Genomic DNA, 60,839 nt, shown 5'->3' with positions numbered 1-60,839 from the left:
CTTTTTGTTTACATAACACTTTTTTCTGAGACTTCTTTCCTCTTTTTTAAAAAACATGTATTAAAATAATTAAATAGATGTTGAGTTATTTCAAGTATTTTTCTGCATAGCTTAAGATGATGAATTTTCCATTTCATTCTAGAGGTTATGAACCTCTAGAACTTCTAGAAGTTTCTTTTTTTTTTTTTAAGATTTTATTTTATTTATTTGAGAGAGAGAGAGAGCACAATCCAGGGAGGGAGAAGGATTAGCAGACTCTGCAACTGAGCAAGGAGTGAGACTGAAGCAGGGTTCAATCCCAGGACCCTGAGATCATGACCTGAGCCGAAATCAAGAGTCTGTTGCTTAACCGACTGAGCCACTCAGGTGTCCCAACAATGCTAGTTTTCAAACCGTCCTTGCAATAATTTATCATGACATGTTATTCTTTCAATGCCCTGTTGTGGTAAAAATTTGATAAAATTTTATCTTAGGTTTGTGCAACTTTTCCCGTAGCTAACGTTGACCCTATAGAGTTTTTATTCAGTACTGGCCCTTCTGGGTTTAGTTTCAAGGTTATGCTTGTAGCCTCAGAAAACAGACTGAGGGGCACCTGGGTGGCTCAGTCAGTTAAGTGTCTGGCTTCAGCTTGGGTCATGATCCCGGGGTCCTGGGATCGAGCCCGGACTTGGGGTCCCTGCTGGGTGAGGGGCCTGCTTCTCCTCCCTCTGCTGCTCCCCTTGCTTGTGCTCTCTCTCTGTCAAATAAATAAGTGAAAAAAAATCTTAAAGAAAAGAAACTGAATATCATACCCTAGAAAAGTTTGTATAGAGTCCACTTATAAAATGATATTTTAGGTTTTTATGGGTCATACTTAAACAGATATTATATTCTATTAAGTTTATTAGTATATATAAGTATTCTCCTTTTTTTCTTGGACCACTTTGGGATATTTGTACTTTGAGAAAATTGTCCACTTTAGTTTTCAAAATTAGTAACACCAAGTTATTTATAAAATTCAATTATAATTTAAAAAATTCTCTGCTAGATGTTTAGCTATATCTCCTATTTGATCATAATGTGGTCTATTTGTGTTTTTCATGCCTAAGTCTTCTCATTTTTTTTTAAAGATTTTATTTCTATATTTTTTGGGAGAGAGACTGAGTGTGGGGTTGGGAAGGGTGGAAGGGGAGGGAGAGAGAATCTCAATCAGACTTGGTGCTGAGTGGGAAGCTGGATGCTGAGTGGGAGGCGGGAGGCAGGGCTCAATTTCAGAATCTTGAGATCATGACCTGAGCTGAAACCAAGAGTCTGACACTTAACTGACTGTGCCACCCAGGCACCCCTGTCTTTTCACTTCTAATGGTCTTTTATAAGAATCAGGTTTTGCAGGGCCCCTGGGGGGCCTGTCAGTTGGGTGTCTTCTGCCTTTGGCTCAGATCAGTGATTCCAGAGTCCTGGGATCGAGCCCTGCCTTGGGTTCCCTACTCAGCGGGAAGCCTGCTTCTCCCTCTACCTGAATGTGCTCTCTCTGTCAAATAAATAAATCAAATCTTTTTTAAAAAGGGATTAAGTTTTGGTTTCAGTAATCATTTCTGTTGGGTGTTATATTTCGTTTGCAATTATTTTAGTTTATATCTTTGTTTTCCTTTCCTTAATTTACCTTTGAGGTTAATTCATCCAGTTTATTGAGTTGAGTGCTTCACTCAATGATTTACAAACTTGCTTAATTTTTCTCTTAGTTCAGTTAGATGTTGTTCCTTTTCTGTCTTATGATTTGCCCTAAAATTCTTTTTTTAAAAATTTTAACTTTACTAAGGTATCACTGACATTAAAGAATTGTAAAATTTTGAAAGTGAACATTGTGGTGATTTGTTGGATGTACACATTGTAAAATGATTCCCCCATCTAGGTAATTAATACAACAATCATCTCATGTATTAACTTTTTATTTTTTATATTTCAGTGAGAACATTTGAGTTCTACTCTCATAAAACTTCAATTAGCACAGTTTTATCAAGGATAGTCACCATTTTTTACCATAGATCCTCTCAGAACTTATTCATCTTATAGCTGAAATTTTGTAGCCTTTTACCAACCATTCCCTATGACCCTCAGTCCCCAGGCCCTCCCAACCACTTTTTCCACTGTTTCTGTAAGTCTCGACTTAAAAAAAAAAAAATTAAGATTAATATATAAGTGATACCATGTAGTATTTGTCTTTCTCTATCTGGCTTATCTCACTTATCATGATGCTCTCAAGGTCTCTGTGGTCCCAAATAATAGGATTTCCATAGATTTTCATCTTTCTCATGAGTAAATGATATTCCCGATTGTGTGTGTGTGTGTGTGTGTGTGTGTATCACTTTTTTTTTTTTTTTTTGGAAGTGGGGAAGGGGGATGATAGTAAATCCAGTTTTATGTATTTGTTTTTTAAGATTTTATTTATTTACTTGAGAGAAAGAGAGAGAACATGAGTAGGAGGTAGAGGGGCACAGGCAGAGGGAGAAGCAGACTCCCCTCCTGAGCAGGGAGCTGGACACAAGGGCTCCATCTCAGGACCCTAGGATCATGATCCCAGCCAAAGGCAGACACTTAACCAGCTGAGCCATCCAGGCACCCTTTCTTTTTTTCTTTCTTTCTTTTTAAAAAGAGAAGTTGAGAAATATTTTTTAAATTGAAGTTTAATTAACAGTCAGTGTTATACTGGTTTCAGGTCTTCTTGTGCTTTTCATGCTTATTCTGCAGACATGAAGTCCAAGCACTATGGTACTCAGAACCCAAGCTTTACAGTCATGACCTTCCACCCAACCATGCAAGAATTTAAAGATTTCAACAAATATATTGCTTACATGGAGTCCCAAGGTGCACACCGAGCAGGCCTCGCCAAGGTGATTCCACCCAAGGAATGGAAAGCCAGACAGAACTACGATGATATCAGTGACATCTTAATAGCAACTCCCCTCCAGCAGGTGGTCTCCGGGCAGGCAGGTGTGTTTACTCAATACCATAAGAAGAAGAGAGCCACGACAGTGGGGGAGTATCGCCAACTGGCAAACAGCATAAAATACTGGACTCCACCACACCTGGATTTTGAGGATTTGGAGCGAAAATACTGGAAAACCCGTCTCTATGATTCTCCGATCTATGGTGCTGACATCAGCGGCTCCTTGTTTGATGAAAACACGAAGGAGTGGAACCTTGGGCACCTGGGAACCATTCAAGACCTGCTGGAGCAGGAGTGCGGCGTGGTCATCGAGGGCGTCAACACCCCCTACCTGTACTTCGGCATGTGGAAGACCGCCTTCGCCTGGCACACGGAGGACATGGACCTGTACAGCATCAACTACCTGCACTTCGGGCAGCCCAAGACTTGGTACGCCGTGCCCCCCGAGCACGGCCAGCGCCTGGAACGCCTGGCCAGGGAGCTCTTCCCGGGCAGCGCCCGCACCTGCGAGGCCTTCCTGAGGCACAAGGTGGCTCTCATCTCGCCCACGGTCCTCAGGGACAGCGGGATCCCCTTCAGTCGGGTCACCCAGGAGGCTGGCGAGTTCATGGTGACGTTTCCCTACGGCTACCACTCTGGCTTCAACCACGGCTTCAACTGCGCAGAGGCCATCAACTTCGCCACCGCGCGCTGGATCGACTACGGCAAAGTGGCCTCTCAGTGCAGCTGCGGGGAGGCCAGGGTCACCTTCTCCATGGACGCCTTCGTGCGCATCCTGCAGCCTGAGCGCTATGAGCTGTGGAAGCGCGGGCAGGACCGGGCTGCTGTGGACCACACGGAGCCCACGGCCGCGGACAGCCGGGAGCTGAGCGCCTGGCGGGGGGTGCGAGCCCCGGGGAGGGCCGCGCTGGGCCTGAGGCACCTCCCACCGCGCCGCGCCCCGCGTGCCCCTCGCCCCGTGGCGGCAGGTCAGGGCACCCGCCGCCGCGCCCCTCTGCGCCCGGCCTCTCCGCGCCCCTCGCCCACCCAGAGCTCCTCTGCCGGCCGGGCTGGTGCTGTTGCCGGCCGCACCTCCCGGGGCCCCGGCCCCACCCGGCCACCGACCCTCACTCCCTCTGCCCCAGATCTGCAGCCCTCGACCGGTAGGTGTGGTCCTGGTCGTCGTCCCCGGGAACAGGGGGCTCAGGGATCTGGCACCCAGGCCCGGGCCAAGAGGCGCCTCTCGGTGGGAACCGGGCACACGGCTCAGCACTCGGAGGCTCAGCCCCCGCCTGTGGGTGGAGGCTGGATGCACAGCCCTGCACCGCTGAGTCCGGGATTCCCGGTTTATGCTGAGGCTTCTGGGTGCTGCTGTGCCCCTGATCTTCAGCCTTTAGGGCCCCCGTTGGATCCTGATAATCCGATGCACCCTGGCCCGTGCCTGCTATCCCTGGACAGAATTACAGTCAACTTCTCCGACAGTGTTCCACTGGCTCCTCCTGAAGTTGCTGGGATGCTGAGATTCCCCAGGCATGCTTGGGGCGACAGCAGGGCCCCTGTGAACCTCTCTGAGATTGTCATGATGGACCACACTTATGCCTCTATGGATCTGACCCCAGCTCCAGTCGCCAGCAGCCCTTGCATCCCTGATTGTGATCCTCTGGAATTAAAGCCCCAGGCAGTTTCCATCTTTGAACCCTATGATGTGTTCAGCCCTGATAGAAGAGCTTTAGCCTTTGAGCTCATGGCTATTGAAGATATTGCCCATGATCCTTATTAAAGTTGTTGCCTATAGTGTGTAACTGCAAGGCAAAAAGAAAGGTTAAAATCTTTCAAATATGTTTTTTAAATCAGGAATTTTATATGAGATACCTTGTTAAAAACAAGACACAGTTTAAAACAGTTCCAAAATAGTGTCTTAAGCTAAGCCCCATGTCACGAAGCAGAGACTAAATAGTTTCAACTTTCTCAGAAATAGAGGCTTAAACCAGATGATCGGGAATCGCCTGACCAGTACTTGTTAGGTTATCCACCTGCTAGACTTCTCCCATCCTCTAAAGGACAGGGTTCCTGTCCCAACCCAATTTTTTGCCTAGTATAACTTTCTTGTTCCTGTCCCCTTCTGCCTATGAAAATCTTTCATTTTGGAGCTCTTTTCTATCTGCTTGATTGGATGCTGCCTGATTTGAATTGATTTTTGCTCAAATAAACCCTTAAAAATTTTACTATGTCTCAGTTTTTCTTTTGAAAGTCTGAAACAGAGATAAAGTATAGTTAAAAGAATAAGCAGAACTATGCAAAACAAAATACAAACAGAAAGCAGCAATCATGGGTTTTAATATCAGACAATCTAGAATCAAGGCTAAAAGACACATGGAAAAGCTTTTTATAATGTCAATGGCTAAATTTCACCATGAAAATATAGCAGTCAGGGTGCCTGGGTGGCTCAGTCAGTTAAGCATCTGCTTTTGGCTGGGGTCATGATCCAGGGTCCTGGGATTCAGGCCTGAATTGAGCTCCTGGCTCAGCAGGGAGTCTACTTGACCCTCTCCCTAGCCTTGTGATACTCTGATTTATAATATGAAATACACATTTGGTCTTCATCCCTGTTTTTGGCATCAGGCTCTAAAGCCCTTGGGATCGCCTAAGAAATACAAATGATAAAGGTGTCTTATGTTAATGCTGTGGTTTTTGGAATGCCCTAGTCACCTAAATGTGACTAACCAGAGAAACCAACCATGTGATTAGAGGGTTGGAACTTCCAATCCCAACTCCTTGACCTCCAGGCAGGCATGAGAGGCCGGAGGTTGGATAAATAGCCAATGGCCAATGATTGAAACAATCAGGCCTAGGTAATGAAGTCTCCTTAAAAGCCCCAAAGGACTGGGTTTGAAGAGCTTCCGAGTTGGTGAATACATTGGGGTTCTGGGAGAGTGGTGCCCCTGGAGAGAAAGCTCTGCACCCCTTCCTTATACCTTGCCCTCTGCATCTTTCCCACGCAGCTGTTCCTGAGTCATATTGTTTTATAAAAAAACTGGTGACCTAGTAAGTGAAAGGTTGCTGAGTTCTGTGAGCCTTTCTAGCAAAGTAATCAAATCAAAAGGAGTGGAGGGAACCTCATTTATAGCTAGTTGGTCAGAAGCACAGGAATGTTCGAAGGGGCGGAGGAGGGGAGACAGTGGCAGGATGGGGGGAGGAGATGCAGCAGTCTTGACCCTTTAACTTGTGGGACCTGATGATATCATCAGGTAGAGAGTTTCAGAACTGAGTTGGTTTTCAGACAGCTTGCTGATGGGAAACGGGAACACACACCGGAACTGGGTTTTCGGAAACACTTTTACCTTACTTGGTGCAAGACAGAAAAAAAATGGGCAAACTTAAGAGTGTCAAAAACTTAAACAGCATTAAAATAGGCGGAACTTATGTATCTGGTGATAGAGAACACTCACTTTCATCAAGTACCAGTGGATCAATCACAAAAATTGACAATATATTAGGGTGTAAAAAAAAAAAAAGCCATCAATAAAGCATCAAAAAACAAAGAAAAAAACCCTTAGTCATTATCATGCAATAATACTAGAAATTGGGGGTACCTGGGTGGCTCAGTTAACCGGTTGTCTGACTCTTGGTTTCCTCCCAGGTGATGATCTCTGGGTCCTGGGATTGGGCAGCTTCCAGTTCTGCTCTGGGTATGGGGAGTCTGCTTGACTGTTCTTTCCCATTCCCTCTGCACCCCTTTCGTGTGCTCTCTCTCTCTCTGAAATAGAAAACAAAACCAAAAAAACTAGAAATTAATTTTTTAAATCAGAAAATATAGAGGTCATTTTCCTGAAAAGCTAAAAATTCTCAGTTGAATGACTTGATCTGAGCCACATTTCCAGGAAACAAGGAAACTGAGTAAATAATTTTTAAAAATATTTTATTTATGGATTTGAGAGAGAGAGAGAGAGAGAGAGAGAGACAAAGACAGAGATAGTGACAGAGAGCATAAGCTGGAAGGAGAGGGAGAAGCAGGCTCCCCACTGAGCAGGCTCCCTACTGTCGTGGGGCTCCATCTCAGGACCCTGGGATCAGGACCTGAACTAAAAAGGGAGACACTTAACCCACTAAGACACCCAGGTGCCCCCAGAATAAATAATTTTTAGTTACATGACCTTTGGAGCCAGACTGCCTGATTTTGAAACCTAGCTTAACTCTTACCACTTTGTGTGACCTTTGTGTGACCTTGACAAATTACTAAATGGTGATGACTCAGTTTCCCCAACTGTAAAATGGGGAGAGCAACGGCACCTACCTCCTATGCTTGGTATATTGGTTCTATGAATTAATACTTGTAAAGCGCTAAGATTATGCCTGGAACCCAAGAATATTGGAGTGTTTTCCGATTTAAAAATGAATGAAATATACATAGGAATATATGAGACTCAGTTAAAATAGTATTAAGGAAAATTTATATAATTAGGTATTTTTATCAATAAAATTGAAAGAATAAAATTAACTGGATTAAGCTTCTATCTCATAACATTAGGGAAAAAACAAAGTAGTAGGAAGGAATTTATAACATTAATTGATGAGTTAGAAAAAATATAACTAATAAATCAACAAAAAGATCAGAGAGTATAGATAATTTTCTAGGAAAAATTAACTGAAACTGACTTAAAAAAAGAAAGAACATCTAAAACATAAATTTGTCTGTAGGAAATACAGAAACATAAAAAAATCTGCTTCTTCAAAAATCACTAGTACCAGATAATTTTTCACAGCATAATGGTAAGACCTTTATAAAGTAGATATTCAAAAAGAAGAAAAAATTCAAAGTTTTAAAGCAAGCACAACATTGATAGAAAAACTTCATAAGTTGTATAATGAGAGCAAGTAATAGACAAATGTTATTTCTGAGCATACTAGCAAAAGTTTTAAATTAAAATTAGCTAAGAAAGGGAACTACATTATAAACATAACATAATGACTAATTAGGATTTATTGCAGGAAGGCAATGATGATTTAAAACATGAAAACGTGATAATATAACTTACCTTATTAATAGTTCCAAGAAAAAAAGCTATATGACCTTTTATGTGGATGCTGTTACTCATTTGACAAAACTCAACACTTCGTCTTGTTTCAAACACCCTCCCACACAAGAATCAATGAATAAACACTTCCTTGAAATGAAAGGAATCAACCATGTGATTAGAGGGTTGGAGCTTCCAATCCCAACTCCTTGACCTCCAGGCAGGCATGAGAGGCCGGAGGTTGGATAAATAGCCAATGGCTAATGAATGGCCATCTAGTTAACTATTTTAACTCCAAAGCCAGCATTTCACTGAACATAGAAAAATTTGAGACATTTATACCAGCAATTAAAATAGAATTGGACGTATCAGCCAATACAAAATATTAGAACTTTAAGTGTTGGAAGGGAAGTGATGAAATTAGTCTTTTTTTTTTTTTTTTTTTTTTTTTTAAAGTAGGTATGAGTAAGTATCTGGAAAACCCAAGGAGGAAGCTAATTATATATTTTTTTTCTCTCTCTCTCTTACTCTACCATAGCATGGCTCTGTGCTGCCCAGATTTGACTTCTGGGGAAAAAAAAATCTATCAAAACTTCATTTTTCATCTAAAATGAGTAGAAAAAAGGAGAGAACTGAGAGAACCAGACATTTGGTGATTCTCATTTATGTAAAAAAAAAATTGGGTATATTTCATGCAAACTGAAAGGGTAGTCAATTAAGGATTCTTAAGTCAAGATTTCAGAAAAGGTGAGGATGATCATAGGATGACTAAGTTGGGGTGAGGATAAAGATCATTTAAGAAAGGAGTGGAGGTGAATGAACTGAGAGGTCAGCTTGCTGAATGATATTAAGAAAACTTTTGCAACCTTTTATGTCTTTTTTAAAATTATTATTCTGTGTCTTTCTTGTTTATGTCAGTGGTCACCCATACCCAGTCACTACAGTTGACCCTGAACAACATGAGTTTGAACTTCGAGAGTCTATGTGTATGTGGATTTGTTCCAATAAATATAGTAGAATACTGGAAATGTATTTTCTCTTTCTTTTGATTCTTTCTTTCTTTCTTTCTTTCTTTCTTTCTTTCTTTCTTTCTCTCTCTCTCTCTCTCTCTCTCTCTCTCTCTCTTTCTTTCTTTTTTTTCTTATTAGAGAGAGAGTGCTAGCAGGGGACAGGTAGGGGCAGGGGCAGACAGAGAACCTTAGGCAGGCTCCTCACCCACCCCAGCCTGACGCAGGGCTCCATCTCTTGACCCTGCAATCATGACCTGAGCCCAAATCCAATTTGTCAATTAGTGTTAATTCTGCATTTGTCTTATCTTTCCCATGGAAAGAAACATCTTTTGATTCATTTTTCTCTTCTCCGTTGGACCTCTCTTGATACCTAAGCATTGTCGCCACTCAATTCATACTAATTTGAGTCCATGATTTACTGAAGTCAGCTAGCTAGGGTTTTTCATCTCTCCTGATTAAAAATTTCTCTGAATCCTTACCTTTTTGTGGCTTTTAATTTTAACTCTCTCTTGAATTACAGTGAGGAGCCTTGGGATTGGATTAAGATACAAATGATTGAATTAAAATATTGTGGCAGTGTCCCTGGCTGGCTCAGTCAGTAGAAGTAGAGTTTACGACTCTTTATCCTGATCAGGGTCCTGAGTTTAAGCACTTCTGTGGGCATAGAGCTTATTTAAAAAATAAAAATAAAATAAAATGTTATTGGCTTATCACTCCATTCCTTTTCATTTTTGAAGATGACTCCAGTGAGAAAGCACTTTATGGGGCTGGGAGTGTCTTATTTGAAATCAGGATTTCAGATCAGTGGAAGATAGGCTATGTATTATTATGTTCTTTTTTTCTTATTAAATGTGTGAAATTGATAGAAAGGGAGAACTTCCTTTGTTAAAAGTTTAAAGCTTTTGTTTTCCAGTTGTAGGAACATATTTTAATTTTTGCTTTGGAAATCATGATAGATGGAGTTTCCATTTCTCCTGGATTAAAAATGCATACACACACACACACATGTGTGTGTGTGTGTGTATGCACATTTAGTTATAGATATATGTACACACATTTAGTTGTTGTCTCATGGGTGGTAACTAGTTTTGCTATGTTGTCATGTTAAAACTTTTTTTTTTTTTTGAAGTTTTAAAGACAGAAGCATCTGGATAGCTCAGTGAGTTAAGCATCCGACTCTTGGTTTCAGCCCAGATCCTGATCTCAGAGTTATGAGATTGAGCCCAGAGTCAGGCTTTGTGCTGGGTATGGAGCCTGCTTAAGATTCTCTCTCCCTCTGCTCTCCGCTCCCCCCGCCCTGGCTCTCTCTCTCTCAAATAAAATAAATAAAATCTTAAAAAAAATTTGGGGGTGCCGGGGGGGGGGGGGTGCCTGCTTAATCTCCATTTAGCAGATGCCTTTGACTCAGATCACATGATCCCACAGCCCTGTGATCCAGCCCCATGTTAGGCTCCCTGCTCAGTGGGGAGTCTCCCTCTGCCACTTTCCCAGCTTATGTTCTCTTTCTCTCTCAAACAAACTAATTAATTTTAAAAAAGTTTTAAAGACAGATTTTATCAGGCAGTCTTTATTTTACGGGAACTTGAAGGAGTAGACCAGAGTTTGACATGAATGATTTTGGACGATATTGAGGGATTGGATAAGAATAGTTTGAGTGAATTTAGTTTTTGATGGAACACATAGAGCTATCAATTCATGCTGCTTCATTTTGAGGTTGCGTTCAAAGGGGAAAGCATATTTCCAGATCTTGGAAAATGCTTGTGTCAAATCAGGATTGCATATTATTGGACAATTTCCTGTTTAATCCTTCACCCTTGTTCTTTAAAAAGAACAAACAAACATGTAAAAGAGATTAAGGCAAGAACTATTTACATTTGAAATGGTGTCTAAAAATTTTAAATCTTACTTTTTATTTTGGTGATTAAGAACGTTTTTAAAATTTTTATCAAGTCTTCACACTCTTAAGACATGTGAGTTTTTGTACCTTTCTATCTTCAGGTTTGAAAGAAATATTTTTACCCCAAATAGTTTTTTTTAGTAAAATGATAAGAAACTGAGATTTACTAGCACTGAACAAGAATTTTGGGAATCTGATTGGTCTGCTGACAACAGAAGTATATTGGAGCTGATTGAATACAATTATTCCCTCAATTATATCTATCTTCAATAATATGTTTTGATTGAAATGCCAGTCAAAAAATTATCCTGTTTCCAGGATGCCTTGGTGGCTCAGTCAGTTAAGTGGCTGTCTTGGCTCAGGTCATGATCCCAGGGTCCTGTTGGGCTCTGTGCTCAGTGGGGAGACTGCTTCTGCCTCTTCTCTGCCTGCTGCTCTCCTTACTTGTGCTCTCCCTCCCTCTCTGTCACATAAACAAATAAAATCTTTAAAAAAAAAAATCCATTTCCTCTGTGCAAGAAACTTCTGAAAATAAGATTTAGTTCCTGAATGAATGAGAGTTGTTCTTATAATTTCAGTTGCTTAAAAAGTTCAAGTTGGAATTGGTGGTGGTTCGTGACATATATGAGAGGTTTTATCATTGTAGTAATTAATACTTAGGTTTATATAATTGTGGTTTCCTGCAACCTTACTGCGTGGAGAACAGGCCTTGGGATTTGGAACTGTGATGCTTATTCATTTGAAACCATGGCATCTCAGGAACACGGCATCTAGAATCTAAGTCTTACAATAATGACATTTCATCCAGTAGTGCGAAACAGTTAAATATTTCAGAATTACGTTGCTGACTTGGAGTCGAATCACAGGCGCAGTAGTGGCCTGGCTAATAAATGGGGACCGGCTCGTCCAGGGCCGCTGCAATAGCCGCTCCTGTGCAGCAGGGGGCGAGGGGGAGCGCAGTCCGTCACCAAGTAACACCAAGGAGAAGGGCGGGCTGTGGGAAAACTCACCAGCTTGGGGCGGGGGGGGGGGGGGGGGGGGGGGGGGGGCTATTGCATCACATCCAGACACAGGTGCATTGAGAGGATCTGCAGCGAAAATATTTGAAGAAACGCTTATACGTCCGGCCAAATCACTCCGTTAAAAGTCAATGGCTCCTTATATGATCCAACTCTGAAACCTGGGAACCCCTCAGGACCGCTGGAGCAGTGCGGCGCGGGGAGGCCAGGGTCACCTTCTCCATGGACGCCTTCGTGCGCATCCTGCAGCCTGAGCGCTATGAGCTGTGGAAGCGCGGGCAGGACCGGGCTGCTGTGGACCACACGGAGCCCACGGCCGCGGACAGCCGGGAGCTGAGCGCCTGGCGGGGCTTCTGCCCGGAGTCCCCAGCCAGCGGGCAGACGGGGTCCGCGTCAGCGTCTTCGGAACAGGAGGCTCTGCTCTCGGGGAGTCTGCTTCCAGGAGCCGACCGCCCACGCCGGGGCGAGATGCGCCTCTCGGTGGGCGCAAGGGGCCCAGCTCCGGCCCTGGGCTCGGCCCCCCCGCAGTGCTGGCGACCGGAGCCCTGACACCTGTCGTTGCGCTAAAGCTCCCACAGCCCCGAGTCCTTGAACGGCGCCTGGACCTCGTTTCCTCCCATCCCTCCCAGACTTTCCTGGTTGCCTCCTAGTGTCACGACGTGACGCAGGTAACAATCATTTGAGTTCTAGGCCAAAGCTGAATTTGCAAAGCACTACTATGTTTTGGACAGAGTTCTCCAAAAACGCCACTGAACTCTGCTGAATTCTGGATCCCTGGCCATTAGCAGCCTAAGTTCCCGATTTCCTTTGCACCTCTGAGCTTGTGGTTAGAAAGACTAGGTTTGGCATCAACCAGGTTGGAATCCTAGCTCTGTCACTCACGGCAACGTATGGGCCCTTGAGCAATTCACCCTCTCAGAGCTGCCGTGTCCTGCCTGTAATATGGGATCCTATGCCCACCTCACAGATTGCTGTGAGGATCTTCTTAGCTAATGCTTTAAGCCATCTTTTAACAGTGCCTGCCCAGTACTATCATAGGCCCAACTAACGGTAATTAACATTTTATCTTGACTGCTCCCGTAGGGACCACCTGGGAATATGGGCTCTGCATAATCTTTGGAAAAGTCTAGGTCAGAATGAGAAAGATTTTAGATGAGCTCTTAGAATAAAAATAGAAGAGAAAGTCCAAAGGACACCTATCATCACTATCTGGGAAGGGGGCTGAAAGTCATACTCATGATATTAAGACAAGAGCTTTGTCAGGCACCGGAAGTGTGTCAGTGTGTGTGTTGCCTCCTTCCGCTCTCCTGCAACTGTAAGGAGTGAAGCCTTTGTTTTTCTGGAGCAGCGAGGAAATGGGGAGGTAGACAATTTTCTCTGTCTCCACCCAGGCTTGGAGACAGAAGAAGGAGATGGTGTGTCCATGAAGAGGCAGGAAGATGGTGCTCGGTCCCTGGGAATGCACAGTGGGCAAGAAAGGAGACTTGGCGAAGCCTGCCTGGGCCTAGAGGGGTCAGATCTGCAAACTAACTACAGCAGAGACTCTGTGCCTTTCCTCATCAAATGCTGGTGAGGCTATTCTGAGAGGGACTTGTTTCTCTGAACAGACAACCAGAACTGTGGGGAGGCTCTGGTGTCTGGCAATGCCCAGCGTAGGGGCTGTGTGGGTTCTGCCTGCCTCCTGTTTGGGCTTTCGGTGTGAGACGGGCCTTGGGATGGTGGGTGACACAGCATCTTTGGGGTTGTGAGACTTGCCGTTGGCCAAGGAAGACAGTCAGTCCTGTGGGTGGAGAAAACTCTGTGGTAATTGGAGTTACGGGGGACATCTTGCAGCACATAAGATGCGACTTTAAAAGATTTAAGCCATTGCAGTGAAGACACCAGGAAGGGAGTTCGAGCACTGTAGTTAGGGCCTAGTCCTGGAGAGCATAAAGCTTTCTGCTTCAGCTTCTACCACTACCTGCCTCCCCACCTCTCTGCATTTCTGCACCTTCTGGCTACTTCAGCCCTCCCGTTAGGCCTGCTTCAGGCTGCTGGCTGTGACAGTTGAGCCAGGTGGCCTGGCCCTGGGCCACCCCCATGGTGTCGCTGGGCTGCGAGGCAGTCTCCTTTGATCTAACTCCAGAGCTGCAAAGGCTTGCCGACCTCGCCATCACACAGACAGTGACTCCCCAGGGTGACTCCCGGGAAGGTTGGGTCTCTGCTTGTCCAGTACAGATGGCCTCTGTCCTCGGTACGGGAAATTCCAGGAAGGCTGTCACTCTGGATAGTTATCATGACTCTCTATTGATTCCTCTTCCCTACTTTCTCCCCTGTAGCTTCTGACTTTTCTTTTCTTTTGTAAGGTTTTATTTATTTATTCATGGGAGACACAGAGACAAAGAGGCAGAGGTAGAGGCAGAGGGAGAAACAGGCCCCCTACGGGGAGCCTGATATGGAACTCAATCCTTGGACCCCGGGATCATGACATGAGCTGAAGGCAGATGCTTAACCACTGAGCCACTCAGGTGCCCCCTGACTTTTCTTTTAATGGTAAAGGAAATAAATGATCTTGCTGTTGAGGTGGCTTCATACTTTCTCTCTGTCTACAAACTCAGTTCATCCGTATACCTGCTCTGGATGCATATGTGCAAAGTTGACTCTGAAGCATAATATATTTAGTAAAGCAAACCTTTCCCTAGTCACTGTTTTTCCCTTGCTAGCAGTGACTTAATGGGGAGAACCGGACCTAGAGTCAGGGAATGTCATTTGGATCTCTGCGGTGCCACCTCCTAGTCTGTGACCTGCAGCAAGAGCTCACTGATTTCCTGTGAGCCAAAATTATAGTGCAAGAGTTCTGTACAATGCTGTGGGATGTCCTTGTGAGGGACACTTAGGAGGCACTCACTTCATTTGGATGTGCATCAAGCACCCTCACTGCCTCTAGGGCAAGCACAAGGTCAGGGACACACTCTCAGATTCTCTCTTTCCAAGCTGCTTGGTTCTACTGTGGTCCTCACAGGCTTACCGGTGACTTTTTTTTCCTTTTTTCTTTTTTTTAATGGACTTTATTATTAATTTTTTTGGAGTAGTTCACAGCAAAATGAAACAGAAAGTACAGAGACCCCCACATACCTCTTCCCAGCCCCCTCCACCAGCACCACACCAATGGGGTACAGTTGGTAGAATTGATGAATCTAGAGGCACCTGGGTGGCTCAGTTGATGAAGCATCTGCCCTAGGCCCAGGTCATGATCCTAGGTCATGAGTCCCTGGTCAGCAGAGAGCCTGCTTCTCCCTCTCCCTCTGCCCTTCCTCCCATTCATGCCCTCTCTCTCAAATAAGTAAATAAAATCTTAAAAAAAAAAAAGATTGATGAATCTGCACTGACATATCAAACCATAGTTCCATTAGGGTTCACTCTTGGAGATGTTCATTCTGTGGGCTTGACAAACGTCTGATGTCACGTAGAGTTTTACTGCCTAAAAATCCTCTGTGCTCTGCCTTTTCTGCGCTTCCTCCTCCCAAACCCCTGGCAACCATGGATCTTTGTATTACCCTCATAGTTTTGCCTTTTCCAGAATGCCACATAGTTGACATCATACAATATGTAGCCTTTTTAGATTGACTTCTTTCACTTAGTCATATACATTTAGGCTTCCTCTGTGTCTGGTGGCTTCCTAGCTCATTTCTTTTTATTGCCAAATGATATCCATTGTATGAATATACTATTGTTTGTGTATCTACTCTCCTACTGAAGGTCATCTTCTAAGTCTTGGCAATTATGAATAAAACTACTGTAAAGATTTGTGTGCCAGTTTTTGTGTAGATGGACGTTTTCAGTTCACCGGGGTGAATATCAAGGAGTGCAGTTGCTGTATCACATGGTAAGAGTATATTTAGCTTTTAAAGAAAATGCCCAACTGTCCTCCACCTGTTATTTTTACTGGTAGAAAACGTACTATTTTTTTTTTCTCATGATCTACCACATACTTTACAAAAGGTCACATATGCTTGTTTGCAATTTCCACCCCTTCTCATGTTTGGCCTTGTAATGTTACCACGGCAAGGTCAAGATTTCATAAAAACTCAAGAACCAGAAGACCCAACCTTTATTCATGCTCCTACCCTGACTTGTTGAGCAATCTTTCAATAAGTTGGCTCTTTCCTCTGGCTCTCCACTTCGCTATTTAGGCAAAGGGAGTGCTTAACACATCACACCTGCACTGGAGGTTGCACACAAGTTCAGACCAGTGCAAACATGACTTGTGCTAAAGAAGTATTAGCTGTTACTGTTATTACTCAAAAGCCAAAACTTGTGAGACCAACATAAGAAACCGTACTTGACCACCACTTGTAGAGATTGGTGTTTGGGTCATGGGACTCCTGCAAGATTTATTAAAATGTTTCAGTTATGGATTTGTCTATCTGGACACTCTGCATTATTCAGGATTAACCATGGCACCATTTCAGTTTCCGTGTGTGAAAGGAGGCCTTTCTAGATGTTCAGAAATATCTTCAGCATGGTATTTATTTCACTGGATGGTGGCTATATATGGATTTGAAGTTGTTTCCCCCCCTCGATCCCAGTGCTTGTATTACCTTTCATCCCTTGAAGTAGGAAACCACCAACAGTTGCTAGGAACTGGCCACAGAGATAAGCCAAAAGGAAACTGATCTGAGTTGAACAGAATCGTGGTGAGGAACTGCCCCTCATCCAGCTGCCTGGCTGTCCTGCCCTGCACGCCAGCCTCTCACCCTGAAATTCCTCAACCTGTCCTTGTCTCTCACGGCTTCTCACTGTGGTGTGAGAGTGACACCCTTCTTACTACCTCAACAAGTGTTGGATATTAGAGAGATAAGCAATTTCAGGGAGGACGGGCAGGAGCAGAACTGATGGGGTGGAAGGGTATGTTGTTGCAGGGGCCACCCTACAAAAACCTAATGCTTGTATTGACAGGTTTCTACATTTTCTTTCATCGACTCTGGTATGCTGGCATCCAGTATCTCTGTGCTCTAACTGTTCGGGGTCTCTCTCCACTGCCACCCCTTCCCCCCCCCCCACCCCCATGCCAGACAAGCTCTACATCCAGGCCCGTAGACCTCAGAGAGCATGTTGTCTCTGACCCATCTCTCAGAGCCTCTTCTCAAAAGATTCACATCCTGTGTGAATGGCCCTTTCCGGGCCCATTCATTTGTTCCATCATTCATTCAGGATGGTTACTGGGCACTTACTGTGTACCAGACACAGTTCTTGGAATCAGGGACACAACAGTAAAAAGGCAAACTTTCAACCCCCCTGGAGCTTAGATTCTCATTATGTAGAGTGACATGTAGAAACATATCACGTAGTCCTAAGGACTATGAGGAAAAGGAAAGCAGAAAGAGGGGTTAGGGGGTGACAGGGCTGCTATCTTTGATAGGACGGCCTTTTTAGGGATGTGGGAAGAGATCTTGAGAAGGTCTCTTGGGGATATGGTCTTCCAGTGTGCCCTGAGGACCTGGGAGTCAGGACATCATTATAGGCAGAGGGACGACCTGTGTAAATGCCCTGAGGCGGGAGCATCCTTAATGTGCTTACAAATTAGCAAAGGAGGTGAAGAGCAGAAGTGTGGACTGGGAGCCTAGCCAGGGGTCTATACTGGGGGATAGGCACAGAATATCCTTACGCAGTTAATGCATTCCACTCTAGAAGACTACCGAGTGACTGTGATGGTTGGTATTTCAGGTAAGCAGAGGTTAGAAGAATTTGGGGACCAGAGAAACTTTGAAATCACTCATAACTCACAGCCAACCCTGGAAATGGCTCTGTCTGTCCTACCAAATGCAAATCCTGAGAGCAGGAGTTTCATATGCTTTGATTTCCTGCTGTATCAGGTAACGTGGAATGTGTCAGACTCTCAGTCGGAACTTTAGACTTGCGCTGTAATTGGGTGGCACTCCAGCAGGAACGGCAGGTCCCTAGCATTCACTAAGTTAACAGCCGAATGGTGTGCAGTCCATATTCTGGAGTTTTGCTGAGGCCCATATTTGAATAATGCAAGGGGCTCTGAAGCTAGTGTGAAGGAAGGAGACACCTCGCTCTTGGGGCGCCTGCAGCAGGAGTTTTCTAGCAAAACGGCTACCAGGTGGATGGTCAGGCATGAGAGTTGAACAGCGGTTGATTTAGAGTGAGGCTATGCACAGGAAAATCCCAGATCAAGATAAGTTTAATATTCAAGAAAGTGCCAGCATTAGGAATTGGTGAAGATGCCAGGATCCATTCCCTGTGAATGTCAAAGGTCTACTGAGTAAGTTTCTCCTTCCTGAGAAACTCCTTAGGAACAAGTTGTCCTAACCTTACTTCTCTTGTGGTGATATCATTTTGGCTGTACTTACCCATGACCCCCTAGGACCCTAAGAACTTTATTTTACCTCTGGTTTATCTTGCGGATTACAGCAGATTAATACAGTTGGTTATTACCTCTCTTGGTTTTCTCTGTATGGTGACAACTCAATGAGTATTGTTGGTTGAATGGACACACCACCAATAGAATTGAAAAAAGGATTAACATCATAAGAAACAGCTAAAATGAATGAACAGTCTCTATGATGGCATTATCGCTTTCGCATTAATTATGTTTTAAAATGAGACATCCAGTTCTAAGCTAGAGGATTGAAATAACTTGCAGAGTCAGAGATAAACTCTGTCTCATATTCCAAAGACAATTCATTCGTTCATTGATCTGGTTGGAGACACAGACAAGCAGTAGGCAGTTTCTCCATACCACAGCTTCTTCTCAGCAACCATAACGATATCCAGGCTCTCCCCAAGCCACTGGTTTTATTTATTTATATTTTTAAAAGATTTTATCTATTTATTTGAGTGAGAGAGAGAGAGAGAGAGAAAGAGAAAGAGCGCACAAGCAAGGGGAGTGGCAGGTAGAGGGAGAGGGAGAAGCAGGCTCCTCTCTGAATAGGGAGCCCAATGCTATGCTGGGCTCAATCATTTAAATTCCATTTCCTGTGTTCCATTCTGTCCCTCACTATTTCCCCCACCGTCACCCAGCTATGGACTGAATGTGCCCCTCAAAATACACATACTGAAACCCTAATCCCCAGTATGATGGTATTTGCAGATGGGACCTTGGTAAGTGATTAGGTCATGAGGGTGGAACCCTCATGAATGGATTAATGCCCATCTAAGAAGAGACCCAAGAGAGATGATTTTGCTCTCCACCATCTGAAGATACAGCAAGAAGCTGGCAGTCTGTAAATCAGAAAGTGGGTCCTCATCGAGAATACGGCCATGTTGGCACCCTGATCTCAGACTTCCAGCCTCTAGAACTGTGAGAAATAAATGTCAAGACACCCAGTTTATAGTATTTTGTTACAACAGCCTGAATGGACAAAGGCACTCCTAATCTGCTTCTGTAGTTCACACTGGTTACCTAGAGAAAGGTAAGAGAAGGAGCTAAAGAGACAGGGAACACAGCTACAATATTGAATGTGTGCTGTGTGCCAGGAACACTGACTTGCAGCGTATATACATCATTCATTTTTCCTTCCAAGAGGTCAGTCTGTGGAGTCAAGCTGATGGAGATGTGAAGCCCAGCTCTGCCATGGGCAGGTGACTCACAACTCTGAGGCCCTGGCTCCCTGGAGAGATGGTGTAGCAGAGTGGTACCCAGCACACACCCAGCACTGTGCTTATGAATGGTGACCTTGGTGAGCTGCTTCATCTCTGTTTCAGCTTCCTCTTCCTGAGGATGGAAATGATAATAGCCTTACAAGAGGGGTCGTGAAGATCAAATAAGTCAATATAAGTAAAACTGTAGTAACCAACTCAAAGTTAAGAACAAGCTATTCAATCACAACTTCTTGTTGAATTTTTTTTTTTTCAAAAAAACTGTAACAACAACACAGCGTTTGGCAAAAAGCACACGATAGGTGTGCCTGGGTGGCTCAGTCGGTTGAGTGTTCGACTCTTGGTTTTGGCTCAGGTCATGATCTCATGAGTTTGTGGGATCAAGCCCCGGGAAGGCAAAGGGCTCCGCACTCAGTGGGGAGTCTGCTTGAGGATTCTCTCCCTCTGCCCCCTCCCCCTACTTGCTTGCACACTCTCTCTCTGTCTCAAAGAAATACATAAATTTTTTTAAAGGCATACAGCAACGCCTAGCTATTACTGATGTTCCTATTATTTTATATTACTTCAATGACATTATTGTTACCTTTATTTTTTTGTGATTACTATTATTTCAGACTTCGAAGTGACAGGCCTTTGGTCTCAGACCCTTGCTAAAATACTCGAAAACAATGACAAAGGAAAAGGGCTATCACTTCCTGTCACTCACAGTATGGTCTAGATCCACAGTGTGGACATGGCCTTTGAGCCTGGTAGACTCCAGCCCAGACCTATGACTCAGGATCTGAATTTTTAACTGGATTCCGGATGAGTCACAGGCAAGCTTATGGTTGAAAGCGTTGCTCCAGCATCCTGGTTCTCAACACATTGGAGTATATCTGAAACATACTGATGTCTGGATGCCCTCTCCCTACCCCCATCTCCACCCCCTAAGTTCATTTTAATGGCCAGAGTACAAAATTTTGAAAGTTCCCTGGGCAACACCCATGTGTATCCAAGATGAGGACCACCCATCTAGCATTTGGTCCCCAGGGAAGTAGGCTGCAAGGGGTGTTGGAAGTTCAGTTTCGTCAGCAGGTGCCAGTGAGAGTTCCGGTTTGTTTTCTTTCTCTTCAGGCCCAGGGGAAGAATGAAGGGACACAGAGAGGACAGATTCTTCTCTCCCTGCCCCCGCCATTCCCGTCTTCATTCCAGGGCACAGGACACGTGACAAGGCTCTGTGCAGGCTTCTTGGCCAACGTTTCTGTTTCTCTTTGTTGCAAGTCACGGTGTCCAGACTGTGTTGGCTCCCACTGTCCCCTTCATTCAAGTCACGGGGCCTGGCTTTTCAGCTGTGGGAGCTTGTATTTCTTTGAGGTGGGGTCCTTCTCTTTCCATCCATTCCTGCCCACTGCTCATGGCACCCAGAGGCTGTCTGGTTGGAGAAAACCCAGTCAGAGATCTCCTGACCTTTCCCGTGAGACCCTTGACCCCTGGTGGAAAATTCACACTCTCCCTGGGCATGTGACTCATCTAAGTGAGTATTACTGTCCAGGTGTTGGTTTTTGCCCCACAGTAAGACCTCCCTGGCATCAGCCTACTATCATTTTTGGGGAGTGAGGATCATGGGGCTGTCATTTGCTGAATTTTCCAGAGTAGCTGGCAACTTGTAATTTTAGGAAAAAGTTTTAGGGGTAAAAAGTCTTCAAGTCTTTAAATTTTGGCAACTGATTTAAAAACTTATAAGCCCTGAAGGCCAAATTAAACATTTTTGGAGGCCAGAGTTGGCCCATGTGGTCTCTGAAACATGCCCCCTCTTCTAAACAGCCATTTTGGGCTGCAGAGATTCCACAATCGTGGCGACTCCCCTAAGTGATGTCACCCTACCTTTGGAGCTGGTAAAAAAGAGTTCTTGAAGTCATGTGACCGAATTTGTAATTCAGATGACTTGTTAGTTCAGTAGACCCTCTGCACACCTTCCATTTGCCTAGACCTAAGTATGGCTGTCTCTGACTCCCACCATCTAAGACATTTGTCTGTCCTAGGATCTCAGGGCACCTCTCTGCCTGACTTGGGGCCAGACGGTGCAGGGGTTGCGCAGAGTATGTGCATTTCCCTGGGACAGCAGGACAGAAGGGAAGAGGAGAAAATTTATCCCCTTGACTCCTCTCTCTTCCTTCATCTCTCTCCCCTGGATCACACACCACCCAGCAGTTGACAGAGCTCCTTGTTTTATGCTGCCACATCTCTGCTATGACTGAATGTTTCTCCCTCAATAATCTCTTTATACAAGATGATGTGACTTGTGTTTGTTGCTAATATTAGAATTGCAACAGATGCCCTCATTGTTGGGCTCTGGGTACATGTGGAGCAAATTAATAAAGCCAAGGCACAGGCCTCAAATGCCCAGGGACTTTATTAGCAGAACCTGTTGTAAGAGCAGGGGGCTCACATAGCGTTGGGCAAGGTGAAGGGGACAGGCCTATGGGAGACCCAGGACCCCAGTCCACAGTCTAAATGCATTTGGAAGTGTAGGTAGAGCTCTTGGGGGAAGTGGGCAGGAGCACAAAACATCAAGAAGAGTCATCTTCACATGGAGACAAGCAGTAATACTGTCCAGCAAAACTGTTGCCACCTACTCACCACTGATGGCCAAAATTAGGACCTAGGGAAGCTAGCTAACCAACCAAGGGAGACAGTTCGATGAATATGGCCAATGTTATGCTTCTTACTGCTCCTTTCCACTTTTCTCAATAAAGCCTTTTTTAGACAGATCCAAGGAGGGTGGTTACATACCATGAACCTCTTGGGTTTTAGCATGAATGTGGAATAGTTTAATTGCCTTAGTGTATGTAAATTAGTCGTGCATGGTAATCAGTGGTGTCTTAGGATGACATTTACTCACTGAATCTGTCGGCACCTTGACCTTGGACTTCCTAGCCTCTGAAACTGTGAGAAATAAATGTTTATTGTTTACAAGTCACCTAGTATGTGATATTTTGTTACAGCGGCCAGAACAGACTACTGCAAATGCTAGATAATACTAACATTAATAACATTAATATTAATTTAGTGATAATATTAGCTTGTCTTGTTAGGCAAGACAACCAAGACAAGCAGTTTATCTGTATCTAGAGAGTGTGGATTTGAGTCTTCTTGCTTCATCAGAGCCTCTGGGTCATGTTTGTATTATAAAGAATGGCCAAGTGCCTTGGTGACTTATGAACAACTAGCAGAAAGGAAATCTTCCCAAGAGTTTTTCTAAAATTTATACTTACTAATTTAGTGGTTTCTAAATTTAGTATTATTTGCTTTGTTTATCTATTTATTTATTTTTTGAGAGTGTGTCTGGGCACGGGAGCCTTTGAGCAGTGGGGGTGGGGAGGGGCAGAAGGAGAGAATCTTAAGCAGACTCCATGCTGACCACGGAGCCCTTGGGGCCTCAACCTCACCACCCTGAAATCATGACGTGAATGGAAATCAAGAGTCAGACACAATAAATTGAGCCATTCCCGTGCCCCCAATATTATTTGTTTTAAAAATGTGTTTTCTTGGGATGCTTGGATGGCTTAGTTGGTTAAACGTCGGACTCTTGATTTAGGCTCAGGTCATGTTTTCAAGGTTGTGAGTTTGAGCCCCTAATGGGCTCCCCGCTCAGCATGGAGTCTGCTTAAGATCTTTCTCTCTCTCCCTCTGTCCCTCCCCACCCCTTCATGCGCTCTCTCTCTAAAAACAAAGTGTTTTCTCTTGTAAGGTATTTTCTCTATTTAAAATCTAAAATCAAAAATAGAATAACATAATTTTACTCATCCTATCATGCAGAGACAATTCCTGAATTATCAGTCTTTCATTTTTTGCATATGTTCACACAGTGTGATCATGCCATGTATTCAGTTGTTTATTCTTTTTCTAATGTTTCTTTCTATTATAAACATTTTAATAGAACTTGTTACTTTTTTTTCCTGGAAAGTTTTTTTTATTCCAGTGTAGTTAATATATAGTATTATATTGGTTTCAGGTGTACAATATAGTGATTTAAAACTTCCATACATCCCCTGGTGCTCATCACAAGTGTATCCTTAATCCCCATCACCTATTTCACCCATCCCTCCTCCCCTCTAGGAACCACTAGTTTGTTCTCTGTAGTTTAGAGTGTGTTTTTGGTTTGTCTTTTTTTTCCTTTGTTTTGTTTTTTAAATTCCATATATGAGTGAAATCATACGGTATTTGCCTTTTTCTAACTGACTTATTTCGCTTGGCATTCTACTCTCTAGATATATCCATTTTGTTGCAAATGGCAAGATTCTTTTTTGTGGCTGAATAATATTCCATTGTATATATCTCCAGATCTTCTTTATCCACTCATCTATTGATGGATACTTGGGCTGCTTCCATTATTTGGCTGTTGTAAATAATGCTGCAATAAACATAGGAGGGCATATATTCCTTCACATTAGTGTTTTTGTATTTTTGTGGGGGGATAAATACCTAGTAGTCTGATTACTGGGTCATATGGTAGTTCTATTTTTAATTACTGTCTTCCACAGTGGCTGCATCAGTTTGCATTCCCATCAACAGTCCATCAGGGTTCCTTTTTCTGCACATCTTTGTCAACACTTGTTGTTTTTTGTATTTTGCATTTTGCATTTTAGCCATTCTGACAGGTGTGAGGTAATATCTCATTGTGGTTTGATTTGTAATGATGAGTGATGTTGGGCATCTTTTTATGTCTGTTGACCATCTCTGGAGAAATGTCTATTCATGTCTTCTGCCCATCATTTAGTTGGATTAGTTGGTTTCTTTGGTGGTGAGTTGTATAAGTTCTTTATATATTTTCGATATAACCCTCTATCGGATATGTCATTTGCAAATATTTTCTCCCATTCAATAGGTTGGCTTTTAGCTTTGTTGGTACTTTACTTTGATGTGCATAAACCTTTTATTTTGATGTAGTCCCAATAATTTAGCTTTGCTTTTGTTTCTCAGGGGACATATCTAGAAAGATGCTGTTACAACCAATGTCAGAGAAATTATTGCCTGTGCTGTCTTCTATGATTTTTATAGTTTTAGGTCTTACATTTAGGCCCTTAATCCATTTTGAGTTTATTTTTGTGTATAGTGTAAGAAACTGGTCCAGTTTCATTCTTTTCCATGTGGCTATCCAGTGTTCCCAATACCATTTGTTGAAGAGATTGTCTTTTCTCCATTTTATATTCTTGCCTCCTTTGTTGAAGATTAATTGACTGTATAATTGTGGCTTTATCTGAGCTCTCTACTCTGTCCCATTGATCTATGTCTATTTTTGTGTCAGTACCATACTGCTTTGATTAACACAGCTTTGTTATGTAATTTAACACCTGCAATTGTGTTAGCTCCAGCTTTGTTTTCCTTTTTCAAGATTGCTTTTGTTTTTGTCGTTCCATATGTATTTTAAGATTGTTTGTTCTAATTCTGTGAAAAATGCTGTTGGTATTTTGATAAGGATTGCATTAAATCTGTAGGTAGCTTTGGGTAGTATGGACATTTGAACAATATTGCTTCTCCCAGTCCATGAGCATGGAATATCTTTCCATTTGTTTGTGTCATCTTGAATTTCTTTCATCAATGTTTTATAGTTTTCAGAGTACAGGTCTTCAACTTCTGTCCTTAAATTTATTTCTGGATATTTTATTATTTTTAGTGCAGTTGGAACACAGAATTGTTTTCTTAGTTTCTCTTTCTATTGCTTCATTTTTAGTATATAGAAATACAACGGATCTCTGTACATTGATTTTGTATTCTGAGACTTTACTGCACTCATTTATCAGTTCTAGTAGTTTTTTTTGGATGAGTCTTTAGGGTTTTCTATATATAGTAACATGTCATCTACAAATAGTGTGAGTTTTACTTCTTCCTGAACAATTTGGATGCCTTTTATTTCCTTTTCCTGTCTGACAGCTGTTGGAAAGGTTATTTTTTTTAACTTTCTTAATACAAAGGACATATACATTTGTTCTAGATAAATAGAAATATACAAATTAGTCACAATGAAGAAAATTAAAAATATGAAAGTTTAATATAGAATGTTCTGCATTCTCATATTGAGAGTTGAATACATTTTAAAATGCATGACTTACACTCAATGAAGCATGGTGTATTTAATGCATGTTACACTTAACACTAGGAGGTACATGCTACCATTGTCCTCATTTATAGATGAGAAACTTGAGGCACAGAGAAGTTCAACAATTTGCCCAAGATCACAAAGCCAGTGAGAGGATCCAGCATTTGAACTCAGACAGTCTCACTCCAGAGTTCAAGCTCATAACCACTACACTTTTCTCCCTATAGGTACGGAAAGCCAAAAAAAAAGCTTCAGAAAAATCTATTTTTATTTTTATCTATTAATTCTTTTTATTGAGGTATATCAGATAAAATTTTAAAAAGATTTTTATTTATTTATTTTAGCGCGGGCGTTGGAAGCACACATGCACAGGGGAGGGGGAGAGAAAGCAAGAGTGGGGGAAGGGGCAGAGGGAGAAGCAGACTCCCCACTGAGGAGGGAGCCTGATTCAGGCTCCATCCTATGACCCTGGGATCATGACCTGAGCCAAAGGCAGACGCCTAACCAACTGAGCCAGCCAGGCACACTTGAGGTGTATCAGATAAATTAAGTATTTCTCCACTTATGGTGTTCAAAGTTATTCCTGCCTGAAGTAATCCTTTAACATCTGGACAAATATCCAGAAAGCAGTTGAACAACCCAGAAATGCCCAGCAGTTCCCTGGGCTGGGTGAATTTTTTTGGAGGGGGTGAATTTTTTTAATTCAGGCCCATGGGGAGCCAGTATGTATGTGCACACATGGATGTTGCTTCCATGAGAAGAGAAGTTGTCTAATTATTACTTTTAGACATCATCTAAAGTTTAGCTTTGCTAGAAAGAAGACAGTTCTGCCCCAAGTTTAGGTGAGCATCAACTTTCTGCTCGTTTGGGTGTCAACAGCCCTTGGACTCCGAAGCTTTCTGCCACTCACTGGAGTGGTGAGCCAGGCCTGCTTTCTTGGTTTAGTCATTAATAGGCAAAGAAATCAGGCATTCTAATCCAAACAGGAGCTACTTCTCAGCCTCCTCATCTCTCCTAGAGATCTAAATGAGGTTAACTTCCTCATTATTTGTTGATTTTGTACAAGTGCTAGATGATCCAGAGAGGAGAGCCAAAGAAATTGGCTAAAAATTAATTATGATTCTAGTTTGTGAGCCATTGTTTCAACAGGTCTCCTCATTAAGTGTGATTTTCCAGTGTACCCATTGTCTTTCTAGAGCTTCTTCTCCCCTGGTTAGCCTTCTGGGCCCTCATAGCATGTAGCACTTCCTCTACTGTCTTGTAATTGCTTATGTGTCTTCCCTGCCTATTTCTGTCCTGTGGTGCATCGATGCATGCCAACCTTGCATTGGAAAGCAGTCGATGTTATAGAAAGTTCCCAGCATTGCCTTCTCTGCTCTGAGGCACAGCAGGTGCCCAGGATCTGTTACCTTCTGCTTTGTGTCCTGATGACCTGTGTAATCAGATGGTAGCTCGAGTGCCACACCAGGAGAGCAGGCATCCCATCTGACTTTGCTCCCCATGAATCCTCAACATCTAGCACAAAGGCTGCTCACGGTGTTTTTTTTTTTTTTTTTTTTTTTTTTAAGATTTTATTTATTGGGATCCCTGGGTGGCGCAGCGGTTTGGCGCCTGCCTTTGGCCCAGGGTGTGATCCTGGAGACCCGGAATCGAATCCCACATCGGGCTCCCGGTGCATGGAGCCTGCTTCTCCCTCTGCCTGTGTCTCTGCCTCTCTCTCTCTCTCTGTGTGTGACTATCATAAATAAATAAAAAAATAAAAAAAAGATTTTATTTATTTATTCATGAGAGATACAGGGAGAGAGGCAGAGACACAGGCAGAGGGAGATGCAGGCTCCCTGTGGGGACCCGGATGTGGGACTCGATCCCAGGACCCTGGGACAGGGCAGGCAGACGCTTAACCACTGAGCCACCCAGGCATCCCCATAATAGATGTTTTAAAAATATTTGAAAATGAATGAAGGAGCTAGAGCAATGAGAATTCACATAAAGTTGGGTGGAAGCAGGGTTTTTGCTTTCATTCATTCATTTCCTGACTCATTACCCTGTAACAGGCACTATGTGTATTTCTAAGGGGGAGGGTAAAAGTTTGGTACAAGCTGATATACTGGGCTGGGCAGGCACAGTTGAATGGGGCCCTTAACCTCATGTAGGGCAGTGGCAGGGGCAGGGGAGGGCAAGCTTGTCAGGAAGGTGGGTGGTTTGTGGAACTAATGTTTAACCAGATCATTAGTTGGGGGGTGTAAATGAAAGGGGTGAAAGGACAGGAATGTGGGAGTGGTGGGAAGTCCAGCCCAGCAGAAGCAGTTTATGAGGCCCGAGAATGAGCGTTGCCATTTGAGGAACGGCAAAGAATCCAATACTGCTTAGTACTGCTGAGCGTTTAGGGGGTCGGTGGGAGGCTGGAGCTGAGGGGTGGGGTGGGGGTGTGCAGATCTCAGTGGTCACAGGGTCAGGTAGGGGGAGACGGGTGGCATCCTTGGGCAAGTGGAGAGCAGCTGAACAGCTGTAAGAGTTGAGTGACATCAGATTTATTTTAGGAAGTCACTGAAGCTGGAGAATGAATTGGAGGGGATGAAGGGATATGAATTGGGTGAGTTTAGGCTGGCTTGGTTTAAGGTGGTGATGGGGGTGGCCAGGGAGGAACTGTCAGCAGAGCACAGAGGTGGGAACGGGGGCGTGGAGAAGTATCTAGTTTGCGTCCTGTTTTCAAACAAATTGGAAAAAGCCCCAGCCAACTGGATTGTAAATACAATGTCATTTTATTCCACCTCCGCCAGAGGAAAGAGGAAAAGTGATGCTCTTTGCCGAAGACTGTGCACTGATGTTCCACCGAGGGATGAGTGCAGAGGTCCAACAGGGTCCGGTTTGAAGATCCCTCCCCTGTGAGACGAGACGAGAGTCGGTAGCAAAGAGGAAGCCGAGGCGATCGCCTGGGAGAGAGCAGGGAACGCGGCTGCAGCGCGCACCAGCCCCACGGAGGCCGCGGCCTGGAGGCCCGGAGCGGGCGGCCCTGAGAGCTCGCCGGGGCCAGCCACGGGCACCCTGTGGCCCAGGACCTAGGCGCGAGGGCTGGGCCATTTACAGAAGTGAGCTCGATCTTAGCACGAAATGTTCTCTTTGGAAGGGGTCCAGTTTCTCAATGCTCCATATTCCGTTTTTAATTATTCTTTTAATAACCCGCTTCTGTGATTAAGGGCAGGCTCTCCGGGGAGGCCGCGGGCTCCGCGCGGGGGTGAAGGGCCCAACCCGGGCCGGTGACGGGGCGCTGCCCCCGGTGAGGAACCGAACCCCGACCCAACGCGCACACGGGCCGGGGACGCCCCTTCCGGGCGCCGGTGGTGGTTCTCGGCCTGGCAGCGGGGCCGCCCGGGAGGGACTCCGACGGCGCGACCGCTCCGGTGGAGCCTCGCGGCCCCGCCCCGCCGCGCCCCGCCCCGCCTTTCCTTCGTCTGCGCTCGGGCTCGGTGCGCGCTCGCCCCACGGCCGCGGCCCGGGCCTCCCGCCGCCCTCGGCACCCTGCGGCTCCGGACCGCCCCCGCCGCCTCGGAGGTGCCCCCGGGCTCGCGCGCAGGGAGGGGGCGGGGCGGGGCGGGGCGGGGCGGGGCCCGGGGGCGCCGCCGCCGCCATCTTCGGCGCGGGCGGGAGGGAGGCGGGGAGGCGGGGCCGCCCCGCCCCGCCCCGCCCCGCCCCGCTCAGCACTTGCCCCGCCGCGCCGCGCCCGGGTTCCCGGGTTCCCGCTTCCCGCTGCGGCCCGGACCGCAGAGCCCCGCGCCCCCGGCCCCCCGCGCCCCCGGCGCCCCGCGCCCCCGGCCCCGCCCCGAGGCGGCCATGCGGGCTGCGCGCTGGCTGGCGCTGGGCGGCCTCCTCGCCCTGGCGGGGCCGCTGGACGGCCGGCTCGTGGGCCCGGAGGAAGCCGGCTTCGGCGAGTGCGACCGCTTCTTCTACGCCGGGACCCCGCCCGCGGGGCTGGAGGCCGCGGCCCACCTGAAGGTCTGTCAGCGCTTCGGGGGCGCCGAGCGCTTCGCCACCCTGTACAGCGGCCGGGCCCGCGCCCCCGTGTTCTCGGCGTTCCGCGCCCCCGCGCGCCCCCCGGCCGCCCGCGCCGAGCCCCGCTGGCTGGTGGAGCCGCAGGTGAGCCCGGGCTGCGAGCCGCCCCCGCCCCCGCCCCCGCCGAGGCCGCAGCGGCCCTGCCCCCGCGCGGAGACCCTCCCCTTGGTTCCGGGGCAGACGTCTCGGCGGCTCCTCCGCGGGGCCAGGCCGGGCGCTCACCGGCCCCAGCGCGGCGCTGCCGCAGCTCCCGGGCCTGGGGGGGCGGGCGGGCAGTTCATGCCCATTTTGCGGACGAGGAGGTGAAGGCCCCGGGGAGGGACGAGGCCTGTGGAGGCCTCCCCAGCCGGTGAGATGGGCCCGGCGTTTAGGCCAGGTCGCTGCCCTTTCCGCTGTGGAAAACCTTCTCTTCTGTGGGCCGCCTGGGCCTGAAAACCCGTGATGCGCAGGACATCGAATAAATTCCATATGAGGTCGCGTTGAGTTAGGACAATAGAGGTACTTTTTTTTTTCTTTTTTTTTTTTAGAGGAACATATTTTTAGAAATGCTATGGGATAGTAACAAATGGTAGGGAAACCATCTCCAACTACTGGGAAGGGCGAACTAGTTTTACGTGACTCCTCACGTCTGTATTACCAGACCACTTGGAGACGTGTCATGAGTGCTCCGTACTGGCGGGTGAGGGTGACCGAACACTGCGGAAGGTCCCCAGAGGCCCTGCTCAACCTGCCTCAACACATCCCGCCCCACCTCTGCTTCTCTGGCCTCCTTCCCACAGACCCAGCCAGGCTCCCCTTTGGCGGGCCCTTCCCCTCTCACCAGCCTCCCACTGGGTCCTGCACCTGCCCCAGCCTCAGTGGCCACCCTAGCAGGGGGCAGAGCTACTCACTCAGCCCACCCACTCCTGATGGCCACGGCTGGCCAGTACCACATGGGTGAACAGACTGTGGCTTTCAGGTGCTTCATTCAGAGCCCTGGGTTATGGTTTCTGTAATGTCATTCAGATATTTCTAGCTTGGAGAGCTTAGCTGGGTCTCACCCCATCTTGTACCTTAATCTTCTTACCTTCCTGTCTGCCTCCAATCCATAGCCTTCACCTTGGTGTGAACAAGCCTTTGTAAATTGTACAAACATCAGACATACATTAATCTAAAATTAGTGTGCCCCCAGCACCCCTCAAGCTCTCTGCATATCCCCCAATTTATTATGCATCACAATTGTGGACCTGTCAGGAAACGGACGATCTAGTCCTTTCTCCTTGAGGATCTCATGGACAGCTCAAGGAGACAGAACATGCATGTGAAGAAGACACAGGAATGCATGCTAAACATATTTCAGTTGAACTCAGAGCCCATCTAGAAATCACCTGCTGGGTGCCAGACACCGAGGGTGCCAGGAGACAAGAGAGTAGCTCTCGGGTTCTATGGCTTCCTGGTGTGCAGGTGAAGCGTGCTGGGCAGAGGGGTGGCAAAACAGCTGATTAGAGCCATGCCATGTGTGTGTGTGTGTGTGTGTGTGTGTGTGTGTATGTGTGCTTGAGAATGAGTTCCTTTATTGACTAGCTGTAACCCTGGGCAGGTTATCTTGGAGCTAATCACAGGGCAGCCTTGAGGATGAGATGAGTTACTATATAAAGTTCTCTGAAGATGCCTGGCACATAAGTACTAGCTGCTATCAGGACACAAGCAAAACCTATACTTTAATAAAGGTAAACAGAGTCCTATGAGGCTGAACCCATCTTGGAGGTGATAGGGGAGAGCCTTAGGGTCAGGATGACATTTGTGCTGTGCCTGGAGGATGAGGCAGGGCTCAGAAGAGAGACAAAGCTGTTCCAAGCAGAGGGATCACCAAGAGTGAGAAATGCATGTTCAGGGATTAGTGTGCAGGGAGTGGCTAGAGCTGCTAAACCAGTGGAAGTATGTAGGCTACAGTAAGCTCAAGGGTTCAGAATAAAAGGGAATAAGGGAAGGGAGAGGGCGGGTGTGAAGGATGATTAAGGAAGACTTAGGGAGGCAGAGCCACCATGCAGTTACAGAAGGAGTTCCAAAGGATGAGTTTTGGTAGAAGGAGGAATGGCACTAGGGAGGTGAAGGAGGATGGGGAAGGAGGGGCGAAATTGTTCCAAGTGGCAGCTCAAGAGATCAGAAAAATGGTGGTTTGGAAAAGGGCAGGAGGCCAGAGTTCCTGGCTGGGGAGGTCAGGATGGTGGCGGCAGCTGATGCTTTTCCCTGCAAGATGGGCTGGTGTCCCGCTCCTTCCAGCCTCAGCCTCAGGGGGGTCAGCCAGGAGCCAGAGGGTATCAGGAGGGAGGGAGGGAAGGAAGAAGGCAGGGAGGAGGTAAAGCTGCAAGATGAGATGCAGGAGGGCTCTGGAGCACACTGCATCAGAGTTGACCCTCCTGCGGCCCGCTTCCCGACCAAGGTTCCCACTGCAGAAAGATGCTCAGGGCTCACCGTGGACTTCTGGCTGCTTCGGAGCACCTTGTGATGCTTGCCTTGTGCCCAGATCACCTTTTTACCCAGTCAGCTTTGTAAGAGGCCTAGCAGACAGGGGAGGAAGAGGCAGGAGGCCAAAGGAGCTTGGTGTTTGCCTTGAATGATGAGTCAGGCAGGGCTGCACTGGCCCCAGGGGTTCCCAAAGCCCAATTCAGCAGCTTTCACAGCTCTCCTGCAGTTTCCCTTGGGAACTCGTGGATTAAGGATCATGGAAACTCTTGTCATTCTTGTGCTTAAAACCTCTGAGGTGCTGGCTGCCTAACATGTACAGGACACAGTTCATCTCTGCATCCTGGCTCCAACTCCAGCCTTGGTTCTCACCCTACCCCACCCCACCCCACCCTCACAGTCTATGTTCCAGCATCATCCAGCTGCCTGGCATGCCCCTTAGAAACAGTACTGTTTGTCACTTCTTCCCTCATGCTCATTCCTTTTGCCCCGAATCCCTTTTGTGTGCTGCCCCAACTTGTCCCTCTCTGCTTCTCCTCCTCCATCCTTTAAGACTGCCGAGGTGTCATCTCTTCTAGAAAGAATAGCCCTCTGATTTAGGTCTAGTGCTCAGTGCTCTGATAATGTCTCACTTTTTTTTGCACTCCTCACATTTTTTTTTATAATTACCTGCTTGTGTGTTGGCCTCTTCAGCACGAGCCCTTGTGAGATGAATGTTGCCCCTTGCTCGTCATGCTGACGTTCCTGGTGCCCGGGACACAGGGCGTCTCAACCATTAGGGTTAATCAGGCAGCAGTGGGTGAGATGCTGTGCTTGAGCTTTCCTGGCGGGACATGTACTACTTCACAGGCTTGCCCCATAGCTGGTCAGCAGCTGCTAATGCAGACACGTTCCATATGCAGAGCTGGAACCTTCCATTCCCAGCTCTGGCCTTTGGAACAACGCCAAATGATTTGGTTCTCTTCTCTGGACAATAGCTCTTTGGTGTCAGATACAGGATCCCATCTCCACCCACACTGGAAGAATATAAATGGGATCTTTTGAGGGACAGAATGAGAACTTGAAAAGAAAGCAGAGAAATCAGTGGGCTGTTGTAGGTTTTATATGGAATGTGGTCCCCTTTAAATTGAGAATGGGGAAAAGGCAAAAAAGATGAGAAAATGTTCCCCCTTGGGCATGGTGGAGATGCTTTAGAAGGTTTCCAGTCAAGACTTCGGACACTTGAGAACTGGGTTCTGGTTTAGTACAGGGAGCCTCAAACCTTTTCGTCTTTCAATACCTTTCCATTGAATGGAAGAATTTTTGGATAAGAGATCAGTGATGCCTTACCAATGTACATTGTCAATTTGTGCTGGAGGCTGTCATCTAAGACTTCCATTTTATAAAGATGAATACTGACCAGATCTGGCATCCTATTCAGCTTATACTTATTTAATCTTACAAAAATACTCCAAGGTAGATATCATTGTCTTCTATTGTAGAGATGAGCAGATGGGCTCAGAGGGGTTAAGTGATGTGCTCAGTGTCACACAACTTGAATTTGAACTCATGACTATTTTCTCTTAGTCAAGTGCTTTTTAAATACATCATGGAGATTCTTTGACCTCAGTAGATCCATTGCATTGTTGGTCATAGGGCTTTAATTCTTCTTATCTTTTATATGGGGATCATAATTTCCACTCCATTTCTCTTTCTGTAGGATAAGTGGGAACACATACTTGGCCATGTCAATGTTGCTTAGGGGTCTGTGGCTCTGGAGCGAAGGGTAGATTTTGGTGAACTACAAAATCATTGTCCCTAAAGGGCCTAGTGAGGCCGTATTTCAAATCTTAGTAAATGCATTTGAACAGTGATCACAAGTTAGATCCTCATTTAGGTTCTGGGTCTTTAATTCCTGTCAGTGGCTTCTTACCTACACACACTGGGAAACTGTGAAGCCTTTATTCTAACATCAGTCCCTTTTTCATTATATCAGAGAACAGATGCATAGAAGGCATCATACACTTAAGTCTCTGTGCAGCAAACAGGACAATTCTGATACATACTTTCTGGTTGGGGGACTTGAATTCAGACCTCCTGCTCTGCCACTTACAGGCTGTGTGACCTTAAATTCTTCCAGTTCCGTTTTTCTGATCTGGTTATTAGAGGTGACTACAGTGTTTAACTTCACATAGTGGGGAAACGTCCAAAGTGACACACACAAACATATAGCACAGTACCTGGAATATGGTAAGGTCTTAGGAAATGTTAATGTGTATATTTTGTTAAAGACTTACTCCAATAGGTGTTATTACATTCTTTTTTTAAGAGGGAATGTGAAGGGAGTGGGGAGCAGAGGGAGAGAGGGAATCCCAAGCAGGCCCCACACCCAAACAGAGCCTGACTTGGGGCTCGATATCATGACCTGAGGAGAAATCAAGAGTGGGACATTTAACCGACTGAGCCACCCGGGCACCCCAGTGTTATTATGTTCAAAAAATTTACATAGGCTGTACACCCAACATGGGGCTTATACTCACAACCCTGACATCAAGAGTCGCATGCTCTGCTGACTCAGCTCCCTCCCTTTTTTTATTACCTTAAAATCTTTTTTATATTTTTTAAGTAAGCTCTACACCCAGTGTGGAGCTTGAACCCACAACTCTGAGATCAAGAGTCACATGCTATAATAGGTGTAAGATATACACAAATACACACGCACACACACACACACTGAATGTTGGATTAGACAGGTGACTCCTGAAATTCTACAACTACAACTCTCTTATTTTTTTTTTTTTTTTTTTACAACTCTTAAAATGTAAAACATCCATGTGTGTATCTTCTCAAACACTAGGCAGGCATATGTTTCACATTTGTACAACAGGTGCTTAGAAAGAGCTTTGGTGACAGATTGGGTGGATGGGTGGATGAAAGGATGGATTTAGGTGACTGAAAAAACAAAAATAAGATCAGTGCCAGAGATACCTCCACCCTCCCTGCCCTGAGTCACCAAGAGGTGTGTTGTCACAAAACAAGCAGTGAGCAATTGCATTGCAATCTATTGTGCTGAGTCTGGGTAAGTCTGGGAAGCCGCTGACTCAAAGGGATGAATCCAAAGTTAGTCACTCTCAATTTCTTCCTTACTGAGGTGCAAATAGCAAAAACAGGAGTCACAAAGGCCATCTTTCCTTGCATTTTTCTCCTTTCCTGGCTTTTTCTTCAACTTTAAATTCAACGTTTCTTTTTTTTTCTTTTTTATTTTTTTTAATTTTTTTTTATTTATTTATGATAGTCACAGAGAGAGAGAGAGAGGCAGAGACACAGGCAGAGGGAGAAGCAGGCTCCATGCACCAGGAGCCCGACGTGGGACTCGATCCCAGGTCTCCAGGATCGTGCCCTGGGCCAAAGGCAGGCGCCAAACCGCTGCGCCACCCAGGGATCCCAAATTCAACGTTTCTGTTTGATTTGTGGTTGTTCTCAGGAGCAAGTAAAGGTACTTGCCCTACACTGACAGAACATTTTAGGGATATTTTGTTCTGAAACAGTTCAGTGGTGACAGATCTGTACACCATTCTTTCAGTTCAGACTTAAATTTGGATGGCCCAGGAAAGGAGCTATCATTTATTGATTCCCTTACTGTGTATGAGGGTCTTCACAAATTAACTCATTCATATAAGTAGGTGTTATGGGCCATGTTTTATGGTCTAGGAAACTGAGCTTCCAAGTGGTTAAATCGCTTCCCCATGGTCCTACAACTTCTAGATGCAGAGCTTGAATTGGAGGTTATGGCTGCCCGGTTCCAAAGTCCTAAGTGTACTTTCTCCTCGGTTGTGCCATTTTCCAACAACTGCATTTGTATTATTTTCTCTCCAGATTCCAAATTGATTGACTAGGGTTGTCATTTTATTTTACTGAATTCATCTAGTTCTTTGGATGATTTGCGGTCTTGCTTTGAATGGACCATTCTGAAAATTCCCACTTCAGATGGTCATTAGCTCAGTTATGAGCTCATGGTGGTTCAACCTTGCTTTCCTTGAGTAAAGATTTTATTCTTGGGTTTCAAATTTCTCTTCCTTTTAAATTGTCAGTGAAACTCTTAAAGTACAAGTAAGAATGTGAGAAAATAAATCCTCCTACTTGCCAGTAGCTTTTGCTTCCTGTGATCTGCTCTTTCTCCTAGAATTACTATTATTTCAAAAATGTGTTCCCCCTTCAAGCTGTGTATCATGTCTCCAGGAGTGGCCATGTAACCTATCACCCCACAGAACTTGGCATCTACAGCAGTAATAATTTGTTGCCTGCTAATCTATTTGGCCACTGACAAGAGGGAGAAATAAAAAAGAAACTGAGTCATGGCATGAACCAAAAAGGGAAGCACCATTAGTATTCCTGGCACACTTTCTCTTGACGCAATGTCAGACAGAAGTGTGGTTCAATCCCTAGAGGTCAGGCTGAGGATGTCCTACACTTGGCATCAAAATGAAAAATATGGGTATGTTTCCCCAGATTGCAGAGTAAACAGATGGATGAAACAGCATTTGAAAATCAAAGCTAAATTACATGTTCTAGGCAACTTGTACCTTAATCTTAGGGATGATTGGTTTTGGGTTTTGATTGAGTTTCAGTTGGCAGGAACACCCAAAGCCCTGGGCCCTCTGTCAGCTAATTCACTAAATCAACAAATAGTTATATGAACATCTGCTATGTGCCAGGCACTGTGCTAGGCCCTGGGAATAGAGCAATGAATCAGACAAAAATACCTTCTCTCTTGGAGCTTACTTACTATCCAGTAGAGGACACAGGTGGTAAAATAAATAAATAAAAGACATAGCATGTTAAATAGAGTGCTAAGAAGAAAAATAAAGCAAGGCAAGAGGATATGAGGTATCAGGGGAAAGGTGACCTTTTCAAAGGGTTTTCAGGGAAGGATCACTGTGGAGGTGACTTTGTGTACAAACCCTAAGGAAGTGACAAAACCAGTCCTGCAGGTGTCTGGGGGAAGGATGTTCCAGGCAGCGAGAACAGTAAGTGCAAAGGCCCTGAGGTGGGCATGTTCCTCATGTTTGAGGAAGGATTAATGAGGGAGTAGTGGGACATGAGGTCAGAAAGATGGAGTGGGAGATGGCAGACCATGCAGGGCCTTCTGGGCTATTGGTAAGAAGCTTGGCTTTTACTCTATGTGAGACCCGATGCCACTGTGCCATCTTTAAATAGGGGGTTTTTGACACACTCTTACATTTTTTAGTAGAATCCTTTCAGCTGCTTCATTGAGAACAGACTGTGTAGGCTCAAAGGCAGAAACAGAGAGGCCAGATAATCTGGCAAGAAACAGTGGTGGCTTGGACCACTGGTGGTGGCAGTCTAGCACTCGGTATGTTTTGAAGGAAGAGCGAAGAGTGAGAGAAAGGGAGGAGTCACAGATGACTCCAAGGACTGCGGCCAGAACAACTGGAAGAATGGAGTTACCATGAATAAGACGAAGAGCAGCAGGTGTGTTAGACGTGCTCAGTGCTCAGCACGAGATGCCTTTCTGCCTTTCAGTGTTCAGCGGAGCTTCAGGCGGGGACCGCGAACTCTCTGGGTCCTAACTTACGGCCCTGGGCATGTTTTCACCTGTGATCTCATGTAATTCCCATGACAGACATAGGAAATAGGCGCTGTGGCTATGCTCCTTGGACAGAGGAGGCTGCTGAATTACCCTTCCATGTCCACACAGCTAGGAAGGATGGGAGCTGGGGCTGTCTGACGGCAGAGAGCACAGGGAACCTCCTCTGTTAGCCAACCTGTTAGTGGATGGGAGAGCTACTATTTACCTCTCCTTGGTGAAGCTCCTCTTGCCAAAGTTTGCACGTTCATTTATCAGGATTCTATAGAACAGAGCGTGTGCCCAGCCCCACAGCCAGTGACCGTCAAAGCTCATGGCCTTTGGGTGCACCCTTGTGCTGTAGCTAGAGCAGGTTACGGGAGCCTTAAGCACTGTAAGGGGCTGAGGGTGCTGTTCCCTCCCTTTTGCTCAAGATCCATTCGAACAGTTCTGATGGCCATTATGCAAACAGACATTCTGCATAAGGTGGGGCAGGGTGTGGGGGTGGGGATGGATCATCTAAAAACTCTGTCAAGCAACAAGGATGGTTCCCTGAGTCTTGGTGAGCATGGCCAGGATAAGGGAAGGCTCTTGTATCTGTGGGGGCGTGGGGCTGCTGTGGCTGCAGGTAGGCTGGTGCCATGCAGGAATATGAGGACAGCTCGGTTCTGGACCAGGTGGCAATTGCCCGAGGGGAGTGGATGCAAGCAAACCACACCCTCCAGAGCCCCACCTCTGGAACAGAGATAGAGGAACAACTCATCCATCCTTCTGCCCTAGGATGCTCAAGAGTCCCTCGATGCACCCAGCCTGGTTCCCCAGAGAAGGAAAGGCAGCTGAATTTAGCACATTCTGACACTTCCTACTCCACCAATGTAGTACATCCCAATTTGGGACCAGGGGAGGGCCTTCGCTCACCCCATGTCCTTGAAATCCTTTTTATTTATGACTGTTAGTAAACTGAAGTCCTCCCCCTGTGCAGGTTCTTGCCTTGCCCTTTTGTCCTAGGTAACCTGGCATCAACCCAGCTTGGGGAATGAGCCTGCCCAGTGTCTCTGGGAGATGGTAGCATTGGTTTCAGGAAGTCCCCTTTCCATTATTTTAATATGTCTAACTGAGGGAAGAAGCTGACCCGTATCAATCACATCAGTGTTTTGAGTGAATTGACCAGGATGTATGACTGAAGAGAGTCATGTAATTTATGTTTCTGAAAGACCAGTCATCTACTGCAATCTCAGAATGCACAGAAGCCTGGGGAAGGGAAAGCTGAGTTTATGAACCATCATAGGTCTTTTCTCATTCTGGAGTATTTCTACTGTATCTGGAGCCATGGTATCCATGATGACAGATACCTCTTCATGGCCAAGTGCACTGTTCGGGGTGGGTGGTGGCCTTGCTCTTGCACCTTAACTGGAAAGACCAACTCCCTGTGATCCCTGCCATCTACACTTGGAAGTACTAGCTTCCCTCATCTTCCTCTAGGCCTCTGCAAAACAGCTTCCCCAGTAGTTAATCCCTCCTACTCACATCTCTAAACTTACTCCCCTTGGAAGCCAGAAATTGTCTCAGATCATCAATCCCATCGTGCCTCCAACAGCCTCACTGGAAAGCCTCCAGGGCTCCCCATTCTCCTCATATAAAGATAAGTCCTTATCGTGGTCTCCAGAGTCCTGCACATGTGTCTCCCATTCCCCACCCAGCTTTATCTGGTGCTGCCCACATTGCTAGGCCTTTACCTCTGGCAAAGAGGCTTATTTCTGTGAGAGTGAAGCTGCTGTTGTTTTAATTACCATCAAAGGGCCTATGTACCTGCTATTTCGTTTTGCTTTTTTGTCTTCCATGACATTCCCAAATAGGTCAACTGCTCAGAATACTCTCTAGTAGTGCCAAACATAACCTTCCTCTGCTAGTATGTTACAATTATACATTTATTTGTTTATTTGTGTGACTGACTGAGTGCCACCCAGCTAGATGCTAAGTTCCATGAGGGCAGGGTGCCAGGCTAGTTGCTCATGGTCAGATCCTCATTATCTAACACAGGGACCAGCACACTTTTTTATACAAATAGCCAAATAGTAAGTATTTTAGGCTTTGTTGGCCATACAGTCTCTCTCTCTCTCTCTCTCTCTTTTAAAGACTTTTTACTTATTTACTCACAAGAGACAGAGAGGGAGAGAGGCAGAGATAGAGGCAGAGGGAGAATCAGGCTCCCTTCCCTGCAGGGAGCCCGATGTGGGACTCAATCCCGGGACTCCAGGATCATGCCCTGAGCCTAGGGCAAACACTCAACTGCTGAGCCACCCAGGCGTCCCGGCCATACAGTCTCTGATGCAACTATTCAGCTAGGCCATTTTTGCAGGAAAATAGCCCTGGACGATACATAAATGAATGAGTGTGGCTGTGTTCCAAGGGAACTCTATTTATGAAAACTGGTGGTAGGCTGACTTTGGCTTCACAGGAGGTAGCTGGCCAGCCCCTGGGCTAGCATCATGCCAGCACTTTGTAAGTAATTAGGAAATGTTGCTGGATGTTGAGCACTTAAAAAATATGGATTGAATGGCAACAGTGAAATTTGAAAGGTGAGCAATCCCAGTCCTTTTGCCAGCCTGCCAGCCCTAGATATAGATCTGCAAACAATTTTCAACTAACCCTTTTAATGTATGGTGATGGCCATCATTTATAATATTAAGGGTTTTTAGGATTATAAAAGTAGTATGTGCTTATGGTAAAAATATTTTTTGAGCATTTTAGAAGTGTATAAAGAAAAAGATCTCATTTCTCACAGACAACTAACCTTTACAGTTTGTGTGTGTGTGTGTGTCTGTGTGTGCGCACGCACACTAACATTCCAGAAATTTCTTTTACACATTGAGATGCATATAGGCTCTCAGACCCTTTATTCTGGTCGACAGGGTTCAACACCCCTTTGGACTCTGAAGCCACAGCTGACAAGCCCCTCAAAGGACCATCATAGCCCTGGAGTGGGAAAGTGAAAAGGCTCTCCAATGAGTGGATTTGCACATGTATAGAAATAATTTATTTCATTTAGAAACAGAAGGCCTGGGGCCTTCAAATGCAAAGTCTACTTCATAATATTTTTTCAAGTCAGTGTCTACGCAACTCACAGGTGGCCTGAAAGAACCTGCCCCCTTCCTGTGCTCCTCAGCGGTGGTGATCATTGTCTTCTTCCAGGGACTCACTGGCCTGCCCAAAGTCAGGAGGCCAGTCAGTGGCAGAGCTGTGACAGGTCTCCTCATTTCTAATCTGGTGTTCTGTTCCCATGCTCCACTGCCCCATACTCTCATATTTAAAGGAGCTTGAAGAGGAGTGATACTCATAAAACCCAGGAGAAAAGGTTGAACAAATGGAAATGATTTTGCCCGAGGGCAGATTTACTAGCCTCAGATCTTATTTATTGCACAGCATTGAGAAGCATAAGCTATCTCTTTTGTGCCAAATACAGGAGGGGAAGATTGAATAGTTCCAGGAGAGTTTGGGTTGGAAACAAGCCATTTCCTGACAGAGTTCCTCTGCTGTGGGAAAGGACCTGAGGGCTGTCAAGTCCCCTTCTCTAATGATGTTTACAATGAAGGATCAATTTTGTCAGCTTGAGAAAGGCTATTTCTGATAACTGTCATCTTGTGTGGAGATAGGCTCTGAGCCTTTCCTAGCACCAGAGTATTTCCTCTCATTCAGGTATGTAATGAAATGTGGTCATAGCTAGTCAGAGACGACCTTATCATAAATTTGTTCTCTGTCAGTGAATTGGGATTTAAGAGGGAAGGATAGGATGGCAGGTGTTTGCAAACCCATCCTGTTTATTATCTGCCCTTTCACTTATCCGTTCCTGGTCAGCGGGTCTAGAATCTTAGCACCGCCAAGAATGCATCGTCAGACACCCAGTTGCCGATTGACACTTTGATTGGTGTTGTCATTCTCATCCACATTCAAACCATTTGTTGAGTTCTCTCAGTGCCAAGCCAAGAAATAGGAGTCTAAGACACGGTCCTGGAACAAGACCCAGTCCCCTCATGCACGTGTCTTGTTACCTTAAGTCAGGAAGGCAGATCATGACCAACTTAATTATCTCCTACTAGACTGTTAGCCCCAAAGGGGCAAAGATAGAGCGAGCACACAGAGCGGTTAAGAGAGTGGGTCTTGGGGAAGCCTGGGTGGCTCAGTGGTTGAGCATCTTCCTTCAGCTCAGGGCGTGATCGTGGGGTCCTGGGATCGAGTCCTGCATCAGGCTCCCTGCATGGAGCCTGCTTCTCTCTCTGTCTATATCTCTGCCTCTGTGTGTGTCTCTCATGAATAAATTTTAAAGATCTTAAAAAAAAAAAAAGTGGGTCTTGTAGAGAGATAAAATTGGATTGAGTCCTGTCATTTACCAGCTGTGTGACCTTGGAAATGTTACTGAATCTCATGGAGTTCAGTCCCCTACCTATGGCATGGGGCTAATAAATTTTCCCTATGCCATAGAGAAGTTGGGAAGACTTGGTGTGACAGCATATACAAAAGGCACCCTGCATTGTGTCTAAGCACTCAGTAGATATACAATAAGCATGTTGAACCAACAAGTAATCTTTACTTCCGAGACCTGCCTGCCGTGGAGACAGCCAGGCTTAGGGCCATCATGGTCCTATATTTGACTCAGTATCATTGCTCAAATGGTTTCCTGGCCTGTTCCGGGGAAGTGAGAGGTCAGACTCTTAAGGTGGTCAATGGGAGAAGACCGGTCAGGCCAAGCAGATGCAATAAAAGCAGGGCTTTGTCAGTGTTGTACTGACAAAAAAAGGATCCCAATGTTAACTCTAAAGTACTTTGTAATCTAGGATTTCTCTAATAAAACTGTTGAGCTAGTCAAAAACAAAAATTCATACTCCTGCTCCATTCCTACCTTACTTGTGACTGGTCCCTGCTTTTTCTCTGAGTTCAGTGGCTTGTACACTATCTTCCATGTTACTTTGCCCATTGGTACATTCTTTGTTGAGGAACTCAGTAGAAGTTCATTCTCTCTGCTCCCAGGGGTGTGCCTCTGGTCTGTTCCCAGACGTCTAGAACCAAGATGGCCTTGTCTCTTCATTTGCTCCTGAAATTTAACCCAGATGCCTAGAAGCTTCCATGCCTATAAGGTTCCTGCTCCAACTCCCACAGGAGACTTGCTGGGTTCTCCTGATGCTTCAGGCCAGTTGATGCATGAATCATAAGCTTACCTGAGCTCATTCAGGTGAAGGGCAGGTCTGTTGTAACAGATCACTGGTAGATTCACAGACATAGGAACAGAGGTACACACAGGCCTCAAAGGAACCAGAGTTGGGAAATTTCTAGTAGCCAAATGGTCTCACAGTCTTCAGAGTCTTTATCCTACCCTCCTGGTCTTTTAAGGGTTTTCCAGCTTTCCCACGGGTCAGCCTGGCTACCACACCTAAACTGCATATAGCAACCTTCACACTCCGCTTGTTGTCAGTCTCTGAGTGTCTTGGATTGAAAACCCAAGAGAACCAGCTGACTGGTTGCTGGCCAGATTGGCCATCCCTTGGTTGTGACTGGCAAGGAGGTGGGTAGGAGGGGGTCAAGTGGCAAGCAGTGCTACTCTTTCAGAGATAGTATTTGAAACAGTCAATTTAGAAATAGAAGTTAACTATAGCACACTGACTAACAAGGGCTGATGTGCTGATGGCTGTCTGGGAGACCCCAGTCTGGGCAGCCATATTGGACAATGACTCAAGTGACCTTCACTGCTCAACAGAACTGGTCTGTGTACCAGCTCTGTGTGTAAGTCATGCCACAGAGGCCCCAAGGTGGAATCAGTCTCCCAGGACTGGGCCAGTTGTGGTCTCAGGAAAACACTCATTGAGGTTGTATCGAGGGTCCTGGCAGGAAACAAATGGAACTTTCAAAGTAGTTTAACCAACAGAATTGAATGAAGAATTTATTTACGGAGAATTAAGGGAGTCAACACGATCTGGTAAAGCTCCTAGGGCCTAGCCATTTATAGGAAGCTGTCACCATCCCAAGCCTGTGGGGTCAGGCGGGAGCCTGGTGAGAGCCATGACTGTAGAGAGACTCAGCCAGAGCCAGAACCCCAGCAGCTAGGGGGATGGGGAGCAAAGGAATAAGTACTCTGGTTTCTCTCCACACCCGCTCCCCCCTCCCCCCGCACTGGCTGCTCCAGTCAGAAGCCAGAGGGCAAGAGAGCTCAGATGATGTGGGTCCTAAAAGTCAGCCTCCTGTGGCACAGAGTGGGGCAGAGAAGAGTGGAGAATGGATCTGTGAGGCCAAAGGAGACCTCCTCCCTTTCCCCCCACCCCCAGCATGGGAGGCTGTGAGGCTGGGCCTGAGCAACAGGCCCATCCATGGGTGCTACTGAGCACCCACGCAAGTAGCAGAGAGGAATGGTGGAGGCACCCCTACCACTGAGGCCCCTGGAGGGAGTGCAGAGGGAAGCATGTATATTACATCCATGTAACTGATGTGGTTGGGAAGGGGTGGACCTATTGTGGTTGAATGTAAGGGAAGATTTGAGAGAAGAGAAAGGAGGACTTTTGTGGGTGGGAGGCCTGACGAATATGCCTGTTTGTCATTTAACCAGGAAATATAGGGTGCTGTTGAAGATGTTAGAGTAGTAATATATGCTCAAAAGAGTATAAATTACTGAGTGTAAATTAGCAAAAATGGACTTCTCATTTCATATGTGAATAAGACAAGAAATCCATGTTTACAAATCATAAAAATGATCAGAATATTAACTGGTCTGATAGGTGGAGGGACTTAATGGCCCTTTAATACTTTGTTCTCTCCCTTGGTATTATCTTCACAGCTCTTGGAATTTGTGGATAATACTCTCACATAGCACAAATATCATGTGAATCAGTTAAGCCCAGCTGGGGCACTACCCAAAGGTGATTTAAACGTTTGCTTTTAGGTGTGGGGTTCATGGAGCCTCTGCATCTGCGTCACCTGGGGTAGTGGTGAAATGCACTTTTGGGTCCCACTCCAGACCTACTGAATATATCTCTGGTGTGAAGCCCAGGAATATGCATTCTTAACAAGGACCAAGGTACTTCTGATAGAAACTAAATTTTGAAAACTACTGATTTAAGGAGATATCACTAATTTCTTGTAGTAGCCATCTGAGCAAGAGTTAATTCCACCAGAGCCTGATAAGATAAATGAAAATATGATAGAGATCTAGCTCAGCAGGTTCTCAATTTAGAATCATCTGGAGAACTTTAAAAACATCCTGATTCCCAGCCTTCTCCTGATGCCAGAACTCCTATTTAATTGGTTTGGGGTGAGGCCTGGACATATTTTATTTAAAGCTTCCAGGTGATTCTGACATGCAGCCAGACCTAAGAACCTCTAATCTTGTCTGAACCCAGAAGGTGGAAAAAATTAGAAATGGAAATATCTTAGCTTAATGGACTTTGTGGAATTCTGTACAACACAGTCACATGCTAAGAATAATTGCTCTGGAAAAGAAAGCGGAGTACAGAGTAGAAAACAAGCTTCAGTGAGTAATGAGGAAGGAAACCCAAGAAGAGCAAGGACAATGTAACCTGAGAAGGTGCTGCACTTCTGGAAGGACTTAAAGGAGTTCTCGGCACATTTTCACAGGCTCCCAGAAGGAGCTTGAAACTTAGAGTTTTTGTGAGAAGGAGCAGCTGGAGGAGCCCATGGGGAGTTTGTCTGTCCCCGGGGCCACCCACTGGCCTCTCCCAGGAGTCCCTTGACAGCAGGTGTGGCCAGTTTTGGGTTGGTCCTTTTTTTAATCGCTCCCTTTTTTCTTTTTCTTTTCTTTTCTTTTCTTTTCTTTTCTTTTCTTTTCTTTTCTTTTCTTTTCTTTTTTTCTTTTTTCTTTTCTTTTCTTTTCTTTTTTCTTTTTTTCTTTTCTTTTCTTTTCTTTTCTTTTTCTTTCTTTCTTTCTTTTTCTCTTTTCTTTTCTTTTCTTTTCTTTTCTTTTCTTTTCTTTTCTTTCTTTTCTTTTTTCTTTTTTTTTTAATTTCCAAGAAAAAGAAAAGTCTGAAATGGAAGAGGAACATCCTTTGATTATTTCTTCTGTTCCGTCATCCTCTGACCATAGGAGGAGAGAACACTTCCCCCAGTTGCCTTTGCACCTCCTCAGGCTCACTTTGCACGCACTGAGCACGGACAGTGTGCCCAGGGTGCCCAGCAGCAGGAGGGAGAGCTGAAAATCAGGCTCCTCCCTGGGGCAGGAAGGTGTGTGAGTGGCCCAGGGGGGCCCAGAGGAAGGGTGATTCATGGGGAGGAGGGCCGAGAGGACAGGGAAGTCCACCTGAGTGCTGAAGTTCAGGGCATGGAAAGCCCTGCATTTCTCTTTTAAAAAAAAAAAAAAGAAGAAGAAGAAATTAAAATAATAATAATAAAAAATCCTACTAAGTCTTCTAAAGCTGTTTCTATTCCCAAGAGGATAAAGAATATTTTGGATGCCAAACAGGGAGGATTTTATTTTTCTTAAATAGGTGGGTCAGAGCTCGGTTTATCCCTTTCCTGAGAGCTGAAAGGTCTTAGGGTTTAGTCTTCCTCAAATGCTCCCTCATCTGCTCTCCTGGTCCTGCTACGTTTATGAAAGGCAGCCCTTTTCCTCAAGCTGGGTATTTTCCATGGTGAATACATTCTCTCAGCATTCAGCCAAGGCCTCAGATCTCGTTTATTCTAGTGTGTGCGAGTGTGTTGAGGGCCTGTGTGCACCAGCCAGCTCCAGGTCTGATAAGATTATCTGATGTTCCGACTGTCGGCTGCTCTCATATGCCCTGTAAGGAGAGGCCCTCTTACCACTTCATGATGGGCAGGAGGACGACAGCATGTTTTCAGTGTCCCTGTGTGCACATCATAGTTCAGGGCAGAAACAGAATTAGAACACCAACTCTTCAGCCCATTCGATTACTTAGTTCTCGTTGGAAATAAAACAACTCCCCAAACGATATAGCCTCTTTATCGCCACAGAGTTGGGGGGAGCCCGTTGGGTCTCTCCTGATCATGGGGTCTCATCTGAATCAGCCCCGCGAGTGCATCTCTAGCCTCAGCCTGAGATTCTCCGGGGGGGAAACTCCACCCTTCCTGAATCACTGAGAAGTTTTATAACTGCTCTGATGATCCTTCTAGATGGCCACCTTTCCATGTGGCAGATCCTGGAGCAGCACCAAAGGACAAACTGTTCTCTCTGGGGCCTCTCTTTCTCAGTTGCAAACTGGAGGAAATTATATGCATCAGGAGATTGTTGTAGAGGTCAGATGGGCTCATTCTTTCCACAACTACCAATGGCTTCCTGGTGCGAAGGGCCTCTGTGCTAGGTGCAAGAACACAGGCATCGTTGGCCACCGGCTCCGACTCTAGTTCAGTGGCACAGACAGATGGATAAGCATAGTTTCAGGGCCTGGACCACTTCTCCCCACTTTGTCTTTGGTGGCCAGCTTGCCTAACTCCACTGTCCACTTGTGTCCCCCTCCTCGTGTGGGTGCCCCCCCCCCCCTCCTCCAGCATCCCCGGTCCACGTCCCCTGAGCCTGTCTTGCTCCTCACCTGTACCCACTGTCTCTTCAGGAGCAGTGCCAGGAGGTGTCACCTGCCAACCTCAGCCCCTGCCCACCTGGTCTCAGAGGCGCTTCAATTCTGTTTGCAATGCCAAGCCTCCCTGCCCCCGCCCCCTTCATCCTCACCAGTTCTTTCTCTGCACCTGTCCCTGGACTATGTATGGGTAATGGCTGTGGGTAAAATAGTATAAAAACTGCAACCCTGGACTAAACAGATCTGGCCTGTCCCATTAACCCTGGCTGGCTTCCACACAGCCTTCATTTCTTCCCAGCATATTTCCTCTCTCCTAAATTCCCTGGCACTGTGACCTCTGGAGGCTTGCACACTGTGTTCTCCTTATGGTCCTGCTGCCACGTCCCCCACATATGGCAGAGAACTCACCAATACCAACCCCCCATGTACCCTTCCGTCGTCCCCTGTGTTCTCAGCAGAGGTCCCCTCATTCCAGGCTGACTCTTCTCCACGTGCTACCACTGTCATTCTCTTTGCTGTCCCGCTCCTCTGTGCCATTGGTGCCATCATGATCACCAGCATACTAATCGGCCACCACTTACCAGAAACCTATCATATGCAGAGTCTTCATTAGGTTTGTAGCAGACAAAAGTATGAGAGGTGATCCTGGTGTTTGTGGAACTTGCAGCCTGTAAAAACGCAAGAAGCAAATGCACAGGAGCCTGATCTCTGGCACACGCAGACACCGCCCTCCCGCAAGATCTCTTTCTGGTGGATCCATTGTGTGTGCTCTTTAAAACTAACCTTGGTGGCATCTCCCACATTCCCGTCCTTCTCACCTGGTTGGTCATCCCAAGCCCACTGCAAAGCCTCTGTGCAGCTGTGCATTCTGGAACATTCTGTGTTTCTGCACACTCTCAGGGCACAGATACACTCTCCCTCTGCTGCCACTCTCCTGGCCATGGTGCAGTCCCCCACCTGGTCTTGGGGGTCCTGGCTGGGACCTCCTGGTTTTCTGGCCCTGTAGAGTTGTCTTGTCAAAATCCTTGTGCAGTCTTAATACTGGGAAGGGGGTTAATGGACCCCCTGTACCTGCCAGGCCTCTGAACTGCTTCTGAGAAGGTGCTTGTGGACTCCTACAGGAGTTGGGAAGACAGCGAGAGGAAGGAGGGAAGAAGGGGGTAGAGTACTGCTGATGAGTGCCGAAGCTTCTGTTCATGTTCAGCAGACCATCATCATGGTCGGCACATAGCTCCTCCTCCCCGCTCAGTGACAAATCAGCACCAGGTGACTCAGGTCCCTGAGGTCTACAGGGATTTCGCAGCCCAGAAGCCCTCAGGGATTGGGCTGGTGCTCCGTGGCACTGTGCCCCTGAGATGCCTCTGGGCCTCAGAATGTTCGCTCGCACGCACAGAGACCTAGAACCCCTCCCCACCCTGCCCCTTTCCCTGGGTTGTGTGTGGGGGGCAGCAGGACCACCTTTGCTGATTCCTGTGAGCCCTGCTTCCCAACGAAGAGCCTCCTTACCTCCTGCCTTTACCTACAGACTTCTCCAACAAGCCTGTGTCTGTCTCAGCTCCCTCTTGCTTGTATCCAGTCAGTCTTGTCACCTGCCTCCCTTGCCAAACCCTCAGTGGAAATCGCCCTTTGAAGCCTCACTAAGGATTCTCGAATCCTCAGAGGTTTTGGTCTTTATTGTCATCCTTAACCTTCCCTCTCTGTGGTGGGTGCCACACTGTCGATCCTCTCTCACCAAAGCTTTCTCCTCCCCTGACTTTTGATGTGACCCTAGATGACTGATTGTCCAACGGCTCCATCTGTGTTTCCCAGTTGTGTCTTGTCCTTCTTGTGTCCTCCAGTGTGGCTACCCTGTGGCTCTCATGCTGCCTTCCTCATCCAAGGGCTGCTGCTGGCGGGGGGCTGGGGCTTTGGAGCCTGAGAATCTGGGTATAAACCTTGGCCCTGCCACTTAGATATTGGGTGACCTTGTACCCATTGCTTATGTGAGTTTTCATTTTCCTGTGTGTCAAATGGAGACAGTGCCTCTCCCATTGGGTTATGTGGAGAGTAAATGGGATGCAGCAGGGCAGTGCTTTCTGAATCGTAGTCATTTGCAAACGTGCTTTACAATTTTTGCCGTATCTGAGGTGATGGGGATCCCATTAGGATTAAAAAGGATGCTTTATATATAGACCATTTTCTGTGGTGCTTGGTGCATCACGAGTGCTCAGTAAGTGGAAGTAATAATTATCCCAAGATGAGTTATCTGTACATCAGATCATTTATACTCTGCTTCCTGCTTATCCTTTCCAATTCAGCTTTTCACTTTTACTTACGTAGAATCCTATTTTTGGGGTGCCTGGGCGGCTCATTTGGTTGAGTGTCCAACTCTTTTTTTTTTTTTTTAATTTTTTTTATTTATTTATGATAGTCACAGAGAGAGAGAGAGAGAGAGAGGCAGAGACATAGGCAGAGGGAGAAGCAGGCTCCATGCACCGGGAGCTGGATGTGGGATTCGATCCCGGGTCTCCAGGATCGCGCCCTGGGCCAAAGGCAGGCGCCAAACCGCTGCGCCACCCAGGGATCCCCTGAGTGTCCAACTCTTGAGTTTAGTTCAGTCCTGATCTCAGGGTTGTGCTCAAGACTGCTAGAGACTCTCTCTCTGCCCCTCAATGCCTCAAATAAGTTAATTAATCCTTAAAAAAAAAAAAAAGGAGAGAGAAAGAATTCTATTTTCACAGGCTGGTGTGGTCTCTACCCCCATGCCTTGATGCCAAAGTCTTGTTAAGCCTTAACTAACCTTTCGGTTTCTCTGTGTTCATCGAAGTCATGCACATCCTTCTAATCCCACCTCAGCTCTGTCTTCTCCAAGAAGTAAGAAGTCATCTCTGACTGCATTCGTTGTGCCCTTCCTTCCTTTGAAATTCATTTGCTCTTTTTCTTTATTTCATTTATTTTTTAAAAGATTTTATTTATTCATGAGAGGCAGAGATGCAGGCAGAGGGAGAAGCAGGCTCCCTGCAGGGAGCCCTATGCAGGACTTGATCCCAGGACCCTGGGACCATGACCTAAGCCAAAGGCAAGATGTTTAACAACTGAGTCACCCAGGTGCCCCTCTTTATATCATTTATTTAGCATCTATGGTAACCTGCATGGCACTGTTGTCTTTTTCTTGGTTTCCTATTTAACTTTGTATCTCATTTCCCCAAATAGATGGTGACTTTCTTAATGTGAAGGCCTGTCTTGAGGCATAGAAAACAGTAAGGACACCAGCCACGGGGCTGGACTTTCTGTGTTCATGTGGTGATGCCACCACTCACTGTGTGACCTTGAGTAGGCTTCTTAATCTTGATGTGCCTCAGTTTCTTCATCTGTCAAAAGGTGAGACTAATACCATAGTACCTCATTTTTTTGGTAAGTTTAAATGAGTGAAGACTTAGCATAACCACTTACTGATTTAATACATGTAAAGTTCATAGAATGGAACCTGGCATATAGTGTTCAATAAATGTTGATGGTGGTAGTGGTGATGGTTGTTCCCAGTGCTAATGCGTCCTTCTGTGGTACCAGTCACATGTAATATATGCTTAATAAATATTGTTGAATGGATGAATATTTCCCCTCCGGTCCTCTTTTGCAATTTTCTATCCATCTGTTTTTCTTACATGCATGTTGGCAGGAAAACTGAAAGTCTCCTTTCATTTAATTCCAAAACAAAAAGAAACCCAATGGGTTTAAATAGCTTTTATTGTCTGGTATAGAGACCAACTCATTGAGAGAGACTATTTTTTTCTTGGTACTAAGTTTGAAAAGGAATTCATTACAAGATTATTTATGGGACAGGATGCTTGTGGAGGGGAAGAGTTCATTTTTCTAAAACCTACTTAGCATGTTGTGATTAGGAAAAAAAAAAAAACTTTCCTTGAAACACAGGAACTGTATCCAATGACATGGGCAACCCAGTGGGACAAGGTCAGCAGGGATGTGGAGTCCACAGAGAGAGCTTTGTGCCTGTCCCTCCATCCTGAGATTCCACTGGGAAACCAAAGAGTGAGATTAGCGGTGCATGCAAGAAGGCAAGTGTAAACCAGAAGTGTAGTCTGAAATTACCTCTTATGTCATAGGCATATTTTTGTCCTCAGGGAGTGGTGTTGTCAGTAATTTACTATAATGGCAATAACCAGATCATTAAACTGTGTCTGCAGAGAGCATGGAAAAATACATCTGCCCTTTAGGTGACACTGTCTCAAAGAATATGTTAGACTTTCTTTTTTTTTTTTAAGATTTTATTTATTTATTCATGAGAGACACAGAGGCAGACACACAGGCAGAGGGAGAAGCAGGCTCCATGCAGGGAGCCTGATGCGGGACTGGATCCCAGGACCCTGGGATCACGACCCAAGTCAAAGCAGACACTAGACCACTGAGCCACCCAGGTGCCCTTATGTTAGACTTTCTAAACCAAATATTCTTTTTAGTCCAGTTTCCCATTGGTGAGTTAGGTATTTTAGTTACATACGCACTGATATTCCTTCAGAAATTGAGGCCTTCCAAGACAGATTCAGCTGTTCTGTAGAGCTAAGTAAGCGTGGTGATGACGGGGAGCTGTTCTACTGATCTTATTTAGTTATTCAGATGATTCTATAGCAAATGACACTAAAACACTAGTCAGCCGGGGATCAGAAGAAAGTTTTGTCAGAGGTTTAAAAAACTGGTCTTGAGACAGGAAGCATGAATCATAATGAGCTTTTCTGTCAGTAGAGGTCAGGGCTTGAACCATTATAAGACCCTAGGATTTTGAGGCACCTGGGGGGCTTAGTGGTTGAACATCTACCTTCAGCTCAGGTTGTGATCCTGGGGTCCTGGGATCGAGTCCCACATCGGGCTCCCTGCATGGAACCTGCTTTACCTTCTGCCTGTGTCTCTGCCTCTCTCTCTCTCTGCCTCTCTCTCTCTCTGTCTCTGCCTCTCTCTCTCTCTCACCCTGTCTCTCTCTCTCTCTGTGTCTCTCGTGAATGAATAATAAAATCTTACAAAAGAAAAAAAGCCCTGGGATTTCATGTTTTATAAATGATATGATAGAGTGACTTCATCGTGTAATGCCCGGGGTGTGTGTGTGTGTGTGTGTGTGTGTGTGAGAGAGAGAGAGAAAGAGAGAGAGAGAGAGAGTGTGTTACCACCTATCTCTTAAGTAAAGAGATCTCTTTACTTATCAGGCAGTAAATTAGGAAACAACCTATTCGGAAGCTGCTTCCAAACACAGGGTGGTGGGATAGCAGAATGAAGTGTATGCACCCCAGAGAACCAAGCCCTTCCAAACCCGGGCACTGGGAGGGCGGGTGCCCTGGGGACTTCTCTAGAGCCACGGCTCCAAGTGCAGGTGATTCATATGCACCCTCTCCCCTGTGAACAGGATGCATCTCAATACCTGCCCTCTTCTTTCAGATTGACGACCCCACCAGCACCCTCGGGGAGCTGACTGATGAGGCTGATGCCATCTCCTCTGTGAACAGCCTGGGAAGCAAGCAGGCCCTGAGTACAGATTATGTGGACCCTGATTACCAAAGGGGACAGCTGTACCCATTCTCCCTTAGCAGTGATTTCCGAGAGGCCACCTTCGCTCTAACGAATGCCGTACCGATGAGCCCGTCCTTCCAGGAGCGGTGGTACACGAATCTCCGCAGCCTGATGGAGCGGGCCCTGACCCCGCAGTGTGGCAATGGGGAAGACCTGTACCTCATCGCAGGCGCCGTGCCCTCAGATCGCATACTTCAGGACAGAGTGACCATCCCTGCGTTTGTCTGGCTGGCAGCCTGTTGTGCCATGCCCGGGGGTGGCTGGGCCATGGGCTTTGTCCAGCACACCCGGGATGGTGACATCATAGAAGACGTGATGGTGAAGGAGCTTGAGAAACTGCTTCCGTCTAACCCCCAGCTGTTCCAGGACAATTGTGGTGAAACTGAGCAAGACACGGAGAGAATGAAGAAAATCCTGGAGGTGGTCAACCAAGTCCAGGACGAGGAGCGGACGGTACTATCCAAGGAGGACACTCGTCCCCTCTCTAGCATGACCAGTGAAGGATCAGCTCTGCTGCCTCCGGAGGCACCGGAGGAGAGGAGGAGCTTCTTGGGTAGGTTGATGGGCTTCATCACTACCCCGGTCATCAGGCTTTTCCAGTTACTTTATTACGTTGCAGTAGGCATCCTGAAGAACATTATATATTTCCTGTGGTTTGTTACCAAGCAAGTGATTAACGGCATCGAGAATTGCCTTTACCGCCTGGGTTCAGCCACCATCTCCTACTTCTTGGCCATTGGGGAAGAGTTGGCAAGCATTCCCTGGAAGGTACTCAAAGTCATGGTCAAAATCATCAGGGCCGTGCTCCGGATCCTTTGTTGTCTGCTGAAGGCCGTTTGCCGCATTCTGGGCATTCCAGTCCGAGTCCTTGTGGACGTGGCCACTTTCCCTATGCACACCATAGGTGCAGTTCCAATCGTGTGCAAGGACATTGCAGTGGGCCTTGGAGGCACCATCTCTCTGCTCTTTGACACTGCTTTTGGTACTATGGGTGGTGTATTTCAGGTTATTTTTAGTATCTGCAAGAAGATTGGTTACAGGGTTACCTTTGACAATTCTGGGGAGTTATAGAACTCCAAAAAAGCTAGTAGTGTCCAGTTACAGTGAATTTGATTTTGTTTTTTTTAAAGAGAAAGCTGGAATACTTTGTCTTTACAATGGGTTTCTGTTCACTGTCAATTACCATTACATTTTGGCCTTTGGTAGGGGTATTTGCATGCTTTTGCAAAGGAAGATGGTATAATTAGGACTTGGCCAAAGATAGATGTGGGGAGTGAGATTATGTATGTGTAGGTCATCTGTGGGATATAGGCAAACTTCCAAATCATTAGAATCTTTATTCACTCTGCTACTGGATGGACCTCCTGAGATACTCTGGTGTTCATTTGTGGTAACTAGGAATTACAGAGAAGGGAAGAGTTAGCAAGAGTATAACCTTAATCCAAAGAGTTTCTAAGAAAATGGAAAAGAAATCTTGTTTCTGTTATGAAACTTAAGGCAAAACCTATACAAATGTTGTTGGTCGATTTGTTTTCATTGCTTCTCTTTCTCTCCAACTCAGCTGATCTTGGTGAAGTACAGACATGTTTCCCTGTTGAAATAACTTTCTTAGGGATAAGGAATTTGCTAGATCCCTGAGCTTTCCATGGCTTCCAAGGACCTGTAATGTTGTTTGGGGTTTTTTTCTTCCAAAGATGAATTTTGCTGCATTTTTCTTTTAGGTAATGATAAGGATTATGTGTTAAATGTGGCATAACAAAGTTTGAATGCACGGGCAAAAAACTGTATAATACGGTCCTCTCGGGTATAAAGAAGAGAGTGCAAGGGTCAGAGCCCTGTTTGAATAGGTGCTGTAGGTCTGAGAACATCCTTAGCTAAGCTTAGATTAACTTGATGTATATTAAATCTCTGGCTAAGAATGAGCTCAAAGACTGACATGTTGGCTACCATGAAAATTTGTACTCTCCAACATTCTAGATCCACCTTTGTTATGGATCAGACAAGTACCCATTACAGCAAAATACTCTGACCCCCACCTTAAATGATTGTTTTGGTTTAAATATATACAGAAGAACCACGAAAGAAAAACTATTCTATCCATCTCAGAAAAAAAAAATCCATATCCATATATATCTAAGTTTATGTAGGCATAAACTTGATTAAGAATCACTGTGTCTTAGGACATTATTTTTATAGCGTGTTTGAGGTTAGAAAACAACTCTCCTGTTAATGCAAGTTTGATTTAAGAGCTAATCCCTATTTTTTTGAAAAAGCACTTATCATTTTAAATCTTTTCCTGAAAGAGAAAGCAGAATCTTCCAAACCTTGCTCTGCCTTCCACAGCTGAGATGCAATCATCTGGATTTTTCTAAAGAGCTGCCGTGAGGTAGAAATGGGGCAAGTATAAAATACTGATCTTAGGGGTACAGGGTACCATCCATCTGAAACTTGGTTGTAAACAGCTGGGATCCAGAAAGGCAACAAGGAGAGAATAATGGAGAGAAATAATATTTGCTGTGGGTAGGTAGACAAGAAATATGAGTGCCGTGAGCTACATGTCACAGAAAAATAATTTAATTGCACCCAAAGTGGAAGAGTGGCCATCCTGATCAATTGGTGATACAATGTTGGGGATTATGAACACCAGACTGGTCCATGATAGGGGATGTACACTAGATTTATCCAAGATCTTAAGCAGTATTTTAGCAACACTTCTGTTTGAGTGTGAAGGTATGTGGCAGGGTGAGGGTTTGCCTTGGTACTGATGGATCAAGAATCCTGCTGGCTGAAAGGAAGGGAATCTTAGAAGCAACCAGAGAGATGGTCTGGCCAAGCCCTCAACTGATGAAGAAACTGAGACATAAGGGGGCAGCAGGCTTGCCTTTCGTTTCTTTGCTGGCTGCTGGCAGATCGGGAGCCAAGCTCTTTTGCACCTGTCCTATCACACCTCGGATGTCACATACTGTGGTGTGTGCGTTACTACTCAGCTGCCTCCCTGGAGCATGGCAGGGTTTCTCGGTCCATCAAACAGTCTAGCCCCTGACTCACCCATCGGATTCAGCCTGTGTGATGAAATGATTAGCCATCCACACACAGCATCATGCTGACTGCCTCCTGCAGAATCTGTATTCCCTCAGAATAATTTGCATACTGATAGGCCCGAAGAGGGCGCCCATGGCAGCTTGAACCCCTTGGCACCATGCAAGGAACAAGGCATCCAAACCGCTTCTTGAGAGCCATTTGGAAATGCCTTCTTTTTCACTTATAGTTGTGTAGTGTCTTATTTATTTATTCTTGTGTGGCCTTTTGTGAAATATGGGAAAGGATAATAAAGCAAAATATATCCTTAAGGCTCGGTGGCTGAGCCCATCCTCTCTGGACCACTAGGTTGGCTGAAACTCTGGGATTTAGTGGAACTGGCTCCAGCAGGACTGTTCCCATCAACCTACTTTGGGCTTCGAGGTGAGAATTTAGACTAATGAGCCCTGTGTCTAGCTTGAAGATTTTTCTGTGGCTCTGTTATGTTCTCAGGCCCTGGGGAGGTCAGCCAACTTTTCTTTATCATGGAGCTAATTTCTAGTCTGTGGTTGAGCCACGCCTTGGGACACTCCTCTTTTCCATTGTGCCTTTTGAATGTTGGCGTCTCTCTCACCATTAGCACTTCCACCTAGATGCAAACTAGGGAGTTGGGAGAAGGTACTAGAATGAAGCACTCATCATTCAGTCATTCATCTGTAACAAGTGTATTTGAACATCGAGTTTGCAGAGATCAGGAATATGTGGATCCCATCTTGGAAGAGTTCAGAAATCTAGTGGAGAGAACACATGGTGCAGGTGACAGCTGTAACACATCATGCTGAGCGCTGCAAGAGGGGTACTAGCAGTGTGCGCCCCGGAGCACGGGAAGAAAGCCCACAGAACCATGGAAATGAGGGGAGCCTTTGCAGAGGGTGTGACAAAAGTCAGCTTGACATTTTCAGGCTATGTACAATGCTGCACACCTTGTAATGCTCAATAAAGTAATCATCGACAACTCCTTAGCTGTTCTATCTATCCATCTATATCATCCTGTCTATATTAAATGAACTTGGGCGAGTATCTGTGATTTTTATTTTTTCTCATTTTCTTCTTTATCCACATTAACTCAAGTGGTTTTCTTCTTACATCTAGGTTTGTTAAAAAAAAAAAAAAAAGTGCCTGGGTGGCTCAGTCAGCTAAGCATCTGCTGTCAGCTCATGATCTCAGGGTCCTGGGATTGAGTCCCACACCTGGCTCCCTGCTCAGCAGGGAATCTGCCTCTCCACATGCCCCTGCCCACTTTGCTTTTGTGTGCACACACCTGCTCTCTCTCTCTCTCTCAATTAATTAAATATTTAAAAAATGTTTCTGGAATCATATGAGAAGGTTAGATTAGTGAATGCGGCCTGAGAACTACTGTTCAGTGTTGTTTCCTCTCAAAAGCCATTTGAGACACCAGGTATTTGTGATACGTCCTTCATAAATAAGCACCAAAGGCTTATTCCTTCACTGATTCTGAGTCAGAGAACATTATAAAGACACTTATTTGCTTATTTGTTAGGAAATGCCCATGACGTGAGAAGTAAGTAGTGGGCTCTGAGGAGAACCAGTCTTCTCTGTGGCCTTCGGTAGGGCGCCCCATCTGAGGTGTAGGTAATTCTTGACAGTCTTCCCATGTGGGCAGGGTCTTAGGTGTGATTTTGTGTCTTTTTCAGCATTTTACCTAAGCTTACTACATAACACGTGTGTTTTCAAGACGTTACACCAGGAGCCACACAGTGGGGACTGCTTGACTTTGATGAGTTCTCAGACTTCCCTTGTCTCTCTCCCTCCAGATTGTGACTTGCTTTCTAATAACTACGCTTCAAACCAACTATTGTTAAGCTTAAATTTCAACAAAGAAAGCCTTCATGACCACTTGTCATCATTGGTTGTGTTTGGTGTATAGGAGTCCACAGCAAGACGCTCTGGGGAGGTGGGTCAAGGTCACTTCTGGAGGGAACATTGCCTAATGGTTGAGCCCAGGCTCTGGAGTCAAAATTACTAAGGCTGAAATCCTGTAATTTTCTACGTGATTCGGAATCCATGAAGGAATTCTAAATGGCCTCACTGTTCAACAACTGTGCGATATTAGACAAGTTACCACCCAAATCCTTGGCTTCCTCATCTGTAAGATGGGGCTAATTATTAGTACCAACCTCAAAGGGTTATGGGAATTCAATTAGTTAATGAAGGTTAGTGAATCCAATGAAGTTAATGAAGATGAAGGTTTGTTACATGGCTGCCATGTGGTTAGTGCTCTGTAAATGTTAATTCTTGTTAACAGAAGTTGTTGGTAATAATATTCATAATAATTAATAATAATAATAATATTCATGCATCTTGGATGGAACTGGCCAAAGTGGCCTTAGAGTTCAAGATAGTTCAAGGGGCAGCCCGAGTGGCTCAGCGGTTTAGCGCCGCCTTCAGCCCAGGGTGTGATCTTGGAGACCCAGGATCGAGTCCCACATCAGGCTCCCTGCATGGAGCCTGCTTCTCCCACTGCCTGTGTCTCTGCCTCTCTCTCTCTCTCTCTCTCTCTCTCTCTCTGCCTCTCTCACGAATAAATAAATCTTTTAAAAAAAATATGGTTCTAGTTCAGAGAGAGAAAGGCTAGGGTTAAAGTAGAGTCTGGGAGTTGAGGCCATGAATGAAAGTGAAGGAGCTCCGAGCCTCTGTCTGAAGAAAGAGGTGAGGGATGGACCAGGAACTGGCTTGTTTCCAGCACTACTCAGCAAGGGAGGCATGAGCATTTCTGGTTGCTGGAAGAGAGTTTTCCATCCAAGGCCCTTCCTTGATGAGTCCAAGGTTTTATAACAGATTCAGCTTCCCAAGAACCTGTTATTGAAAGAGAGGTAACTCGACAGAGAGTATGTACATTTTAGTGGCCTGGAAAGGATGATGGCTCTTACTGTAAATAGTCATTCCTCTTCCTTCTTCAGCCTCTCATGAGTTAAGACATCATGAAGTAGTAGTGCCCAAAGACTAACTGATCTTTAATACCTACCTCCAAAGCAGATGCTGACAACAAGTTTGGACTCTGGGGCTTGAGTATGATATAAAACTGCACATTACCTCTGAAGATCACATAATAACTTTCAGGATAAGAGATTATTTTTTAATAAAGAAGAATCTATACTAATCAAATGAACCAAAAGATAATTTTTGATGATTAAGAAATTATAAGAGGTCAACTGATTTTTGTGTCCTGAGTTGGCCCACTTAATGGATCACTCTGGTTCAAACACTCTGTCATGCTGGCAGATGCTCAGAGCTTGTGGACTTGGGTCCTGAACCACCCTTTTCACTGGTAAGTTCCATCCCTCTTGACCACCTAGCTGGGCATCTTTCCAACCTTCTCTGCCTCCTATTCCAACTGATGCATATATTAAGTGCTTTCTGGGTTTTTGAGGCTTGACCCTGCAGGACCAGTCTTGCTTCTTTTTATCTTGACATAGTTATGTCTCCTGAAAGATCACTTTTCCAACCCAGAGCCCCTTCTCTCTGGAGAGCTGCTCAGACAGCCCCAGCCAGGAGGAGCCCTACTTCATGGGCACGCTAGAAGGTTCCTCTCCTGAGTAGTGGGGGAGAAGTTTATGAGGGTAACAGGGGGATTTTGGCTCATGCAACCAACCAGAGTTAAATTTATGTGACTTTAAAAGTATAGAAAAATGTAATTAATGCTTAATGAAAAGGGCTTTGAGAATAAATACAATACTTAATGAAAAGGGCTTTGAGAATAAATACAATAATTTGGTGGTGGGGCAGAGTGATGCCTTGAACCAGCAGTCATTAGGATTCTCATGTCAATAAGCCCTTCCTAAATATATGTGTTATTTTGCATACTCCTTGCCCATCTGAAAAAGTTTACTGGCTTCCTTTTCAACTGAAAATGGTAGATTCACCTACCAGAACTCTAGAGTTTTCAGAAGTACTTTCACCAAGAGGGATTCATCCAACCCTCCTCAGCACTGTGTAAACTAGAGTATTGGCAGGTACACCCACAGTTAACTAGACTTCCAAGGGAGAAGCCTAGAGCTGCTGTCCTCTTAGGGAGTATCTGATTCCTTTTTGGGTAGAAAAAGGGTACACTCACAAGATGGCCCAATATTCCATTAAAAAAAAAAAAAAGCAACTTTTTTTTTTTTTTTTTTACTTTATAGTATAGAGAGAAGTTGCATGCAGAACTGTACTGAATAATACTACTATGATTTGGAACATCACTACCTAAAGACTCAGTGTTATAGGAAAGGCCATGTCCTAACAAGAGCTCCCAGAATCTGGGGCATTTTGGGGAGGGAAAAGGAGCTCATGATCAAATTTGCCATGAGTTCCGCACAAAAGTGCTTCTATAAAGAGCTTTGGCACAAGTTTGGTGGGTTTTTTTTTTTTTTTTTGAGTTTGGTTTTTAAATATCGTATCATTTTGTTTGTTTGTTTTTTAGCCTGCACTCTGGATTCTATAGACCTGGGTTCAAGTCTCTGTGCTCCTATGACATTTTTGGGGAAATCTCCAAATAAAAATATCAACCTCATAGGGTTTCTGTAAGGATCAAGTGAGATAATAAGCTTTGTAAACTATAAAGTTATCATATAAATATAAGGATTTATTATTATAGGAGTCTCTAGGGTTGGTTCCATTTCCTCAAAAATTGATGCATGTTTCCTTTTTTAAAATGTGAGTAGACAGAGGTGCTGATGGCTTAGTCATTTAAGCATCTGCCTTTGGCTCAGCTCATAATTCCAGGGTCCTGGGATTGAGCCCTACATGGGGCTCCCTGCTTAGCTGGAAGGCTGCTTCTCTCTCTCTCTCTCTCTCTCTCTCTCTCTCTCTGCCTGCCCCTCCCCCTGCTGGTGGGCTCTCTCTCTCTCAAATAAATAAAATCTTTTAAAAAATAAATAAAGTGTGATTAGATATAAATGAAAATTAAGAGCAGTTATCTAGAAAGTATGTGGTTTAGCCAAAGACTGGGTTTGGCAGAACATGTTGAAATAATGCCCTGGGAAGGCTCTGGATTAAAGATCCTCATTATTCTGCCTTTTATCCTTCCCTAAGTCTATTTTCTCAAAATCAATAAATCCCATCTTCAGTAGACTGCTCTGTACGTA

At 45.5% G+C, this 60,839-nt stretch overlaps 2 protein-coding genes across 5 annotated transcripts; both read left to right on the top strand.

Annotated features, from left to right (window-relative positions):
- Positions 1 to 2,729: 2,729 nt before the first annotated feature.
- LOC485120 (lysine-specific demethylase 4D-like) lies at positions 2,730 to 52,660 on the top strand. Of its 4 annotated transcripts, none has more exons than XR_005375474.1 (3): positions 2,730 to 3,662; positions 12,051 to 12,514; positions 52,543 to 52,660. XR_005375474.1 is itself a non-coding variant. In XM_038568269.1 (2 exons), the coding sequence occupies exons 1-2, from the start codon at positions 2,730 to 2,732 to the stop codon at positions 12,393 to 12,395; spliced, it is 1,278 nt and encodes a 425-aa protein (XP_038424197.1). In that variant the 3' UTR covers positions 12,396 to 15,634. The 4 variants fall into 4 exon arrangements, 2 of the variants coding, with proteins under 2 accessions (XP_038424197.1, XP_038424196.1); XR_005375473.1 differs by lacking the exon at positions 52,543 to 52,660 and adding an exon at positions 13,238 to 15,634; XM_038568269.1 differs by lacking the exon at positions 52,543 to 52,660 and having other exon boundaries at positions 12,051 to 15,634.
- On the top strand, positions 29,362 to 56,772 carry ENDOD1 (endonuclease domain containing 1). The gene is made up of 2 exons (XM_038568270.1): positions 29,362 to 29,664; positions 52,543 to 56,772. Exons 1-2 carry the CDS (start codon positions 29,362 to 29,364, stop codon positions 53,743 to 53,745), a joined length of 1,506 nt encoding a protein of 501 aa, XP_038424198.1. The 3' UTR covers positions 53,746 to 56,772.
- The last annotated feature ends 4,067 nt before the right edge of the window (positions 56,773 to 60,839 follow it).

The sequence above is a fragment of the Canis lupus genome, chromosome 21, assembly GCF_011100685.1.
Source record: "Canis lupus familiaris isolate Mischka breed German Shepherd chromosome 21, alternate assembly UU_Cfam_GSD_1.0, whole genome shotgun sequence".
Taxonomy (NCBI): Eukaryota; Metazoa; Chordata; class Mammalia; order Carnivora; family Canidae; genus Canis; species Canis lupus.
The sequence above is the reverse complement of the archived record's forward strand: the minus strand, read 5'-3'. Positions and strand labels throughout refer to the sequence as shown.

Coding starts and splice junctions, on each gene's coding strand:
- ENDOD1 (XM_038568270.1), top strand. CDS start 29,362: ATGCGGGCTGCGCGCTGGCTGGCGCTGGGCGGCCTCCTCGCCCTGGCG. Junction 29,665..52,542: donor GCTGGCTGGTGGAGCCGCAG/GTGAGCCCGGGC, acceptor CTCTTCTTTCAG/ATTGACGACCCCACCAGCAC.
- LOC485120 (XM_038568268.1), top strand. CDS start 2,730: ATGAAGTCCAAGCACTATGGTACTCAGAACCCAAGCTTTACAGTCATG.